The sequence below is a fragment of the Hippocampus guttulatus genome, chromosome 13 (assembly GCF_054856545.1).
Source record: "Hippocampus guttulatus isolate MCC_2025c chromosome 13, RoL_Hgut_1.0, whole genome shotgun sequence".
Classification (NCBI taxonomy): domain Eukaryota; kingdom Metazoa; phylum Chordata; class Actinopteri; order Syngnathiformes; family Syngnathidae; genus Hippocampus; species Hippocampus guttulatus.
This window is the reverse complement of record NC_141273.1, coordinates 2,064,294-2,136,382: the sequence shown is the minus strand read 5'-3', so window position 1 is coordinate 2,136,382 and position 72,089 is coordinate 2,064,294. Positions and strand designations below refer to the sequence as shown.

At 42.5% G+C, this 72,089-nt stretch overlaps 2 protein-coding genes across 2 annotated transcripts; both read right to left on the bottom strand.

The window, feature by feature from the left end:
• Positions 1–15,315: 15,315 nt before the first annotated feature.
• On the bottom strand, positions 15,316–18,938 carry LOC147195899 (uncharacterized). Its single transcript, XM_086128081.1, has one exon. The coding sequence runs from the start codon at positions 18,458–18,460 to the stop codon at positions 15,854–15,856; it is 2,607 nt and encodes an 868-aa protein (XP_085984207.1). The 5' UTR covers positions 18,461–18,938; the 3' UTR covers positions 15,316–15,853.
• A 6,356-nt stretch (positions 18,939–25,294) lies between these two features.
• On the bottom strand, positions 25,295–28,155 carry LOC147195898 (uncharacterized). The gene has a single exon (XM_086127766.1). The coding sequence runs from the start codon at positions 28,077–28,079 to the stop codon at positions 26,670–26,672; it is 1,410 nt and encodes a 469-aa protein (XP_085983892.1). The 5' UTR covers positions 28,080–28,155; the 3' UTR covers positions 25,295–26,669.
• Positions 28,156–72,089: the final 43,934 nt, after the last annotated feature.

The following is a 72,089-nucleotide window of genomic DNA, read 5'->3' as shown; positions in this document are numbered from 1 at the left end:
ACTCATGAGAAGAAAAAAAAAATCCCGTTTACATTGACCTCAAGACTTTGACACAAAACTAAAATCATGCGGAATGTTCTGCGTTGTTGTGGCTTCAGTCTAGCATTTCACCCATCCATTGTATTATATACATATCCTCAACCAATAGATCATCTGGTGTGCCACAGAAACCAAACAGTAAAACCAAGAACAAATCTAAGTCATGCTGAGTCGAATGCCAAAGAATACAAGTGCGTTTTGAGGAGGGTTTTGAAGATGGGCAGCGAGGAGGCTTGCCGAATGTTCAGTGGGAGGTCATTCCAGAGAGAGGGACCAGCAACAGAAAAGGCTCGATCCCTTCTGAGCCTCAGTTTAGTTCTTGGTACTTCTAATAAAGTCTGGTCCACAGACCTGAGGCGCCGGGCAGGTGTGTAGGGGCGGATGAGCTCAGAGAGGTAAGGTGGCGCGAGATTATTCAGAGATTTGAAAACAAATAAGAGGATCTTGAAAATAACTCTAAAATGAATGGGGAGCCAGTGAAGGGATGCCAGAGTAGGAGTTATGTGCTCCCTCTTACGAGTACCAGTCAAGAGGCGAGCAGCGGCATTCTGGACCAGAATATATATATATATATATATATAGAGAGAGAGAGAGAGAATTAATTTATCAATGACAACCAGGTTAGTGACTGGCAAACAATGAAATGCTCTTCCACTAGATGAGTGAAGGTACACGATTAACCTGTATATCAGGGGTCTTCAATCCTGTTCCTCGAGGGCCGCTTTCCTGCCTGTTTTCCATCTTACCCTGCTGCAACAGACCTTATTCAAATGATGTCGATGGTTAGCCAGCTTCTGCACACTTGGCTGATGATCTGATCATTTCAAGCAGGTGTGCTTGCAGCACAGAGAGGTGGAAAACATCCAGGAAAACGGCCCTTCAGGAACAGGGTTGAAGAGCCCTGCTGTTGATCCATATTTTGTGAATTGTTTTGCCAAGTGCTGTGTCGTGATTTTTTTTTTCAATGTGAATTTTGTACCTTGGCTCGGTAAAGGTTGAAAAGGACTGTTTTAACACCTTTCCGCATTGGTGTGGGCGGAGCCTTAATCCCAGCTGACTTTGGGCAGGAGTGGGATTCATGCAAGTTTTTTGTGGGTGTAAGCACGAGTACCCAGAAAAATGATATGCAAGCACAAGGGAGAACATGCAAATCCCACACAGGAATTTTGAACACGAGACATCCTGTTAAAGTAAAACTCGTGACCATGGCCAATTCTTTAAGATTATTATCAGGACCCTATGATTTGAGGAATATTATTTATTTATTATTATTTGTCCTTTTAAAGTAAAAATGGTAAGGCCGCATATTTTACATAGGTGGTGTATAACTTCTATTTCTAGAGGATTCCCGATAATGTACTGTAACTCTCATCTGACCTCCTATTGTAAAAGATATTCCTTTTTGAGGTCACCTATTTTTTTCTCACCTGTAATATGATCATCATATTAATATATCAGAGATTTTAAAAATATATAGCGTAATAAAAGAAATAAGGTGGTGGGAGGGAGAACTCCAGAGAGAGAGGGTGGGAAGAAATTACCATATTGGCCCGAATACAAGACGGCCCTGATTATAATACGGCCCCCTCTTTTTCAATACTCAAGTTTGAAAAAAGACTTTTTGAACACCAAATTAATTTTTATACAGAAAATAATTGCAGAACATCTGAAACAAATGATTATAACAATATATTTAAGAGAAAAACCATGTTATTTTGCCTCATTCAAATCTAAAGTGCAATCACATTCGTAAAAGAATGGCTTCTGGTTTTTGAAGTGTAAATTACATCATAACTTCTCCTCAGCTGCCGGTTAACCTGGCCGATCTTCGACGCACTTTTCTCCAGATTGTCACTACATTTCTCAATTTTCTGTTATCTCTTCTATTATTTTCTTCTATTTTCCTTCTTACCGCTATTTTTTATTTTTATTCTTCGTGGCAGGGGTTCACTTTGGCCTGGGGAGTCAAGTTCAGCATTCGCGTCAATGATATCTTGCGCCATCTAGCGTCGTGAATGGGTATAATGTCTAGACCCCGAATATAAGACGAACTCCACTTTTTCTTTCTTTTCTTATTTCAATGCAAAAAACACAGTCTTATATTCGGGCCAATACGGGAAGTAGAGTGAAGGGGAGTCTCGCAGAGAGGTCTGTTTGGACCAAACCCTTTGGAGCTCGATCGGGGCGGCGACTCGGACTCCTCACAAATTCCCTCTGTTGCCAGAAAGGAAAAGTGAAAGGAGAGCTGATAGATTTTGTTTCTACTTTGTATAGTAATGTATTTTATTCAGAAAAGAGGAGGAATCAGACCTGATTATCACCAATATACCAGTTGAGCGCGGATAGTTTTTCATCTCTGTGTGTGCCCTGCGATTGGCTGGCAACCGGTTCAGGGTGTCCCCCGCCTACTGCCCGAAGACAACTGGGATAAGCACCAGCACACCCCGCGGCCTTTGTGAGGATGAAGCAGTTCAGAAAATGGATGGATGGAAGGATGGATGTCACAGTCACAAGGGCCCTCCGAATGAAATGGGACAAAAATGAGTTTGACAACCCTGCACTGAATGTTTTTTTTGTTGTCAAATTATTTTCTTCGGCAAAGAGGTTTAAGGGACTGATTCGTGTCAGATAATTGAATGGATGTTATTTGAGTCCAACCTTTTTGAACGCACTCGCAATTTAAATGAAAGACGCATTTCTCCTCCTCCAGTTTGGTCAATATTGTTATTTTATCAGCGGCGTTCCCTCGGGGCCTTCAAGGCCTTCTCTGCAGGTACAAACACCATCAGAAACACATCCTCCATTTGCAACTTCAATGAAGTGGAAATAATTTATTTCCAACAATCATTTGTCTTCATTTCATTGTGCATGTCTTGACTGCACGACTTCCACTCTTTTATGGGGATATTTTTGGGGGGGGGGGGGGGGGGGTCCAATCAAATTTCAACTTTCATGTGTTGCCATGCACAAATTTTGTCCAATGCCAGTGAGCACACACACACACCAGTGAAATTGCTGCTTCTTCTTTTAGCCAATTACCTGTAGATTGTAGATTGAGCTCCGAGAAGCCAGTCCGCAGGCCCTTTGACAAGTGAGTTTATCCTATCTGTTGTTGTAATTTCAGAGTAATTATGGATGAGTGCGCAACTTTGCCTACACTGACACATCGGAGCTTTTGCATTAGCATCTCTGGTGAATATGATGGTTGTTTTTGCTTTGTTTAAAGTTTTCACATTGATAAAAATTGATTATGAGAGTTTTTAAGTGATGTGTTGGAAGATAAAGGTAAAAGTTTTTATTTCTTTTGGTAATATCCTTAAATACAGGAAATTATCTTTTTTAATGCCACACATTGCCCTCTTTTGTATCGATGTGTGTGGGTGAGATTGCTTGGAATGGGAGATTATCCAGACAATCGTCTGTGAATCTGCATGGGGTTTAAGAACAATTTTCGTGTTTCACAACACTCTGAAAGTACTCATAGTTATGTCTTTTGGGGTTGGGGGGTATATACTGTGATGTTATGGTGTTATTAAGAGGTTATTAGATCATAAATACCCACTGACGGCCCAGGTCCAAAACTCACCGTCTGCCACTGTTTTTTTTTTTTTTTTAAATCAATAATGGTTTTAGAAAAGTGAACTTCTTTCACATGAAGCTAAAGCATATTGTTGGTATTACCATGTCAAGCTCCACAAACTATTTTGGTAACAGGGTGTTGTACCTTGCTGTTGCTGTTTATAGTCCGTAGCCTAATTTGTCTCATAAATGTACGCTAAGTACTTAACTCATGACCTTGCTATGTTAAATGAGCCGGGTTATTATTGATAATCACTTAAGGAGTTTGACAGTGGCTCAGAATTACTATGCATATAATACCTTCAATTTCGGAATGGCTGGTGTTGCATCGAAAATGCATGATAGTGCGGTACTACTGATTGAACATACCGTGAGTGAGTTACAGAAATGTTTGTCCGCTTGAAGCAAAATATTCCTCTCATACCTTTTTTGACCTGCCTAATCTTCTACTTGTATTACAGCCCACCAGCCGCTGCTTCCACCACACCACATATCATGCCAGTCCTCTCTGATGTCAAACAGATTTATTTCCGAGTGATAGCAGTAGTAGTAGTGGTAACATTGAGCAGTCTACTAACTGTCCAACGACATTGCTTTGATCGAGTCAGCTCTGTGCATGTCCGACACACTTTAAATGATTGAGAGGGGCACATGGCTTGTATCGCTTCAGTCTTCCCCTCGCTGTTTGTAAACACATTGTTTTTACCGGTCATGTCTTTGTGTAAATGAAGTACAATTTAGCACATTTTGGTCACAGCCCTGTCTACGTAGCAGAGGCGATTGCTCTAAGACTGCAAGGCAGCTTAGCTTCCCCTAAAATGGCAAAGGATAAATGTATGTGTGTACGTGTCATTGACTAAATATGCTCTACAACGTGCTCAACTTTTGTTCCGAATCAGGTTCTTATTACTGGTTACGACGCGACTCTCTTCTCATTCACTCCCGCAGCTTCACTGTGGTTTAAACTGTGTGGACGCTGAGCGTCTACAGCTGGGACGCTGGGCGTCTAGAGAGTTCAGGGTAGGTTGTCCCAATGCATTGAAACGAGACGAGTCATTGGATAAATGCTGGTTTTGTCCCGCCCACCGGACGCTCAGCGTCTCTGGGAAGTCTACGCCGTAGACGGACAGTGGGCGTGTATCGGCTGGCACAGACGCTGAGTTTTTCTGCATGATGATTGGATGATCTGTCTGAGGCCAAATCTCTTTTTGATTGACAGCGAATTGATCCAATCACCGATCTTTTAGTGTAGGCATCCGTGGGAATATCTTTCAATTCTCATTCTCTGTTACAGAAGCACAAGCCCAGCATCCGCCCTCCAACTCTGATTGAGCACTCATTTGAGGACCACGGCAGAATGACGCACGGTGTGTCTCTCATTATTTTTGTTCAATCAATCTGTGCTGTATGTACAGCACATTTGACAGTAAAGTTGTATCCAATCCAACATGTAGAGCAATATAAAATAACACAGTGAAGTCCGAAAAATGGGAAAATCGAATATGCATTGAATTGAAAATATAATTTTTTTAGCTACGTATGATCTTACATGTGGAATTCAAATCATTGTTACTTTAAATGTGCATGATCACAAGATGACACGGTTTGATTGCTGCCAGCTACTTTTGCCGCATTCGAGGAAGGTGAAAGTCAGACATGTGAAGTAGAACGCCCTTCTGAACTTGGAGGTCCAAGTCGCAAAGTCGGAAAAAAAAAGACTCCGACCTAACCCATACCTGTCAAATCATACGGTTTAGCCATAGTTCATACGGATTTTGTGGTGAATCTTACGTATATGGCCGTATCACACAAATCATACGGATACTGAAAATTTCTGGGGGTTTTCCCCCCTAACAGGTGGTTCCATTTGCTTTTGCCCAGAATGGTGCTCGTCTACTCGAATGCTTTCTCTTCACACAGATTTCCGAAAATCGCTTTCACCAGAAACACTGACAGCATTATTGCAGTGCAAAGTAAATATGAATGGATGCTGTAACCTCGAGCCGATGGGTCAGTATTTGGAGTTGGTGAAAAAAGTAATGCAGGAATACAACTCTGAACACAGTAATGCCACTAAGTAGAATGATGATCTACAATAAATATCATTGAAAATTTCGTGGGGTTTTTTTCTGCCGTTATTTTGACATATAAAATGCTTTGGTATGTTATAAGGATTTTTTGCTCTTTATAAGGATTTTTTTGGTACTTTATACAGGTTGGCGCTCCGAAAAGTTGACAGGTATGCTAACCCATAGATGACTTCATCGAGCAGCTTCAATCTGACGTCACTCGACAATGGCGAACACGATGAAGACACAGACCGTAAATGGCAAAACATAATTTATTTAAGATTATACCAATACTGTATATTTATCTTTCCTTTATTATTTGATTAATGAAGTTTTTCAAAATAACTTTATATGGAATACAACGTGATTTGTACTGACTCCGTGAAGGCGTGCCGCTATCGCCGTGCATGAAATGATTAGGTCAAAATAAATGAAATGCTTTGAAGATACTCCTTTATTTATATAAATTAAGGCGCTTTGAAGATAAGATACTTCTTTATTTATATATATGAAGGAAGTTATGAAGGTTTGCTGGAGGTCAAGATTTGTCGTGATGAACCAGAACAACAAACACTTTCCCAGAATCAGCCGTCTTTGTTGTTTACATTGGCCTCGAATGCTTTGGGGTCAGAACTGGGGCAGCACACACACACACACACGCGCACACACACACGCACACACACACACACACACACACACATGTACGGGAAATGGGTGACAAAATACAACGTCTAATGTTGAATAAGTAATGACGTGAAAAATAAGCATTGACTTAAATGCACACATAACACTAGAATAAACCCAGTCGCTGTTGGCTCTGTTTCAACTTGTTGGAGACAGGCGGGGAAGAGGCGTTTGTCAAATGGGTGGTCTGGTTAGCTCTTTGATTGACAGCAAACAGCCCAAGTTCCCTTACAAATAGGGGAAAGGGTGTTCCATAAGTCTGTTACTTTCTAATAACTCCTATGTTTGGAACTGGCAAGGTTAGCAAGATACAATGGGTTTCACTTGAAAGGTGAAATCTTCAAGTTTTCTGTCAGACTATTGTCATGTCTCAATGGTTTTACTTTTTGTATAAAATGTGGTTTGCATTAATTTCATTCACTGATAATGCTGTTCTCCAAGAAAGAGAAGGCATTTTGTGTTTAAGAGTTTGATAAGAATGAGTCATGGAGACAAGTTCAATGCAAATTGTTTTTCCTGGTGTTTTCCTGGCTTTGTAGGTGCACTTTTATTCTTGTAAAAAAATATTTTTGTAATGGAGTTGTGTTTGGTGTCTGTTTGTGGGATCCGATCACTATTCGGTTTGTTCCTGAACTGTGACACCCAATTTGAAACCAACCGCACCTTGGGCTGTCCTGTGTGGATTGTGTATGACCTACACTCATACATGAATGGTCTTTCTGCATGGACTACGCCGCATCTCTCCCTAGGTTGGGGGTCGGCAATCCGCGACTCGAGAGCTGCATGCGGCTCTTTAGCGTCACCTTAGTGGCTCCCCGGAGCTTTTAAAAAAATGTTTGAAAATGGAAAAATGATAGGTGAGGGAATGATATTTTTTGTTTGAATATGCTTTCTGTAGGAGGACAAACATGACACAATCATTCTTAACATTTTCCAATGCTGTAAAAATGTGTCGAATTACATTTCAACATTTCTGTCAACAGAGATATGCGTCATAGCCTGCGACACACATTTCTATTAGCAAGACGGGATTCCAGGCAAATGGCTGTTGTAAAAAAACAAAAAAAACGTGTTTCATGTACAATTCACTGAGGATACTGGCAAAGAATGGGAATCTGAGGGGCCGAGAGAAGCATTTTAAAATGGTACACGTGGGCTACGATAGTCAACACGCCGCAAAAGTGCGTCCCATACCTCATTGTCAGGTCTCAACGAAGACAGGCTGTGATTTTCACAAACTCTTGTGTCTACTTTATTTTTCTGTTTCATTCATCTTCGGGGCCGTTGTGGATGTTGCTCACTACGCCATGCATGTGTAAGCGTATGCGTATGCGCTCGTATGTGGTAACGATCTTGATTTTTGATTGAAAAAGGTTGGGCACCCGTTGCTCTACAGGATGCACTGCAAAGAAAAAAAAAAAAAAAAAAACATTTCATCATGAAGGCTCATTGCGTATTTGTAGCCCGACAACATTTCAACATTTTGGGTTGGGCTCCAGCCAGCTGAGAGGAGAACAAGCAGTATAGAAAAGGATGGCTGAAGTTCATAAGTTCATCGAGTGTATTTCCACTCCTTTTTGCATGATTATGTCAGCTGTGTTAATTTTGATGGTTAGCGAGACATGACCTGTATCTTGGCTCTTGGAATACCTTTTCTGAATGAAGCGTAATAACAGTCAACAATTGTACCCCTAAAGTAAAGAACACGTTAGATTTTTCTCAATTTAATAATATAAAGTCAATGTTCGAAAGTTAAAATATGTGGGAGAGGGTGGGGGGTGGGGGGGGGGGCACGCAAAAGGATGAGGGCGGCAGGATGGATTAATGGAAAGAACTAAGGGTAAATGTTTGTGAAATGTGTAAATAGGACAATGAAATGAGAAAAAAAAATAGAAGAGCTGTGAGCTTAGGTTGGGAACATATTTTACTGGCAGTCCACACCATATTCACTAGGGAAGTAGAAACGGAAGAAGCTGTGGAACAATGGAGGGAGAGAGATACTGTGCACAGAAAAGATTTCTGAAAATGTAAGCAGAGCAGTAAAATGTAGATGATGTGGGGGCTTGGGGTAGAAGAAAACCGATGTAAAAAAGAAAAAAAAATGAGTGTGGGTTCTGCAGAGAAGAGACGAGTCATGAGAAATTGTAAGAAATTGCAGAGCAAAATGAAATAATGCAAAGTGGGTGCTTTCTCTTAAAAAGTAAAACGTGAGTTTTGGATTATGAGACTGATTTTACTTTCTCACCCTCACCACCCATGTCAAGTGATGAATTTGCTATGGTTTATCACATTTTTCAGTCCATTTTCACTGATTGCACTCAATCTGATTAGCTCCAGACATGTTCAATCAAGAAATCATCTAAATAGAATGTGTCTGACAAAATGAAGTCGGCCAGTGAATAGTCTGCACAGATTACCCCAACAGCACAGCGACAAATCACCCAAGGTTGCACAAAGGAACCCAGGATGACGTTTAAAGAACCGCTCACCTCCCGAGCCTCAGTTAAGGTCGGTGTTCATGATTCAATGAGGAAGGGACTGGGGCAAAAATGACATCCATGGCAGAGTTACACGGTGGAAACCACTGCTGACCAAAAAGAAAATGAATGATCGCTTACTTTGAAAAACATATCTGAATGATCGCAAAGACTATTAACTTATTTGAAGGTATGTGCCTGGTTGTGAATTTGGCATGAAGGTTAGACAGGAGAGGCTTTGTTACTTCAGGACCTGGATGACTTGCTTTGATTGATGGAACTATGAGTTGTGCTCTTTACCGGAAAATTCTGAGGGAGAATGTTTGGCCATCAGTTTGTGACCTCAAGCTGAAGCGCATTTAGTTTATGCATTATGACAATAATGGAAAACTACGGAGCCCCTAGGACATAGGTGTCAAACTCAGGTCCTGGAGGGCCGCTGTCCTGCATGTTTTCCAAGTCTCCCTGTTGCAACACACCTGATTCAAATGAACAGGTTCAATGTCAGGCTTCCGCAGAGCTTGCTGATGATCTGATCATTTGCGTCCACACAGTTTAAAGCACAGTGGAGCTGCGGGAATGAATGAGAAGAGAGTCACGTCGTAACCAGTAATAAGAAGCTCATTCGGAACAAAAGTTGAGCGCGTTGTAGCGAATATTTAGTCAATGGCATGTTCACACAATTGTACGTACACACATATAATTTGATCACTTACTTTTTGACATTTTAGGGGACGCTGAGCTTCCCTTGCAGTCTTAGAGCAATCGCCTCTGATATTGATATCAAACTTGTGAATGCTACAACCTCCTTAAAGATTTGTGTTCAGTATCGGAACACATTTGCTTTGAGTAACTCAGGAAGGCTCATTGATGAATAAATGTGTTTGGGAAAAGTACAGAAATCGAAAATGGCTGCATATTCTTGTAGTGAACTGTTTCTTCTTTGCAGCAACATAATGAGGCCCCATGCTGGACATCGGGCAGAGGACAAAAAATGTTTAATTATCAACTGCCTCATGCCAGGCCAATGGTGACTCAACAGGACTTTTGTTCTGAAAGGAGCACCTAATGTAGTGGAGTGTGCAATAAAGGCCCCCTGGTACGGTTGAATTGTTTTGTGAGGCTTCTGCAGATATTGATGTCTCCAGAAAGTGCAAGAAAGTGCATCCCCAGGGTGCGTGGAAGACTTCCTGAGAAGCAGATACAGCTGGAAAAGCTGCACAGAATACATTATGCAATGCCCAAACAGTCCTTCATAGTTATTTTAAGAGCCACGGTTATTAGATATTTATGCATAAATTAGTTTTGTCCCTGTGCCCCCCTGCCATCTTTAATTTTGCAGACATGTTGCATGCATGCTCTTATCCATTTGGGATAAGCTGCTTTTTGTGATAGTGTAGCTGGAAGATAGTGAGAAGTCATTTTGAACTTCAGGTACAACCACAAGAGGCTTGATTGGCTTAGTGCCAGACATGAGAAAAAGATCATCTTCACCTAGGAGTATTTGAGTACCGTAGCCCACAGCGGGCTTTAATGATGGATCAATATTCTGATTACTTGGACGTAGTATTTTAAATGTTCTGTAAAGTGCTTTGTTACAGCTGCAGTAACAGTCTAAATCAAGCTGTATTGTGTTGTATTCCATTTAGTGTAGCTCCATCTAGTGGATGCATAGCACAAACACCATTATTGTAGCTTCTATTCTATGTGCCTCATAATGCAGTGTGCTCTATATATGAAAACATTTTTAAAATAAGCCATTCATTGAAGGTGTGCCTTATAATCCGAAGCACCTCATTGTACGGAAAATACGATACTTTAAAAAATAATCTGTGAAAGGAGAAGTCAACCCCCAAATCTTCTTGACAATAAAATGTTGTATGTCTAGTGACACCCACCCTTTTTATTCAAACAGGGGAGATTCCCCTTGCTCCCTCTGTTGTTCTTTGAACAGTGGTATTTTTGGGAAATGCAGCCAGACATGACAAGTTACCAGACAGAGGAAAAATTGAGAACAGAACAGAAAAAACCCCAAAAGCAGAATTGTAGAATAACATAGTATATGAACACAAAATGTGACAAAAGAGGTTTGTTCTTATCTGTGAAGAATGGGGACACACTGTGAGGAAGAGGTGCAATGACAGAACAGTGGTGAGCCAGGCACTGCTACCGGTGTGCGCTGAGAGCGGCTGTGCAGTGTCGAAGCATTTGTTTCGGAGTTCAGTGTGTTAGTCCTGCAAATTGGTGTAATAACGCAGACTGTGTCATTATCATGTTCCCACATCAAGCAAGTGAGTCTGGTCGTGTATCTCTGGAGATTTTTTTTTCAAACTCATACCATCACACATACATGTTAGTCAGCAGTGGCACAACTGGATTGGCAAACTCTGCCTCACCCATCCGTAAGGGGTAGCGTGGGCCAAGGCGCACACCCTGTGGGGACTCATTTTACAAGAGCACACCTTCCACCGCAGCCAAGAAACCTGTTGTGGTCCACTAACCCCGCTGAAGTGCCTTGACCAGCGCCCCAACAGAGCATTTGTCAAATGTCAAATGAAATATGTTCAGTCCAATGCACAACTTTATATATTCTAAATGAAAACTATTGCGCGTGCTTGTACAGGAATTGGCGTGGGTGTCCTTCCTCTTGATAAATCACATTTGGGCTATCCATATTGTTAGAATTCAATAGGCCGTTCTTGCTGCTACCTTGAACCTTGATGCAGTCACCCTGCCAGCTCTCATGTCTCTTCCTCAACTTTTACAGCCTAAAACATTCAACAGTCAAAATAGCATTACGATAAATGGCACTGAACATTCGGCAAGCCCCCTCGCTGCCCATCTTTAAAACTCATCTCGAAATTCATTTGTATTCTTTGTGCTCTATAAATACAGTTGAGTTGAGTTGAGACAATCGTCTAATGTTCACTTGGCTATTTTTTGTGAACCTGCTCTCCGGTGATTTCCATGTTCATGAATACATCATCATATTTCATCATGAGGTCAGAGGCAGGTAGCCCACGGTTAAGAGGGCGGTATAACTCCGTAAGAGGCTGGGGAAGTTTTAGAGCCATCATCTTGGGTTGAAACTACTTACAGTACTCCGGTAAGATGCTTAAGAGACCTCTCTTTAGTGATGCGGTTGGAGCGGCTTATTCCAGATCTCTTTCGAATTTCCCTATGGCAGCTGGAGGCACACTGTTTTTCCTCCTTAGGTTTTTCTTTATAGGATTTTTTTTTTTGTTTGTATCATACTGTTTCTTGGCCAGATTTGAAGAAAAAAAAATCTATCCCTGATGCTTCCGTATAAAGCGCTTTGTCGGCTTTAAGGAGGAAGTCCCCACTGTCTAGGGTCCATCAGTGAAGCTTTTCTCCTCTAAACCCTTGACAGCAGAGTCCAGCGCATAAAGAAGAGCTGTAATGTGAGAGCGGACCTCTCTCAGGCCTGCTTTGCAGGTGCAATGGGTACGCCTTACTGTTCCATCCTTCTTCAAGGACACCCGCGGCCTAAGTGGAGCTTCCAACAGGGACTGACTTTGGTGAACTTATTCTAACATAAACAGTGACACGTTTATATTCTTTATATTGTATGGTCTTATATTTCACTGTGGTTGTGCGTCTCTTGTTTATTAAGTGCCGGAAAAGTAAAACATTACATAGAGAGCTAAAATACTTGAGACAAGAAATAATCACAGTGTTTCAATACAGGACGTAATGGTTAAAAATAAAATAAAAAAAATACACCAGTTAGCATGACAAACAAGTTTTACCTTTGCCATTCCAAGGTATGTTGTCCCCCTGGTATGAGCATCTTGTCCCAGACACCCATCCAGCGACCCAAAAAAAAAAAAAAGGGATGCATCCATACTTTTGTAAATTTTTAAATCAGCTCCAGTAATGGGGGATACGGCATTGACAACATCATGCTAAAGGTCGGCAAATATGATTAAATCAGTGAAGGTAAGGGTCTGTTTCTAAACTAGCGATCTCCAACTTCGGTAAATATCGCACTCAATGAGCCCCGACTAAATGAATCACTTTTATGGACAGGCAGACTTCAGTTGAAGTGGTGGAAGTCTTGGCTCAATGAGGGAGGAGAAAAAAAACACAACATACATTTCAATTACAAACAATAACGGTCACTAAATCTCTCCGTTTTCCATCCACTTCTATTTGGCAGTCGTTTACTTCTGCCGTCCGTCATTGCGCGATAACGTGACGTAGGTGCAACGGGTCAATATGTGATGACCGCAAAATGTGTGACGCGACTACTCTCTGGTTAATATACTCGGAAACTATTAAGGATATAAAAACGCATCAGGTAAATTCGGAAAGCTTGGAATCTCAATTTTTACATCGAATGTTCAAAGATGTTCAATGTGAGCAGCATTGGTCACACGACACACATCAAGCCAAACGTGTCCCAGCATTGCATTGTCACTGATTGCAACAGCTTCTGTTATCCGTGCCTTCAGCTCATCCACGTCTCTTGGAATAGGGGGCACATAGACCAATCCTTTCACAAGTCCCCACAAAAAGAAATTGCATGGGAACTACTGGCTCTTCTGATCGATTTACGGGGGCTCCGATGGAAAGCAGTTCGAACTTGTTCAATCACATCTTCTGAAGTTGAGCGGTGTCCCGTTCTTTTAGCTGGGCATAAGCACCGATCTGTTATGAATTTACCATGCCATCTCACTATGGATTTCCTCTCTGGTGGCTCCTGTCCGAATTTTCTGCGAAATGCACGTCAAACATTCCATGATTCAGTTGTTGCAAATTCAAGCACACGAAATGCCTTTTCTGGTTGAGTGAACACCATTAATGGTTCTGAAAAGAAATTTTAAAAAATCAATCACCTTACAAAAAACTTAATGTAATGTCAGAGATTTTCTCGGACAAAGTTAAAGAAATGACTCGGCACACAGGAAAATTGTCTTCAATATCGGCGGGAGCGGATCTCTGAGAGCGAACGACGGTTAGTTGCTCCGCGATCACACTCTCCGACCCGCCACCGCGAGTTCGACATTTTATTGTAACATATGCAAAATACAAGAAAAACACTGCCCCCGATGTTTGCATGCCGCACCCCGGTCCGGCTCCTCGGTAGTGATTGGTTACCTGTTTTTCCAACTTGAACCACCAGTACATTGGCGCCTTTTCTGGCTGGTCTACATCGAATTAGCATGTTGTAGACTTTGCGGATGGTCAATGTCGTCTGGGCGCGACGGGTGTTCTCAACTCGTCTTTTGTTGCTCAACCGCTGTTCCCGAATTATTCATTCCCCTTTTGTGACCGAGTGTCGCCTTCTCCCCTGTGGTTGTCCACCTGTATTGACGTGCTAATTGTGGACTTCAACAGTCCCCCGGCCAGATGTGTGCAGGCATTTGGGGGTGCTGGATACGCACCCAAACGCTTCGATGTGCCCAAATTAAATGAAACTTTAAACATGATACAATTTTGCTCATAGATTCCTCTAACATTCCCACCTCTGTATCATAATTAAAGTTTCGTCAAACGCCCAGGTGACATTGATATGCAATTGCACGGGTGGGAAGAAAAACTGTCCTGAGGGGAAGGGGGTGTAACGATCAGGACAGAAAACCCTTCCCGGGCAATGGCTATACATTAAATGAAAATCAAAATCTAATCTAGACACACATTAAATGAAAATCAAAACCTAATCTAAACACAAAGTAATTTAAAATCAAATCGAATCTAAACACACCTCGAATGAAAATCAAAATCTAACAAAACTAACTACTAACTAACTACTATATACAAAGTAAGCCAACCCAAGAACATCAAACACTCACATCTGCAATGCTTTTCTGTGAAGTCGTCATACGGGCTTACATAAGGTTCCAGTAAATCAATCACCAAAGTCAGTGTTAACATAATCTTCGTCAGACTCCGTGTGCACCTGTTGGTACTCCGACATGGCCACAGTCAGGTGAGCCGCCACTTCACTTTGATAGCATCCATGAATTTGGCAGCACAACCTCTGACCAGCGGGATCACGCAAGCGACACGAAAACACAAAAAGAAAAATATACCAACAATCGTCTCCTGCCTCCCGACATTGAATCCCATGGGGCAAGTCACTCCTTCTGTGGGCCTGTGTGCCCACCGTGACTTCTCTTAGGCCCATAAGGATGATGCCGATGATGCTGATGGTGCATCGGCAACGCTTGACTGCCCTTCCGGTGGTCTTTCGGCGGCACGCAAGGTCAGCGCACTTGGACTTAGGTGCTGATTCTCCTTCCTGGGACTGGCGTCGCTAGGCCCCTCAACCTCAAACCGAAGGAGCTTGCACTGCGACTGGTGGATCCAGCCATCGCGTCCTTCGATCTTGACCGCAGTTTTTGTTGCTGCAATCACTTGGGAGGGGCCATTCCAGCGTTCACTGTCCCAGAGAAGTCTTTTCAGCACTTTGAGGAAATTCTGATCACCACTCCGGACCTGGCGAGTCTGTGGAGCAGAACACTCTGGCAAGTCATTGTGCCTATGCATCTCTTTCTGATCAAATAGACTTTTAGTCTCTCTCATTGTCTCAATGAGCCTGGCTTTGACAGTTCCATTAATGCATTCCACAAATCCAGCCGATTGCGGGTGGTACGCACAGTGTCGCTCCAAATCAGTGTCCAACAATTCGCCCAATGCTTTCATGACAGTTCCTGAATCATCGTGAGCGCTTTTTTTTGAAATATGCATAAACCCATGTGTATGATAATATTGGTGCACCTGTGTTATCATCGCTATCATCCCCCCTGTTGACACATGTGACAAGCCATGTGTCAACCTCGCGGCGCACTCGAAGAGAGAGATTGGAAGCCAACGTTTCCCGCCTTCCAATTTCTCTATCCCTGCGTCATCTGGTTGTGCTCTCTTATTTGTCCAATATTTTCGTTCTGTGTGAGGTGCAAAAATTTGTCTTGATTTCAAATCATCCTGTGTTGTGTCCTGTGCCTCTATTGCTAGTACGTCACGTGTTACTGCAATTTGTCAGCTGAAATGAACGGCCGGAGTAGTCATCACTTTCCAATTGATGTATTGACGCACCCAGCCATCCTGTGTTTCCTCGCACCCCGGATTGGCGGGGGAGGGGTTCCACAGGTGGTTTGGAACGGAGCTCGCAAGGTTATTCATATTTCTCCACTCACATTGCTCCGGTTTGCCGAGCGGTATGTAAATGTGTTGCCCTTGTGAGAGGAGGGGCTTGACCGCCCTTCCTACCCGCGCTGTGGCGAAACACCACTGATCTTTCCAATACACGTGCTCAACAACGATACCCTGGGGTTGCAGGCCCAGAAAAACTTTAGTGTAGTCAGGGTCTGGTCCTGGTGTCTGCTTACGTCTGATAGTCACGTGCAGGTTGTTCGCCGTTTGCACGTTACCTCCTGGCTTTAATTTGGTACCTGCCAATCGAACTAGACATTCGGAACTCCGAGTTACGTCATCGTTCGGTAAATCGAGTGTCCAAAAATAGCGAGCATCATGTTGACTGTTCCCCATGCGGGCTTCAATCTGGCCCTTGTGATTTACGATGGTGTAAATCTCGAGTTGCGTTTGAGCATCCCGTCCCAATAAATTATGTGGACAGCGAGAATTTAGCGCGGCTTCGACGAGTGCCTTCCGATTTGGGTCTGTGGGGGAAGTAATGGTTACTGTTTGCGATAACGTCAGGGGCTGCACGGAGCCGTGTGCTCCTTTCATGCGAATTTTGCCATCGCTTGGCTTCACAGTATCGCGATCCCAACGACCGAGAACAGTGATATCGGCGCCCGTGTCAACAAGGAAGACGGTCGGGATTCCTTCAACCAACAACGTCATTTCCGGTTTAGTTATGGACGAGGTTTCACATCTCAGCAGGTAGTTTTCTGTGTCGAAAACATGATTGCTACCGGCTAAGATGTCACCCTCGTCCTCACTTGAGGCGGGCGATTCAAACAAAGGCGCAGAGGCCTTTATCGCTGTCATAGCTACCTCCTCTTTTTTATTCCGTATCGTTTGTAAATCCTCCTCATCTGATGAGGAGGTCCCCGTGCTACCATCACGCTCCCGCACGCGCCTGTCCTTCCGCTGTTGTCTACATTCTTTCACCATGTGACCCTTTTGCCCACAAAGAAAACATCTGCCTTCAACAAAACGTTTTTGGTCCCTAGGGGTTAATTTGAAGGGAGCAAACGACCGTATTTGTTTATTACCTTTATAAGGAGGACCCGGGGTTTTCCCGTGTGCGTGTGGGTTTTTTGCGGCGTAATAAATGTTGGTCACGTGACTCTCATTCTTCCTTTTCTTGTTCTCGAGTCGTTCGTAATTCCGTGCGTAATTCAAAACCTCATCGATCGGACATGTTGGCCAATTCAAATTATGTCTTTTAACATATTGGGTAACATCAGGATGTGCTTGGTTTAGCAAATGCTGTTTTAAATGCGAATTGAACAAGTCTGACTGTGTCTCAGGGATACCGCCGTGTATTTTGAACACTATTCGCAGACGATGGAAAAAATCGTCCGTAGTTTCGTCAGCCTTTTGGATGCATGTGGCAATTTGTTTTGGATCTTGCGTCCGCTCGTATGCCTTGGCGCAACGTTCCATAATTTGGTCAAGGGGTCCCCCTACCTGCGTGAGTTCATCATAGCACAGATAACCTCCCGCAGCTTTCCTACCATTAAAGTTGCCCACAACTGCGCCAAACTTGGAACTGGTAGTTAATGAGAGCAATTTCAAAAGTTCACTCGCGGTAAGCCTGTGACTGTGGACTAAATCGGATAGTTCCCTTACGAACTCGTCCGGATCGTCCTTCGGTTTTGGAAGTGACGCGGCGATGTCTCGAAATTCGGCTGGCGTCCATGGTCTATATACGTACAGCGATTTGTCGTTCGTCGACGGCATTTGAACCATAGGGAACGCTTGGAAAGGGTACCAGTCGAATCTAGACTCATACGAATTATGCTCTAGCGAGGTGGATGGGTCGAGGGTCCGCCTCCACTCACCCACCGTGCCTTTGGAGCGCGTTTCGTGTTGATGTCCAGGGTTTGGACCATCCTGCGATTTGACCGGGTTCTCTAGACTCCAATTCTGTGCGGTAGTTTGATCGAGGGGTGTTATGGGGGCTTGGTTAGTTCCCCAGGGCGGAGGGGGTACCGAATTCTTTTCTCTCGTAGTTTGCGATTGTGGGGGGAAGGCCGGGTACAACTCCCCCGAAACGGCGGCCGCTGGAGCGGCTGAGGGTTGCGTTACAGCAGCCGCTGCAATTAAATCCTCATCCAGCCTCTGACGTGTGTCTTTCGCCTTTTTCACCCGTATTCGTCTGGCCCTTTCAACGAGTGTTTTACACTTGTACCATTGTTTACCGTGTTCATTATTTTTCCGCTTTTCTTTGTCTTTCAGCGATAATTTGCCCAACACCGTTTCCAATTCATCGCAATCATTAACGTCTCCCGAGAATCCGTATTTCTTTTTCCACTTTTTCACGAATCGCGTTGACCCTCTGCAGTCAATTTCAGCTAATCGTGTGTTTTCAATGATCGCCTCTACATCGTAACGTGCTGTTGTCTGCTGTGTTCCGCTCAATCGCCAACAACCCGAGGACTTCCGTGTCGCCATGTTGCCTAGCAACAGCTGGAAGCGTTTAGAGGTATTTTACAAAAAGGAAAAAAATCGCGATCTAGATCTGGGTCGTCACCCGAAAACAAACGGTACGTGCCCGCGCCGGAGTTTATATGGGTTACGTTACCACAATAGTGTGTTCACCAATCACACTCACGCACTAACACAAACCGATACGCGCAATATACGCATACAACGTTAGATGCAACACACGCCGAGGTGGTCAACCTCCGCAGGAAGACAAAGCTTCCTTACCGTTTTCGCTTAGCGAGAAACGATATCTAAATGAGCCGATGCTCTCACAGATGCGCTTGGGCTCTGTGTCCCGGGAATCTAATTTCCCCCGTACCGCTAACCACGAAACGGTACTCGAGCTAGCCTACTCCGTTTTCGGCGTTAACTCGTCTAATTCCGTCATTCAGTGGAGATAACCGACTACGCAACGGCTTCTCCACCACGCCGACTGACCTTATTTTTCCGACAATTGTCCCGATGCCGAGCTGAACCCAGGTTCGTTGGATGATGGCGCTTGCTTGCTCCTCACGGTGTCCGGTGCGGGGCTGGCTCCTCCTGGAAAAGTCTCCACGAGGTCTGGTCGGCTTCGGAGGCGCGAAACACGCGATCAGCCACGGATCGTCCACCGGAGGAAATCGGAGAGTCCAACAAAAAGCTCAAATCCGTTCGAACAAGCACATCATCCTGCCGACAACGCCAAGTTTCTGTCAGAGATTTTCTCGGACAAAGTTAAAGAAATGACTCGGCACACAGGAAAATTGTCTTCAATATCGGCGGGAGCGGATCTCTGAGAGCGAACGACGGTTAGTTGCTCCGCGATCACACTCTCCGTCCCGCCACCGCGAGTTCGACATTTTATTGTAACATATGCAAAATACAAGAAAAACACTGCCCCCGATGTTTGCATGCCGCACCCCGGTCCGGCTCCTCGGTAGTGATTGGTTACCTGTTTTTCCAACTTGAACCACCAGTACATTGGCGCCTTTTCTGGCTGGTCTACATCGAATTAGCATGTTGTAGACTTTGCGGATGGTCAATGTCGTCTGGGCGCGACGGGTGTTCTCAACTCGTCTTTTGTTGCTCAACCGCTGTTCCCGAATTATTCATTCCCCTTTTGTGACCGAGTGTCGCCTTCTCCCCTGTGGTTGTCCACCTGTATTGACGTGCTAATTGTGGACTTCAACAGTCCCCCGGCCAGATGTGTGCAGGCATTTGGGGGTGCTGGATACGCACCCAAACGCTTCGATGTGCCCAAATTAAATGAAACTTTAAACATGATACAATTTTGCTCATAGATTCCTCTAACATGTAATTAGCTTTAAAATGGCAGAACTTTTATCTTACTACCATTCATAGTTAAGGAGATATAGAGACTTCAAATGTGCCCAAGACTTTTGGAACACCCTGTATATCACGAGTATTGACTAATATAATGCTTATCACTTCATTAACCGTTGGTGAATATATTGGTTAACAGGTTGGCTCATATAAAGCCACCCATAGAGAGTTAATGATTGTCAGCCTGACTCTAATGTGAAATAATTGCTTCAGTATCCATCCCAAAATCTGCTCCAGCTCAGTAATCCATCCATCGCATTTTCTTTTGAATAGCATCGACCACATTACAAAAAAAAACAAACGGCGATTTGGAGTTCAGCATCTGAAAGTGTCACCAAAATAAGCTCTCCTCAACCATTACTTCGTTGAGTCAGAAGCAAAACTAAAAATAATTTGATGACGTTGGAGTATATCCCTCTAATGACCGCGCCTGTGCAGCCACGATGAATATAGTCCCGTCGTATTTTCTCCCATCGTCTATATATCCATCCCGAAACGCGCGTTCTCTCTCTCTGTCTCTCACCCTATTTTTACGATGATTGATTGAGCTGGCCTTGCTGGAATCATTCTCTAGCTCTGTCACTCATTAGTATCTCTCTCTCTCTCTCTCTCTACTTTGTGTCTCGGTTGTGCTCGCAGTATGATGGATGGGAGCCGAGCAGCTCCTTTGCTAATCAATCTGACTGTCAATAAAAGCTGAAAATGCTTTGAGCTGCTAGGTGCAGCCTGGCTGTGTGATGGTGTGTTCAAGTGTGTAATGGGCGCAAACAGACTGATTATTTTTGGTGTGTAATAGCTTGAAAGGCACACGGCTGAATTTCTGAAGCAGAGCATGTTATATGAGCTGGTTGAGTCCTATTCCTGATCAACTTTGTCCTATGCCTGGCATACATATGATGCATCGTGCATTTAATGCCACACTTAAAGGTGTCATTTAGATTCACTCAGAAAAAATAGACATGCAGGTTTATCAACAAATAGGCTTTTTTTTTTCAATGAGAAAGTTCTAAATTTGCTTATTTCAGTACCAGAGGTGGGAAAACTTGAACAAAATGGACTGTCCAAATATTGAGAACAGCTCAAGAGCATCACAAGGTGCCACAATTTGCATTCTGCCTCCATCCACTTATGGGTGGTAAAATCCATTATTTTAGAACACCCTTGCAGTTACGAGAGATTTATGAACAGACTGACATATTCCTCTCTCCTATAAAAAAAATTAAAAAAAAAAAAAAAGAAAAGGTGTAAATTGTTCCCACTTATTTTGCTCTTATTTGTAAAGGTTGAACACAGCAGTACTAGTGGATTGGAATGAGAAGAGTAATATGGGAAAATAAGCACACTGGGGAAGACGAAATAAAGAGTGTCAAATTAAAAGGATTAGACTGCTCATTCTCCCTTAATTCCCTTATCACCTCCACCCACGGTGGATTATGCTGCCGCAGCAAAGTTCCCTTGACCCTGGATTCTGTTGAAGCCAAAACAGGCATGGGCACGTTCAACTAAATCCCACGTTGACTTGATACAATCCTTGCTAGACACACACAGTTGAGGTTGAAAAAATGACAATGATGGGAGGTTTTTTTTTCCCGATAGACAAAATCAATTGTATTTACATTTGAGAATCAACTTTCAGGTTTCCTGACACCAGCATCATGGATTTGACCTACATCCATCCATCCATGCATTTTCTGATCTGCTATATCATCGCAAGGGTCGTGGGGGGGCGGGGGGTGCCACAGCTTATTCCAGCTGTCTTCTGGCAGTAGGCGGGGGACACCCTGAACCGGTTCCCAGCCAATCGCATGGCACACAGAGACGAACAACCATCCATGCTCACACTCACACCTGGGTACAATTCAGAGTGTTCAGTCAGCCTGCCATGCATGTTTTTGGAATGTGGGAGGAAACAGGAGTACCCAGAGAAAACCCACACAGGCAAGGGGAGAACACACAAACTCCACACAGGAAAGCCAGAGCCAAACTTGAACCCATAACCTCTGCATTGTGAGGTTGACGCGCTAACCACTGGTTCACCCGCTCAAATATCCATCCATCCATCCATTATCTGATCCGCCTTATCCTCACATGGGTCGTGTTGGCCATCCTTAGTGTTTTGTAGGGTTGTCACAATCAATTTTTTCGAAGCTTCACCTATTTGTCTTCTTACAAATGCCTCCTGTCCAGCCTCACACCATGTTTCATCCATGAGTCTCTCTCATTTCCCCATGGATCCATGAGACTATTCCCAGCCTCACCAGAACTTTGCAAGTTTTTAGAACCTGGTAACATGTTCAACATTTTCATTAAACTTCATTAAACATTCATTCACTAACTGGACTCCTTAACCACCAGGATTTTTTCACAGCTCCGTTTTGTTTAGCGGAGATCATGGCGCTGTTGGACAGTCTGACCTGGTGTGGTTGGATGGATGGATGGCTTGTGGAGCCGAGGATGAGGAGAGAGGAGCGTTCTTCCGGAGCGCGGATGTGTAGATGGGAACTGAGAGCCGTCGCTTGAAAATGAATCGGATTTACATGGGACAGGAGAAGTGAACAATCTCTTTTTTCGTCAATGGACACTACAGCTTCTTATTTACTTTCAAACTTAGCTTGTAGCAGACGTGCACATTTTGAGCATGACGTCTCTGATCCGACTGGTGAAAGGACACTATGATTCTCTCCTCTTTCATCTAGAATTGCTTCAAACCACAAAGCGTGTATGCAGGAAAAGTGGCTAAGATTGCACAACTGTCCGTGTTTTACGTTATGCATTTTGTTATGTTATGTTTATGTTAAGAAACCTGCCTTGGGACTATGGCTGAAAACTAGCATTGATGCTAAGTCCGGCGCATTTACATAGTTTATTCTTCTGTTGAGTTTTGAATTGCCATTCAGGAGGCCGAGAGGAAGACCAAAGAGGAGGTTTATGGATGTAGCGAGAGAGGGCATGAAAGTAGCTGGTGTGAGAGAAGAGGATGCGCAAAACAGGGTGTGATGGAGGCAACTGATTGGCTGTGGCGGCCCCTGAAGGGAAAAGCCGAAAGGGAAAGAACATTATTCTGTTGATTAATGTGCCAATGAAATAAATACATAGAGTATGCATTTAAAACATTACAGTTGTAGATCTTACAGGGGTAACCTCTGTACCGTATTGGCCCGAATATAAAACGGCCCTGATTGTAAGACGACCCCCTCTTTTTCAAGACTCAAATTTGAAAAAATACTTTTTTATATAGAAAATAATTACAGTACATCTGAAACAAAGGGTTATAACAATATATTTGAGAGAAAAAGCATGTTATTTGGCCTCATTTAAATCTTAATATCTGAACATTTAAATATGTAAACGAAAGCGCAATCACATTGGTAAACGAATGGCTTCTGGTTTTTGAAATGTAAATTACATCATAACTTCTCCTCAGCTGCCGGTTAACCTGGCCGATCTTCGACCCACTTTTCTCCAGATTGTTGCTACGTTTCTCCATTTTCTGTTATCTCTTCTATTATTTTCTTCTCTTTTCTTTCTTATCGCTATTTTTTATTTTTCTTCTTCGTGCTACCGCTATTTTTATTTTTATTCTTCGTGACAGGGGTTCACTTTGGCCTGGGGAGGCAAGTTCAGCATTCGCTTCAATGATATCTGGCGCCAATGGGTATAATGTCTAGACCCCGAATATAAGACGACGCCCACTTTTTCAGTCTTATTTCAATGCAAAAAACACCATCTTATATTCGAGAAGACAAAGGTTTTTACTTGAAGAACAGATTTAGCGTCTGCGTCTGGTGTAGTGATCTTTGGAACAAACAAGTGATTGTTTTGCAAACATTTCATCACCAGGCAGGTCGTCTAACACGTAAGCGCTCTGTATCATTACGGGAAAAAAACAGTGTTGGGGTTGATTTGTTTCAAACATTCATGTCTTGCTATTGCCGCAAATACATTGTATTCTTTTGGAGATAGCGACTGAACAATCCTTCAGGATGGATCCTCTCCTGCTTTTATTTTTGGCTCAAGATGCATGTTGTCATGATGCTCTGGATTTCATCTCCCATTCTCCTCATTCTCCTTCCTTCACCTCTAATTGTCTTTTTTGTTTTTTTTATCTCCTCTCTTTATCAAGATCCCTTTTACAGCTCACCGGCAGTCTTCCACCTTCAGGCACCGTGAGTGCGCCAATTGATATTCTCCTCACACTTTTGCTCTTTCACTTTTGTCACACTCACTCCTCTCTTTCTAACAACCTAGTTTGAGTATTCTAATCACACATTCGCAATCATATAATAATCACATAATGCTTGTGAATTCCTAATGTTTCAAGGATATATTCGTGATGGTTTAACACTTAAAAGTTGTGAATGGAAGCCGCCATAATACCATAAATAAATGTGCAAACGGCTGAATTTGTTCATGAAGATAACATGCTTGTCTGGCCAAGAAGGCTCAACGTTGAAGGAGTACAATCGTTTATTGTCATTCTGATAATAATCCAAGCAGCGTGAGAAATTCGCAGTCGTAGCTCACCATTCTTGTTGTGTTGACAATGCCTTTTCTCTATATGTCACTTCCTTACCGTTAAGGCTTCGTGTGTAGGCTTAATTTTATTCTTGATAGATTTGAAAGTAATAAAAATAATAATGCATTACATTTGCAAGCGCCTTTCACAACACTCAAGGACACTTTACAACCAAGAGCAATAATAAAAACACAAAAGTTGTGGGAGGGCAGCGGCAGCCAAAACGCGCCAGCGTTCACTCAACTCCGAAGTAGTGCTTGTTTTTCAATGTTATCTTTTTTTTTTTTTTTGCCAACATTTTTCATTTTTCTGGAAAATGGCATTATTGCATTTTGTTTTGGAATACAAAATAATAAGCACATGAGAAGACTATACAGTGGTACTTCTACATACGAATGTATATCCATACGAAAGTTATGAAACGCCTCAACAGGAAAATATTACCTCTTGTTACGAAAGAAATATTTTTACCTTTCAAGATAGGAAAGGTAAAAATTACAATATGGCCTGGTTCTCGCAGCTCAGAGTTTCCTGAATGGACCATACTTATAGTTGCTCTGCCATTGGCTATTGCCGAGCATCATCCTGGCATCCCATTGGCTAAGAGGGACTTCTACCGAATGTGTCTATGTATGTAGTTGGATAGATGTGTGTCTATACAGTGTCCTTGTCATTTGTCCTTGAGGTGTTCCGATAGTTTTACGTAAATGTGAATCACCCAGAAAAATTGTTCACCAGTCGGGCGATCGCTCACTATGCTGATGTTTGCCTTGGACATTTACAAACGTCTTTGGATAAGTTCTTTACAAAATGCCAGGCAAAAATCACTTCTGTGAGAGAACATGAACTAAAGAGGGCTAAAAAACGATGAGGACGCAGTTAAAAGTTAAATGACCATCATTTTTATTCTTTATTCGTTGTTTTTTACATTATGCACAATTCTCATTTGTTGTGCAATAATCTATTTGTAACATGTAATTGTTACATATTTTGATGCATTGTTATGCTTTAGAAAACATTTCTGTCAGAATTTTGCGGGGGCTTGGAACGGATTAGGGCATTTCCATGGAAAAACACATCTCTACTTACAAAATCTTCTAGTTCAGGAATTTCTTCCAGAACCAATTCATTTCGGAAGTAGAGATACCACTGTAAATCGTAAGCCTCCTTCCATCATTGGGCTATATACAGTATATCTCACAATAACTATAACTATTGTTATTTTCCAAATGCAAATTCAGCCAGCCCTGTTGTGATACAATAAAAACACAAAACAAAGTGAAAACTGACAAAGCGTGAAGAGTGCTGGTCTACACAAGATTCCAAATATAAAGTCCAAATTGTATGACAAGAGGAAGATTTGCCTTTTCAATGAGGCTCCCGTGTAGTTTGAGCCAAAAACCAGTCACTTTGAACTCATCCCTTTGAACTCATTATTCAGGCGCTGGCTTTAGTCTACTTGTTTTAAAATTACCAAATGTCATCATGCATCCAAAAACATTTCAGGGAGGTTTTATATCGGCTTAAGAAGGTGTGAGTGTGCCGCTGTTACAAGTGATGTAATAAACAGCAATAGCAGCAGTGACATGGATTTTAAGTTGACAAAGAATCATTGTAATGTCACTGTGCTATCGAAATAACAATTTCCAGTTAAGTGTTATGTGCTTCCTGCTTACCCTTGGGAAGTAATTGTGTGGCTGTGACCTAGATTGAATCTTTCTGAGTCACCCACTGCCGCGTCCCCTGTAGTGGCGCTTCACATTAAAAAGCACAAAGTGGAGTTCTCGCCTCACTCTGGAGCGTAGAGAAACAGTCAAAAGTGTTTTTTCCTCCTCTCCTATAAACAGTATCAAAACGTATCTGCTTGCGTGCCGACAACTCCCCTTGTGCTACTTGCCTTCTCTGAAGGGTTCAACTACGTGTGATCAGTTGCAGTGCCAACAGAAACAAAGTGGCTTGGAACAAGCACAGGTCCCCATTTAGTCCTTGTTACTTTTACAGGCCGTTTGACTTTTTGACTGTCTGCGTTCTATTTCACTCCTGTGACTCGTTCTGGAATAGTTTTGAGCATAATGTCAATATGGGCAGGAGGCAAATATTGAATAAAAATAGAAAGTTCGATTTAAAATACCATCTTTTTTCCACATCAAGATGGCATGTCACAGACCGACGAATGTTTGTGAAGGGTTGCGAGCATAGCCAGGTCGGGGTTTTCAAAGGTTGCAAAAAAAAAAGTTTGCAGACAGTTTAGTTTTTACTTGTCCTAAACAGTTTTTCCTCTGGTCAAGAAATTTTGAATATGTTTCATTTAGACTTTTGCTAATCCATTTTGTCAAATCAAATGAAAACTCCTTTATGGCAAACGACTCGTCTTGGTGTGGTCAGGGAGTAGGGAATGGCGTCTGGCCTGAGCTTGATAGTGTATGGCTGCTGCATCATTCCTAAACCCTGACACACTTTTGGGTAGGCGTCTTCCATTTCAGACTTGTCTATGCTGTCTGCTCTGTAGACTAGTTTAAGCTTAACGCTTGCTGGTCTGTTTAACAAGGCTACACTTAAGTCATTGACAACATAAATCTCTTCTTGTATCACTCGCTCCCCCTTGCATAGTGACTCACTGTATCTGCCTAACACAGATAGGGGCATTCGACCTGGGCCAAATAGTGGTCTGTCGGTTCCGACTAACTGAGAGGCGCCCTCTGTAATGGCATGGTAGATATGGGCCGGAATAACTGAGACGTCGGCTACTGTGTCAATCTTAAATTTTACTTTGTGGTTTCTAATAGTCAAATCAACAAACCATGGGTCTAATCCTGCATCTACCGAGCCAAGGAATAAGGGAGTTTCCTCATGACAGTCTGTCTCTACAACATGTACTGTTTTGGTAGACTTACAAACTTTGCTGTAATGGCCTCGCTTTGCACATGTGTGACATGTGACATCTCTAGCTGGGCATTGTGCTTTGGCATGACCGGGTGACTCTCCACATCTGTAGCATGCCTGACCATCCGATGATGATGGCTGTGGCTTTGTTGATGAGTGCTTTGGGTGTTCAGGGGTCTTGTGTGTTAATGGTTTTTGGTTTCTTCCTTTTGTTACTGCATCAATGTCCATCATACCTCCTCCTCTGAGGTCGTTTTGCTGCTTTTTAATTATTTCTGACTGTCTTGCCATGTTGACTGCTTTTTCCAGCATCAAATCTGCGTCTAGCTGCATCCTCTCAGATAAACTGGTGTCTTTCAGCCCCACCACGATGCGGTCCCTTATCAACTCGTCGCGGAGTGCTCCGTATTTGCAGTTTACCACCAGAGTATACAGTATAGTAATGTATACGTCAACAGCCTCGCCTGGTTGCTGCACTCTCTGATTGAATTTAGCTCTCTCATATATCACGTTCCTTCTGGGTACAAAGTACGTTTCGAGCATGTTCTTTACCGAGGTGTATTGCTGTCTCTCTGCGTCGGTTAAATCTTGCCCTCGCAGGATGTCGTCTGCTTCATCCCCCATGCAGTAAATTAGCGTGTTCACCTGGTTAGCATCTGTGCTAAGATGAAGGTTGCTGGCCAGTCTGAATCTCTCGAACCTGCGTATCCACCGTTCCCAATTTTGAGGCTTGGAGAAGTCAAATGCTTCCGGTGGTTGTATGGAGAACGTAGCGCTCGGAGGAAAGTTGGCATTCGTCGGGAGCTGAGGAGTTTGTTGCTGCCGCGGCGCCGCTGCGGCCTCGTTGTTGCCGTCTTCGGACATCGTTTTTTTTTTTTTTTTCTTCAGCTCCAAAAGTTGCTCTTCATGCTCTTCTTACCGCTGTCTGACTTCTGACACCATGTCGTAATGTGGGTAAATAAGATGCAGTCAGTTTCAAGCAAGCAATAGTTTATTCTCGACTTGGGTCTAGCAGTCGTCGCACACACGTCTTCCTAGGCTTCCTAAGCTAACAACATTCTTCCCCGGCATCCATACTGTTAGGGCTTTCAAAGTAAAAGCATTACAGCTATTACCATGGATGGATGGATGGATGGATGGATGGATGGATGGATGGATCCTTGCTTTCCCTCTATTATCTGCAGTTGAGAAATGTCACCAAAAATGTAGAATGTAAAATTCCTGTGACTCCTAGATGGTTATATGTAATTATAATTGTATTTTACGTAAGACAATGTTGTACTTACTCATTTTATTTTCTTCAATTTGTGTTTTCCTATCACTACTTTCTGTTTCTGCATGGAACCTGAAAAGTTATGTGCCACCCCGTTTTACAGACACCCATTTTACTCCGTGTAAATTAACATGTGCATGCAACATTTTTTTCCCACTCATTTATGCCATCCTGTCCTTGCCCTTCTCTTTCTCACCTCCTTTCTTCACTCAGCTTCTATTCTCTCTCACTCAATATTTCATTCTGTCTTCATGCCTTTCCTCTTGATTTATGACATAGCAGTGCTTGTCTGCTCAAGTTGTCTTGAGGCAGAAGGGAGCGATGGTATTTCATCCGAGGGTTATCCACACAAGCACACACAAACACATGCGCACAAAACAGTCTCGGACTTAAACAATCTGAGCTCCCACAAGTAGAATCACAAAGTCAATGGTTGTCTGCTTAGCCTTGTACATGAGCCACGCAAGCGTACTTATGCTAAAATCATGTAAATCAGCCATCACTTGGTGACTGGGATAAGCCCTTCATGCTTAGCTCGTGACATATTAGTCCTGATTTGCAGGAAGCTGTGTGGAGATAAGACCGACCAGGTTCACCTTGAGCTTCGAGGCCTGTCACTAACTCTTTTGCAATCAGAATTCAACAACATCCCCACAAACCTTTCCTCAAATTTACCGTTCGGCTGTGTCTTCCCACCAAGTCCCTGAGAATTCTTTGGTCCGTGGTGAGTAACATCAGATACGTGCATGGCAAACAAACCTGTATCACATGTGTCCAAAACCTGAGATCACATTCTACAGGTATGTTCCAGACAAAAAGAGGCAAACTACCAACAGTAGATATCAAATTAGAGCACATCATGGAATAGAGATGTTTGACGCAAATACAAAATAGCCAGTTTGTAAGAATCATGATGAATAAATTAAGATGTTATGCCGTGAACATTTACCTATTTCCCTGGAACTACAATAAATCCATCCATCCATTGTCTGATTTGCTTTATCCTCACTAGGGTCGCAGGGGGTGCTGGAGCCCATCCTAGCTGTCTTCGGGCGGTAGGCGGGGGACACCCTGAACCGGTGGCCAGCCAATCGCAGGGCACACAGAGACGAACAACGATCCGCACTCACAATCACATCTTGGGACAATTTGGAGTGTTCAATCAGCCTGCAACGCGTGTTTTTGGAATGTGGGAGGAAACCGGAGTACCCGGAGAAAACCCACGCAGATCCGGGGAGAACATGCAAACTCCACACAGGAAGGGATCGAACCCATGACCTCTGCACTGTGAGGTCAACGCGCTAATCACTGGACCACCGGGCCGCCCACTTTAATAAATGAATATGAATACATTTCATGTTGTTTAATGCACAGCAATGATAACATAAAAATAAGATATATAGCTTTCTCACAAACACTATCAACTGGCAATCATCAAATCACTCATTATCATACAAACACTATCAAAGTTACACTTGAATATTGCACATGTACTGGAAACAGAAACCTCACTTTTTTTGTTTGTTTGTTTTTTTCTTTTGTTTTGTTTTGTTTTCCCCACAAACCTGCAAGTCTGTACTCAGCAATTTAAACTGGCCAAGAAGACCATTCACTTGTTCTGCTGAGTGATCAGTTATGGAAGGGAGGGTTTTGTTTCCCAATCCAAGCATGACTGCCTGAATGAATTTGAATGTGTTTTGAGCATCTTCAATCACATTCAGCACCTCGACTGTGACTGAGTCGAGTGGTTCTTCTTTCGCTGTGTCCTGCGAAAAAGCACAAAGGACTAGTTATTGAATCTGGTCTCCTTTTGGAGGAGGAAAGAAGGGAAATTGCTGAAAATGTTTAAAGTTGAGCTCATTTTTAAGACTTATGCACTGTTGGCCTTGAACAGATCAATGAAGCATGGTGTGTGCTTGTCAAGAGCTTCGTAGAAGTCCCCTTCAAGATTTTTGCTGGCGATGCAATTCAACTCGGCAAAAACCTGAAAAACAGAGAGTGGGTGTAGAAAGAGTTTGTATTAAAATTGAAGATGAAAATCAAGTGAAAAACACAATGTGAAAGAAAAAATGACATTATATTGAGACTTCCGGTGAATACCGTATTTTCCGCACTATAAGGCGCACCTAAAAACATTGCATTTTCTCCAAAGACTTATTATCTGATGCGCCTTATACATGGATCAATATTCTGAATTCTTCGACATCGTACTTTAATTATTCTGTAAAGCACTTTGTTACAGTTGCAGTGGTTGCGAAAGCTCTGTATAAATAAAGCTGTATTGTATTGTATTCCCTTTAATATAGCTCCATCAAGTGCAGGGGTGGCCAACCCGCGGCTCGGGAGCTGCATGCGGCTCTTTGACTCGTTCCTTGCGGCTGCCGGGCTTTGCACGACAATTGTCGAAAACGCCTCAGCGATGGCGCTGCCATTCAAACAACGGTGCTTAATACACAGAACGTACTACGTCAACATATCAATCCCATTACTTGACTGACATAGAGGGCAACCAATCAGATGACTGCTCAGACAACAGTGCTAAGTGCTAAGCTAGTCAGGGAATTACCTGTTTTTAGGGCAGGGGTGCCCAATATGTCGATCGCAATCAGCCAAGAGCCAGCAGACTGGTCCCAAGACGACCGCGAGCGGTGGGAGGAGGAAATGGGGTGAAAAAAAAGATTTGTGTGTTTGTGTCTTAAGGTTTTATTTGTGTTCGGGCGCTACGGCGGTTGCTCATCGTGGCGTGCATGCATATGTGCGCGAGTGCATGGTCTTGTGTGTATGCGTGCGTGTGTGTGTGTGTGTGTGTGTGTGTGTGTGTGTGTGTGTGTGTGTGTGTGACTCTTTGCAGTAACACGGTAAAATAATTGGCTCTCTTTCTCTGACTGGTTGGCCACCCCTGATCTAGTGGATGTATAACGCAACCGCAGCCACTATTGTAGCTTCTATTCTATGTGCCTCATAATGCAGTGCACCCTATACAGTAATCCCTCATTTATCGCGGTTAATGGGGACCAACACCACCCGCGATAAACGAAAATCCGCAAACATATTAATTGTATTTTTTTTAGGTCCGCGAGAAGAAACAGCGAGTCACATAGAGCAACATATACAGGACTGTACTCCACGTATATGAAAAAAAAACATGTTTTTATTTATTTATTTTTTTAATGAATACGTTTGAAAAAATCTGCGATGCACTGAAGCCGTGATAAACGAACCGCGAACTAGCGAAGGATCACTGTATATGAAAACAGTTTGAAAATAGACCATTCGTTGAAGGTGCGCCTTCTACTCCGAAGCGCCTTATAGTGCAGAAATTACGGTAATATATCACCGCTCATTTTATTTTCAAACCAATAGCATTCGTGCACATACAGCTTTTGACAACCTTTCACGGATTTGTATGTAATGCAAGAGCTATGTTTTCATGAGAATGTGTTTTAAGGCGGCCCGGTTTCCTCCCACATTCCAAAAACATGCACTGTAGGGTAAGTTAACACCCTAAATTCCCCCTAAGGAGTGATTGTGCTTCAAATCAGTCCGCTTCGACAGACAACCCCCTCCCAGCTATTAGCCTCTTAAATTGAGGTTCCACTTTACCTACATTTTTTTCCCCAACTCAAAGCAGCAGTTTCAATCAAATCTCCGAATTAAATCAGATAATCGGATGCTGACAATGCATTTACTCAGCCTGCCGAGGAAAAAGGAATCACCTGTGAGGCTTAATAGATTCGTCAATGAGGTGGTTTTTAATTGTGTGCTTGACAGGCAGCTTGTTAAACACAGGGCACAGCTGACGGATATCTTCGGGTAGCTGTTTGTCACATGGGATGCGATTCCCATGTTACCTCAAAGCAACAGAGCACTTAATCAAAAGCTGTCAAGAGACCTTTGGTTATTATCTTGTCTTTATCCTCAAAGATTCATTTCTGATGACTGATACAGCCGTAGGTATTTTTTTTAATGCTGTACTGTCCAATGAAATACATTTTTATTGATGTGCATTCAATGTGTTAGGTATTTTCTAAGTTACAATAGCAAATCCATATCCATATATCCATAAATTAAATTTAATATTATTTTTAAAATAATACTCCTCCCCCAAGTGGAGGAGTTCAAGTATCTTGGGGTCTTGTTCACGAGTGGGGGCAGGAGGGAGCGAGAGATCGACAGGCGGATCGGTGCAGCGTCTGCTGTGATGCGGACGTTGTATCGGTCTGTCGTGGTGAAGAAGGAGCTGAGCCAAAGGGCGAAGCTCTCAATTTACCGGTCGATCTACGTTCCAACCCTCATCTATGGTCACGAGCTATGGGTCGTGACCGAAAGAACGAGATCCCGGATACAAGCGGCCGAAATGAGTTTTCTCCGCAGGGTGTCCGGGCTCTCCCTTAGAGATAAGGTGAGAAGCTCGGTCATCCGGGAGGGGCTCAGAGTCGAGCCGCTTCTCCTCCACATCGAGAGGAGCCAGATTAGGTGGCTTGGGCATCTGATTCGGATGCCTCCTGAGCGCCTCCCTGGTGAGGTGTTCCGGGCATGTCCCACCGGGAGGAGACCCCGAGGAAGACCCAGGACACGCTGGAGAGACTATGTCACCCAGCTGGCCTGGGAACGTCTCGGGATCCCCCGGGGAGAGTTGGAAGAAGTAGCTAGGGAGAGGGAAGTCTGGGCTTCCCTGCTAAAGCTGTTGCCCCCGCGACCCGGCCCCGGATAAGCGGTAGATGATGGATGGATGGATGGATGGATTATTTTTAAAATGCAAATGAACAAAGAAAGTTTAAGTTAATGAATACCCAAAGTCACAATGTTCGGATTTATGGTCCCCTTTTCTCAAACAATAACTACCCATATAGATTACATAAAAGAGGGAAAAGTCAAAACCGTCTGATCATAGATGTCTAATATATATCCTTTGTAAGAATACAGTCTCCAATTCAATCGTAGTTAATCTTATACCCTCAGTAGTCAATGTGATTTATTTAAATAACAAAGAATTTGGGGTAAAATTCTTTATTTCCTCTCACAATTTTTCATTTGGTCATTAAAAAAAAAAACCCCAGCTAACGCAGTCCTGATTGAGTCTAGTCCAGCTCACTTCAGTTTTGTGTCTGAAAGTTGACAAACCCTTTGAGAATGTGTTCTCCAAACTGGAGATAACACAATGCATATTTGTTATAACCATCAGATGGGTCTGCGGTTGCTCATTGGAAAAAAATGACAGCACAGGAATAGTTTATGGAAATTATTTGTTTTAAAAAATATATACCTTTTGTTCCATGGGATGATGATCTCTTGAGCTCTTATACATCCACTGCCGTCAAGGTTAGAATGGTCAAAATTGGACAAAAGGCGCCAAGGCGAATAAAAGACTCGGGCCAGGCACAAGAAAAAAAAAGTGCAAGTCAAAGCTCAAAGTTTATTTTGGAATTTACAAACCAAACTTTGTATGGAACGAGAGAGATCCTATATTTTTTTGAAATCACAATAAACAGCAGTTAACATGTAACTGCTTGTCACAGTAAATAGATGAACAAACCCTCCAGTCTTGCTCCTAGTTCGTTCTAAGAGGTGTAACTTCTACAACTGAATCCAGTACATTTGCAATATTCTTTAATGACAGTTTAAGGCGTGAAAAAAATTACATCACACAAATAACTGTTCTACAGCCATCTAGACACCAAGTGCTGCCACGTTTGACATCTGTCACTTACAAAACAGTCGAAGAGATCGTCCGCAGCCTGAGTACATTGACATGCTGCCTGGATGAGTTTCCCACTAGATTTCCAAAGTCTGCGGTGAGCAATTTTACTTCTACAACTTGCTCAGATGGTTAATAGGGCTCTAAAGAATGAAACATCATTAAGCGTCTCCTTAAAACAAGCAGTTTTGATGCCACAGTTCTGAACAACTACTGGGCATATACAGTACATGAAATGGTGTGAAAAAGTGTTGTCCGCTTTCCTGATTTTAACTTTTTTTTGCACATTTGTCACACTTAAATGTTTCCGATCAGATAATAAAAGTAAAATACACAATGCAGGGTTTTTTCTGAAATTAAGGTTTTCATTTTTATGAGATGCATAAAAAATAAAAATACCCTGTGTGAAAATGCACTGCCCCCAAAGCCTAATCACTGGTTGGACCACCCTCAACACCAACAACTGAAATCTCTAACTGGCAATGAGTCTTCCACATCTCTCTGATGTTGGCACACTCTGATTTGCAGAATTGCTTTAATTCAGCAGCACTGGAGTGTTTTTGAGCATGAACAGCTTTTTAAAGGTCATTCCACAGCATTTCAATCAGATTCAAGTATGGACAGAGAGGAGGCCATTCCAAAACCCTTTCTTTCTTTTTTTTTTTGTCTTTCAGAAGTTGACTCTCTGAAGTGTTTTCGGTCGTTTTTGTGATGCAGAACCCAAGTGCGCTTCAGTCCGAGGCCACAAACTGATGGCCAAGCGTTCTTCCTCAGGATTTCCTGGTAAAGATCAGAATTCAAGGTTGCATCAATCACAGCATGTCAGCCAGGTCCTGAAGCAGATACACAAACCCACACCATCACTTTACCACCAACATGTTTGACTCTTGGGATAAGCGAGTACACATGTATCTGCGTCGGTGCTCAGAGTGGGCGTGCCATGTGCCATAAGTAGGCGTGGCTTAAGCTCAAATCAGTACATTTATATGTATATAAGACTGAAATTGACTTGGATTGTTCAGACGTTGCTACATTTGTTTAATCAGCCATCCATTCACCATTTTCTAATCTGCTTATCCTCACATGGGCTGCAGGCAGGCTGAAGCCTATTCCAGCTGTCTTTGGGCAGCAGGCGGGGGGACGCCCTGAACTGGTTGCCAGCCAATCACTGGGCACACACAGGCAAACAACCATTCGTGCTCGCAATCACACTTGCGGACAATTTAAAGCAGGGGTGTCAAACTAATTTTTGTCGCAAGCCACTTTGGAGTTACGTCTTCCCTCAGAGGGCTGTTATGAGAGTGAAACCAAATAAATGGTCTCATCGTATTATTACTTGTACACATCAAATTGATGGATTACTACTTTTGAAATCACTCAAGTTTGCCTTGGGGACCGCAGAAGCTGCGTTCCGCTCGACCAGCCGGTACCTGTCAGCAACCTCCAGAGTTCTGATAGAACTCTTTTTTTCAGTTTGACGGCATTCCATTCCACCCAATCATGCCTTTCCTTTCTGTCATTGCCCACGCCGCTCTCCAGCACACCCTCCAAGGTCTCCAAATACTGCGGGTACTCTGAGCTGCTGTTTGGTGCGTCGGCACAAACAAAGGTCAGGAACTTTGCCCCCAATCTGAAGGAGGAAGGAGGCTTATCCTCTCGTCCACCGGTGTGAAACCTAATGTACACCTAATGTACAGGGTGCAATAAGTATGCCCACACCTGCTCTGCTCATCTCACCTGGGAAACTCCAGAGTGGAAGAGAGTCCAAACGCGACTTCTGGTATGAGAGCCCAATCGTGTGTGGAGGCAAGTCTCTCTCTACCCAGAATCCTTCTGCCTCGCACACCAGCTCAGGCTCCTTCCGTGTCTTTCGAGCTAACTTCTGTCGCCAAGGATAGGACCACGATGGTCCCCGCCTTTGCCTGGCGCCCAGCTCACAGAGCCCCCTCCCCCCCCCCAAACTCATTTGGCCCCTCCCATAAGCGGCGAGCCAATGGGAAGGGGAGCCCACATCGACCCTCCAGGCTATGTCCGGCCCGTGGGTGAAAGCCCGGCCAACAGATGATTGGAAACGAGCTTGACCTCTAGGCAAGGCTCCAGAGTGGAACCCCAGTGCCACACGTCCGGGCAAGGGAAACTCAGGTCCATATATTTTTCTCATCATAAGGGGTCTTCGGAGCCATGCTATATCTGGTCCCTCACCAAGATCTGTTTGCCATGCGTGACCCTGCCAGGGGCATAAAGCCCAAGGCAACTTAGCCCCTCCACCATGATAAGATGAGGGGGGGGGGGGGGGGGGTTCCAGTTATTTAATTCATTTAACAATTTTTCTTGCACATTTTTTCCTTCACACAACATAATCCATTGTTAATTAAGATTTGAGTGGGTGGTTATTTGCATGTGTGTAGATGGAAAAAAACCCCAAAAACCATTAATTGCCATTTACAGCGCCGACTGGTCAAATGTGCAACATACTGTACATTAAGAAACAAGTTAAGCAACTAACTTCAGACATCATACCAACCGAAATAGAGAGGCACTGAGTACTTATTCGAGCAACGTGAGTTGGAGTCAAGCCAAGCAAGCACAGAGACATCATCACTGAAAATAAGCTTTTTCAGTAGCTATAGCTCATCGATAAAGGTGAAAGCCTCTTATAATGGCAGAAATGCAAAATAACGCCAGCAAAGTAAGCGTTTCAGACCATCCAAAATAAAAATAAAAAAGGATGCTGCTCCTCAGGCACTGGCACCACCACTGCTGAGCTCAACGCGGTTGGGTGGAGAGGAAAAAGAAGTAATGAGATGATGAAAACAATTGACAAATAAATATAACTGGCCAAATCAATTGGATTAAGCAGTTTAAAATAGATCTCATCAAAAGGAAGGGAAAGGAAATCACAAATAAATTATCAAAATAAGTCCAACAATCAACTCAAACTAACAAGAAATTAAAAAGGCCTTTTAAAAGGGATTGGCAACGTTAAAACGTGTTTTATTGTATACGACAACAGAGTTGATTCCGATTCCTGAATACCTGTAGACAAGAGTTAACATCCAATATATTCTGTTGGGACTTAAACAGAAAAAAATAAAATCACACGAGTAACTCACGCTTTGAAGTGACAAAGATGTCATATAAGAGTTTGGTTATGATTTCTTGCCAGTTTACAAGCCACGCATGGTACAGTATTTTTTTGTGTGTGGCGAGAAGAGTGTATGATCAGTGCAGGTAAATATCAAATAGAAGCTGACTTTGGATCAGGAACTTGAATGAACTATGGAGGATTGACATGATGGAGAATTTAAAGTTTTGGCAGATGTTTGGAATCTCGAAAAAAAAATCTCTTACCTTTTGATTATTTTTCTCATCTCAGTGGATTTCATTAAATTGTACGGAGTGGATCGGAAAGTGGATCGATGATATACACACACACACACACAAATACACACGGTCGTAAGGTTGTTAATCAGGATGTTGGCGATCTTTGCCTTACACTAATAACTCATGGGTTGAAGTGTTGGCTTAGGTTTGCGAAGAGGGTTAAAAAGTCAAGCAACGTTCTGTATTTTCCTTTCACAGAGAGTGTACATAACTGAATGATCATTGTAGTTCGCCAACAAAGATGTGGCCAGGCAAGCGAAGACATCAACTTGGGTTGAAATAATGACCTTGAAGCTGATTCAGGCCAGGAAGGTACTTGGTTAACCTTCTGGAAGATGGCAGACTCCAAGGTATCTTAACGGATGTTAATTGGCTCGAGATGGACTACTAACAAAGCTGTTTTCCATTTTTTTTGGAAATACCTGAAGTTTGCAAAGTCTGCGACCAGTGTGACTAAATTTAATTGCCACAGTCTGTCATTTTAACGGGGTTAGGGAAATAACATCTTTAATATACTTTCAACTGCTCAATATTTACAATTGATTACTGTTGCACGTGTCGTGTTTGTACAGTATGTAGCGGAATGAAACGTGAATTGTCCTGTAACATTTGTTACGTTAGAACATCGCAGTATAAAAATGGCAGCTTGCTCAACTGAGCGGAGGTTTGTTCAATTATACCTCATTGTGCGTGTTCCCTTGGTGATGTCTATTAACTTTTTGAATTTGATTTGAGGATAATTAGTGTCTGCTTTAACAGCTTGACTTCCTATTTCTACGTGTGAAGTTGTTTGTGAAAGTGATTTGTTTTGTTTTTTTGGGGTTTTTTTTGCCACTAACAATGAGCAGCCATCGGAAAATGACTCTCAGCGGGACGTCTTATTATCCCGCTGTTGTATGGAGCCCTTGAATTCGACCAGCTCATCATAAACATTGGCAACAAGAAGAGTGAGACAGTTCATGCGAAAACAGCTTTTCCACAAATGGACCATCATTTATAAAAATGTCAGCAACCTGCTGTTTAATCACAGTTGAATGTACTATCATGTGAATCATTTCAATTCGTACGTACCTTAAGGAACGTGGCCTGCAAGATAATAACAATTACTTCGGAGCACCTACTTGCTGAAGCGATTATGCTGCGATTTACACGTGATCAGATTAGTCGACTAATTGCAACTACTATCAGTGACTAGTCGACTAGCAAAATAATTGTTTGTGGCAGTACTTGTTGGGAATTGTTGCATAGCCTACACAGACTGGGTTAGTCCTCAACATGGAGTTATCTTATTCACAAGACGTGCATGAGTCTTGCTGGGGAATACAGGAATTAAAACCTGAATTACAGTGTGTGTGTGTGTGTGTGTGCGCGCGTGCATTCGTGTACGTGTAGGTGTGTTCTAATCTCTGCCCTCCCAACTGAAGTCCTTGCCACCCACAGGTACAACTCTAGAATCCCGCACTGGTGCCACGCGACATTTAAATTTTATTGACTTATTTTTGGGGGTGAACGGCATTCGGCATGCTTTGCGCGCATGCGCGTCACATCACAGACGCGTTGCTTTCACATGTGAAGTTGCATTTGTTTTTTTTTGTAACCTGAATGAGTCCATAAAAACATCAGATTTAACAACAACAAAAATCTGAGTTGGGCATCACTTCCTGGAGTGTGAATGTAGCTTAAGAGAAGAAGAAGAAGGAGATTAAAAAAAAAAAGATATTAAGAAGAAGGTACTCGCCCATCCCGATTTATATTCATAATTTTAATCTTATGGGCCACTCCTTCTGGCTGGTGTACAACATAGGTTTCCGGTTCTGTTTATAATCTCTCTGAGATTACTGTTCAGAGTCCAGACACTTATTAATAACAATAATAATAATAATACAATTTATTTATAAGCGCCTTTCAAAACACTTACAATCAAAACAAGAACAATAAAACCACAGATAAAATAAGCTCTTATTTAGCTGGTCTGCTGCGACTGCGCTGTAATCAGAAAGCAGAAAATGTAACAATGCGAGGCAACAATTTCTTGTTTTATGATATAAATGTTATATTATGTATCCATCCGTTTTCGGAACCGCTTTATCCTCACAACGGTCGCGGGGGGCGCTGGAGCCTATCCCAGCCGTCTTCAGGCAGTAGGCGGGGTACACCCTGAACCGGTTACCAGCCAATCGCAGGGCACACAGAGACGAACAAACATTCACGCTCACATTCACTCCGAGGGACAATTTGGTGTGTTGAATCAGCCTGCCATGCATGTTTTTGGATTTTGGGAGGAAACCGGAGTACCCGGAGAAAACCCACGCAGGCACAGAGCACTTTCACAATAGTTCTGTTTGAGTGGAACAATTGGCATACAGAGACAGATTGCATCAGCATCTGTGGTGAGTATGACATGAGTGATTATATTTTTGATCAAGATTGGTTGTGAACCACTATCATGGAATGTAAAGCTTTGGAGTTGTTGAGGTGTTGCAATGGAAGACAAAAGTAACTGTTTTTTTTCGTTTTAGTAATCATGGTTTTCATCATGAGGTCGGTGAAATGGCCTTATTTTTTTAATTCCACACATTGGCCTATTTTTATGTGGGACAAGACTGCACTCCAATTTATGAAACCATGACTGAGGACCGCACAAAACATACTGACCTCCAAGTCATGTTTCTTACTCGTGAAGGAAGTGATTTTTTTTTTATTTATTTTTTTTATCCAACCAGTGGCAGTCAGAATCAAGAGAATGTCTACTAGGGGCTGATATAGCTCTTAGTGCTGTGCTTTGCTCGATCACGGCACAGTGTGTCATCAGTCACGGCAATAGCGTTGTAAAGATGGCTGAAATAATTATTTCTATCACTCACCATTGCAAAAGTAACAACGTTCACAGCTTGGCATCAAAATAGGTTTGTCTGATGGGTTTTTTTCAGTTTGTCTGTCCAACTTATTTCATCATAGTATTTGTCACGCCTTTAAATCGCCTTCATGGATGAATAAACTGTTTTGTTGGATCAATCTGCATTGAAAATGGATCTACTACTGTCTTCAACCTGACCCTGCGAGCCTTTATGCTGAGAATTGAAAGCATATCGATTCACACAATGTGTCGTGCTTTTCACATCAATTCTCGACACACGAGGTGCTGCCATACATACGGCATTTACAAGATTGCATTTCGGCTTGGGGTGCTGCCCGGTGCGTTCTGATGGGGTCCCACGGTGTTAAGTGGTTGTGACAAAGTGTTTACTTGTTCATACCATGGGGTCTTTTCAAGTTGGCAAGACCAAGGTTCCCGCTGGTAAATAAGGGCTCGAGCGCATAATATCCAGCTGTTAGAGAAACCGTTTCTTTTTTAACAAGCGTCTTGCGCACAGACAAAAAAGAAAAAAGAAAAAGAAAGAGACACACATACACACACAGGTGGACGCACAAGTGAAATTGGGAGAGAGTCAGAGCAAGGTTGGATTTTCTGAAACCTATATTTTAAACCATGACGTGAGCAAATGTGCATATCCCGATATTGAACAGTTGTGTTTTAAAACCAAAAAGGTTTTTTTTTTGAATAACGCAGTCTATTCGCCGGGGTTATTATCAGCCAAATGTTCAAATATGAGCTTGGCTTCAAAACCGAGCAAAATGATACGTATTATCTGCAAGATTCACCATCACATCGCTGACAAGTACGCACTTGAAGCATGAGAGCAGCATAAAGAGATGCTTGCTCTGCTGTTCATTTGCTTTTCACTTGAATACAATAACATGACCAGATTTCTCATCCATAATGGATTTTGGTAATGGACATGAATTCTGTGTCATAAAAGCCCCCCCCCCCCCCCCCCCCCTCATACAGTCATGCGTGCATGTTGAACCATAGCCTACCCAGCTGACTATGGGGAGAGTGGTGCGATACCCCCGAAAATGGTCATTAGACAATCACGGGGCATCATCTCAATGTGTTTTGGTTTGTTCCAAAAATGCTGTAGTTCATTGATCCTGAACCGTTGTCATCTGGGACCTGTATTTTTCTGTTGTCATTGTGACCCACTTTAAAAATAAAAAAAAAATAGGATCAATACATGTAATGTTTGGTTGAATAGCGTTTAAACACGTATGTTCATACTGTTAATCATAATTACTCTGGTTACATGTGTCAGGAGCCTTTCAACTGTGGATGCACATACTGTAACCTGTACAAAGTGTGCAGCTTGGCCCTGATCCCTTCATTTTAGGAAAGTGGAAGATCAATAGTTTGCCTTCTTTTTAGGCAAAACGGTTGCTTTGGTCTGCAGCCTTCATCAGTTTTAACAGTCTGAATTATTAGAGTAGAATGAACAGAACTTTGTGACTGTGACACGTGCAGCGTATGAGTCGGTAAAAATATACACTATGATGTTATGCATATTTTTATTACCTCTGCGTGCCCCACTGTTGGGTCCCGACCTCCACACAGGACGGCCAAAAGTGGGAATTGAACTCTGCACCTCTGCACTGTGAGGCTGACGCGCGAACCAGTCGACCACCGGGCCGCACTGCTATTAACCCGTACGACACAATTCCCACTCATGCATGCGCTTCATATATTTTACCCCTCATTCCTGTCCACATCTTTTGAGCAGTGCAGACTTCTCTTGAAGATCAACTGATCCGCATGCTCATGTTTGAGTAGACTACATCAGTTGGAAATAATACCTCCCATAGTGCTGAAAACCCTTTCGGGTGCAAGACTGGTGGCTGGTCTACAGAGATATCGTTTAGCGAGGGATGACAGCAATGGAAGCTCCTGCTGCTTTTTCCACCATTGTAGTGAGTTCTTTTTCAGGGACAAAGACTCACAGTCTCTGTAGCTCCTCGTTTCATCGCTGGCCTTGTCAATTACAACATCTAGCTGTCCTCATTTCCTAGTCTTCTCCCAACAGCCGGTTTAGAGCTGATGTTTTCTTCTTTTTTGCAAGAAGGGTCATGAGCTGAAATGAATACCAATGATCGGATCTTGCTTTTTGTGTGCGATCATTTTGCATGTCATTTTGAAGCCAAGCTTTTTGCTGGTACATCATGACTGAGGTGTATCGATGGTGAGGTCATATGTATCATCCTTCAGTCAGTGTTCGGCTGAAGGCAGCGTGCATATGCCTTTAACAGCAGCCAGAATAGATCGAGTTACACGACCAAAGCGCACCGGAGAGACTTTTTCACACACTGATGCCGCTTCTTCTGACATCCTTGTGGATATCCTCTCAACATCGTCACTGAAGAAGGGCAAAGACTTGAACCAAAGTCCAGATGCCCAGTCGGAAATGAGATCATCAAAGACTGTAGCGATTGTCCAAGTTATTTGTGTATACCTGATTCATCGCTTTGATTCCCATCCATCCATTTTCCAATCTGCTTTATCCTCACAAGAGTCGTGGGGGGGGGGGGTGCTGTAGCCTATTCCAGCTGTCTTCATGTGTTAGGCAGGGGACACCCTGAACCAGTTGCCAGCCAATCGTAGGGCACACATAGACAAATCCATCCACACTTACAATCACACTTTGGAACAATTTGAAGTGCTCAATCAACCTGCCACTTTTGTTTTTGGAATGTGGGAGGAACCCACAACCTCTGCACTATGAGGTCAACGTGGTAACCACTTGTCCACCGGGCCGCTTTGATTCCAACTGCGTCTTTATCATATGCATCGAAGTAATTTTTAAGCTTGGTTTTGGCTGGGTAAATTAAAAAACAAAAAACGAGGGCTGCTTCTCTCCTGAAACGGTCGGCATCACAGGTTTGACCGGCGTTCTCACTTTGACATTGCCGGCACTTTTGCAAAAGTCTTTGTCCTTTCGAGTGTTCACATTTCCTTTCCTGAGATGCCTGGACCAGAGTGCAGCAAAAATATCAGGCCGTTGCCGCAAAAAAAGCTTTCAAGCATGTCATAGGAGCTGTTCCAACGAGTTGACACATCTTGAATGACCCTGGAGCTACCGTGTTCACTTTGAAGGCTGTCTGCCTGGCAAAAATAACGGTGCCTGCAATGCACATGCGATGAGCCACTCACTCTGCTTGTGCCAGTTCATCTTCAACTTGCCTCTTCACTTGTTGATATGCTTTCAGGATGGAAATGCATTCGTTGGCTGTTTGGCAGGGGTCTCAAATATACAGCCTGTGGGCTGGAACCTGCCCCCTATAGGATCCAATCCGACCCCAGGATGATTTTTTTTTTAAAATAAACACTGGATTTATATATTTATAATAAAATGCAATCCCTAAAATATCCACTAAAGGGTGCACTATTATGTCAGGGCAGAGCGAAACACTGTTATAGGGGTCGAAGAAGCGTCCCATAACAGCAGTTGAAAGCAAATGATAGCAGTGAATCTCTTGCTAATTACAGGATAGTCTAGCCAAAATGTCTTTGTCAAAAACGAGAAAAGCTGATGCTTACTGCAGAGTTTTCTCAGAAATCTGGACATCTTGCTATTTCAGTTATTAATTAAGTTGAATGGCAAACCTGTGTGCTTGGTGTGTGATCAACATGTGACAGAAGGAATATCATATGCAGGATCACTGAAAGTCATGGCGGAAAATATGGCCAGTTGCAAAGACGACCGAAGCGAGACAATGTAAATTATTTGCTGGTGGGTCTGAGGAAACAGCGGTGAGTTCAGCTTCAGTAAAAAGCTGTGCCATGATTGGTCCTTCCCTGAGCCGTGAGCAACTGTGATGTCATTTTCGGTCGACAGAAAGTGGCAAAATGGCCGCCTTCTGGAATGTTTTTATTTATTTATTTATTTATTTTTAAATGCCGGACTCATATTCCATAAATACAATGTTAATCAGTAAGCTGTGTTTTGAGTAGCTCGTAGAGCATATTGTCAAGAAAATGTCGGAGTTGAATTCCCCTTAAATTTAAAACGTTGCTTTTTTGCGATACCTCTGTAAATCAAACCACAGTTTTGGGTGATTACACGGCTCCTCAAAGGGAAGGAGCTGCATGAAGGGAAAGAAAAATTGTAATCAGTTCTGATCAAGGCCATTTAACAAGCTTTGTGAATGTCTGAATCATGCCCTGCAATCTTTTTGATCCATAAAACCTAACACACATTCTCTTGTGCTTTATGTTGCATTCTCTATATTTTCCTTATGACCCCCCCCCCTCCCCAACCCCTCAGAGAGACTCTCATCTTTTTGTTCATTGAAATGGTATCCCTACATGGTGTCACCCCACTGCGATGACTGGTTTGCATTTAGGTCGCCGACTCAATCAGGGTGTCCTTATTGGCGATTGTGTGGGAATAATAAGATCTATCATTTTCACTATAATTCCAATCTCATAGGGAGTTTGAGGGTCTGATATCATAAGTGTACTTTTAATGAGATAAAGGGATCTATAGTAAACTCATGACATTGTGTGTTAATGATACAGGTCTCTTAAGGAACATGGCGTATCCCCTGCAATGTAAACTAGACGATACTTCCTCGTGCCATTAAGATATAATCATCAACATGGGCCCTGTTTTATTTGTGCCAAATAAATGATTATCTCCGTGTTATTTGGAAAGAAATTTAATAACAGCAATTTCCAGATAATAATCCTCACAGATTAAACGCATTAAACTAATGGGGTGTAAAAGAAATCATGTTAATTAGATATCAGATTGTGGAGCGGAAAGCCTTTTTCAAACGGAACATTTTCCAGAGTGAAATTCAATTTCCTCAGATTAGACTGTTAGAACACGCTCAAGTGGGTCGTCATGCCACGCAAGATAAAAATATTAATTACTGGGCTGTCTGTAAGAGTTTGGTGTTTTGCTTCAGAGGAAATTCTACAGAACATGGGAGAGTTAGTTTGACATTTGGAACACAGCTAAAATAGGGGGAGCAGCAGAGGGTGCCCACACCTTTTTTCAGCATACGAGCTACTATGTCAAAATGATCTACCCACAATAAAAACGTGTATTTATAAATTTACTGAGAATTCTTTATTTGCACAATATTTTGGAGGGGGGGGGGGGGGCATAGAGAGAATCCAAAGGAGAACAGAGACAAAGTAGGAGAGTACAAAAGCATTGTTGTTGAATGCCATCTTATAAAATTGTGCTCATTGCAAATAATTCAAAACAAAAGGAGGTTCCATAAACCAGTACCGCACAATCCCAATTACTCTCCATTTTTGTCCTTACTTGATTCTCATCATTTGCACTGAATGGAATTAGCCGGGGATGCACAGTCTGGACATTAACTGCTGATAGCGAGCAAAAAACACGTCCATATGTTCATCAGTGATGTTAGAGAAAGGGATTGGCTGGGATTTACTGCTGCTGCATATTTCCCTACTTCTGTGTCGCGATAATCACACTAGTTAGATGAGGCCGACACACTTCAAAAATAGCATTGTGAAAAAAAAGTCACCTCACTCTGTATGATAATTGGCTTACTTGATCCTCTCATCATTTCTACATATTTTATTAAGCTTAAAGTAGACTCAACAAATTGGAAGCTAACAAAGCAACTCTAGCTTGTTGTAGTTTAGCGGCAGATATCGCCGTTGTATGCGTATGCTAGGTGGCGGGAGTACGAATGACCCTGGTGAGGATAAGCGATTCAGATCATGGATGGACGGATAGTTGAAATACTCCCCATGCTCATTTGACAGCATTTATGGCTTTTTTTTTTCAAGCGTTTTAACCCTTTCAGGGACAGCGGTTGCTACTGTGGACAGCTTATCATGTTATCAGGTTACAGGGTGCATGAAAGGGTGAAGCACGCTAAAATGCTACCGATTTAAAAACATTTAATACGTTGTTGCCCAAACGTTATTGAGTCAAGGCGCATATTTGACGTCAGAAAAAAAAAATCACGGGACACCACTTGGCAAAACGATTCACAGAAAAAAAAAATGGCTCCACTGGTTAATTATGTATTGTACCTTCTGTCATCTAGAGGAAGAGCATTTGGTTTTTCGGACTGGCACACTGAGTAGGAATTGCTGCTTTAATATATTGAGAGAGGGCGGCCCGGTAGTGCAGTGGTTAGCACGTCGACTTCACAGTGCAGAGGTACCGGGTTCAATTCCAGCTCCGGCCTCCCTGTGTGGAGTTTGCATGTTCTCCCCGGGCCTGCGTGGGTTTTCTCCGGGTACTCCGGTTTCCTCCCACATTCCAAAAACATGCATGGCAGGCTGATTGATCACTCTAAATTGTCCCGAGGTGTGAGTGAGGGTGTGCATGGTTGTTCGTCTCTGTGTGCCCTGCGATTGGCTGGCTACCAATTCGGAGTGATACATTCAATAATCTCCTTCTAATCAGCAAGAAGGAAGCTGAGCTCCATAAACCGAGTCTCCTGTTCACTCTTTCCAAATTTGCCCACTGTTGCCCAAAACCACACATGATCCCCCCCCCCCACCCCCACCCCAGGTGTTGAAGCGCTACTGCGGGTCAATCTGTGCACATCCCTGATAAATACTGTACATGTGACTCGCCTGATTCATTTTTATGGCGTGATACTTGTGTGAGCTCGATAGAGGAGCCAATGATTTTTCAAAATGGAAATAAGGGTCATAATATTTAACAGCTAACGTGGTACGAATAATGCAAGAAGATTGGAGCTGGTAGATTTATAACACTCTCTAAGCCCTTCCTTTGCAGCGTTGCAAATTCCCTTCCCACTGAAGCAGTTTCTATATCATTCTTCATGCCATTGTATCAAAGCCAACAATGGCAGTTTAATTAGTCCCAGAGCTGGGCAACTCTCCCAACCTCCATCAGTCTGAATCATTGCACTCGCCATCTCTCTCAGGCTCTGTCTCCTTCTTCCCGCATCACTGTCTCCCTCATCTATCCTGTTACAACACAATAAGCTTGTGAACTCCGCAGTCCGATTCACTTTGATGCTCATTTTATCACGCGGCCTCCCATTTGGCTGCCACATAGCGGCGCGGCGAAAGGAGCCTGGCAACGGGGAAGCTAAATGTGAGCACAAACCATTCCAGCACTGAGGCAAATTAACTTCCATTGTTAAAGCTTTGATGCTTGGGTGAAAGGAAACTATATTGAAAGTGTTCCAGGAGGAACAGAGGAGACTATGAACCAGGTTTTTAACTTCAGTTTCAGTATACAGTATGTATAATATAATATAATATAATCCATCCATCCATTTTCCGAACCACTTGATCCTCACTAGGGTCGCGGGGGGTGCTGGAGCCTATCCCAGCCATCTCCGGGCAGTAGGCGGGGGACACCCTGAATCAGTTGCCAGCCAATCGCAGGGCACACAGCGACGAACAACCATCAACGCCCACACTCACACCTAGGGACAATTTAGAGCGACCAATTAGCCTGCCATGCATGTTTTTGGAATGTGGGAGGAAACCGGAGCACCCGGAGAAAACTCACGCAGGCCCGGGGAGAACATGCAAACTCCACACTGGGAGGCCGGAGCTGGAATCGAACCCGGTACCTCTGCACTGTGAAGCCGACGTGCTAACCACTGGATACCGGGCCGCCCTTAATATAATATAATATAATATAACATAATATAACATAATATAATATTATACTCGTACTCTGTCAGAGACCAGCAATATTAATAATATTGATCGAATTGTATGAATGAAAATCTTTGGATGCAAGGCCATGCTGTTCCACTCCAGTTCGGTTAGGTGCAGCCAGATGATTGGATCATGACTTGGCTCCAGAGTTCGTGAACGCTAATGACAGAACAAAACAAAACAAAAAAGTTTGAAAATGTATATTTTTAGCCTCTTTGACATGCTCGCCAAAGTTGAACGTTTTTGCTTTTCACGTACGCCCCTCCGACAACCATCTCTTGGGAGTGAATGATGTCGTTTTCGCATACTGTATTGCTGCTAGCTAACCAAGAGAAAAACAGAAGCACACCAAGAAACGCTGACCACAACAATGCTTCTCACCATCTTGACTTTACACATGAATTGGTAATTCCATCAACTATTTTTTGTCTTATATGATTTGTTTTTAACATATCCAGTGGCCACCAGAACTGTCTAAAACACGGGTGCCCGATACGTCGATCGCGATCGACCGTTAGCTCGCGGACTGGTTCCAAGTCGATCGTGAGGGGTGTAGAGTGGGGAAAAAAAAACAAATAACAAAACAAACCATACTGTGTGTCTGTGTGCGTGTTAAGATAAGATAAGATAAGATATCCTTTATTTGTCCCACACTGGGGAAATTTACAGCCTCCAGCAGCAAGCACTTGCTTCATAAAGCACTTCTCATATAATAATAGCCTATTATATGACAGCCGACATGACGCTCGAAGTCAGACGGTGTGTTTTCCGTATTGCCCAAACATATATTTTTATTCGAGCGAGGGTGAGGTCTGGCTTGTTTCGGCAGTCGGCAGACGCACTTCCTTTTGCTGCGTCAACGCCCCCCCTGGACTAAGTGGCGCAGCCTAGACTGTGCCAAGCAGCCTGGACTGTGTCGACGCAGCCGATGCAGTCTAAACTGCGCCGGTGCAGTTCACGTGTCAATCACGTGACGTAATGAAGCAGCACATGCACCGACACGTGGTTTGCTCTGTGAGCCCGGCGCATGCGTCAACGCATCGGTGTCGCTGGACCCATCACTACTGTGAAGCTCTTACAGGTGGCAGAGGTGGGCTGATTCATTCCAGCAGCGCACCTGTCTCGCATCAATCAATCAACGTGATCACGGACGACTTCAGGACTCCCGACCATTCGGCATCGGATAATTCGCCTTACTCAAGCCATTGTTCCAACTGCAATTTTCGAGACATTCACAGATTTTGCTCAGGTTTTTCTTTCGCCTGGTAGTCATTTTATTTAGATAGCTGTTCTCGTTTTTTTTATATGTCACGATTTGGTTCTCTTGGACTTTTGAGACAAGCTGTTTCAGTTTGTGTTTTCCTTGCTTTTTGCAAGCGGTTTTTGTTCCTCTCGTTTTATGCTGGTTTGTTGACCATAGTAATTATGATTTTTATGTTTGTTAATAAGGCGGCCCGGTAGTCCAGTGGTTAGCACGTCAACTTCACAGTGCAGAGGTACCGGGTTCAATTCCAGCTCCGGCCTCCCTGTGTGGAGTTTGCATGTTCTCCCCGGGCCTGCGTGGGTTTTCTCCGGGTACTGCGGTTTCCTCCCACATTCCAAAAACATGCATGGCAGGCTGATTGATCACTCTGAATTGTCCCGAGGTGTGAGTGAGGGTGTGCATGGTTGTTCGTCGCTGTGTGCCCTGCGATTGGCTGGCTACCAATTCGGGGTGTCCCCCGCCTACTGCCCCGAAGACAGCTGGGATAGGCTCCAGCACCCCCGCGACCCTAGTGAGGATGAAGCGGTTCGGAAGATGAATGAATGTTTGTTAATAAACCATTTAGGTTCTTGTCTAGGTTTTTTTCCGGATAATTCTGGAGCATAACAGAATTATCTGACCATGGATCTCGTAGACCAGGATATGATGTCTTTTGGCCAGCCAAGGACAACTGCCTCACGCATCACCGACCAACATTTTCTTATCAACATTTGCCAAAATGAATTTTATCCTGAATTTGGCAGATTGGTAGATGTGAATTTGGAACCCTGGTCTTGTGAGAGTAACGTGTTACGTAGTAATGTGCATCACTGAAGAGAACTTCCGATGCCTAGATTTCGTATAACACCTTCTCTCGTCCTCTGATAGCAACGTAAAAAGGCAAAGCAAGCCAGGAGTCAGCCAGATTTAAGTAGAGGGAAACTTTTTGAGGCAAGTTTCACACTGTTGATTACGTGTTCCCTTTTCAGTTTTGAGCGGGATACATCCAGTGTAACTAACTCCTTTAAAAAGATCAGTGAAGGCAAGTGTGGATAATCTCACCACCCTGAACCACTGGGCCCCAAGAGTATTTTCCCACCACATCAAAAAATCTTTGAACGCTGACGTGACATCAGACTGACAGCCACCCGATATTAGAGTCTGGTATCAAAGCACACATGAAAGAAAACACATTTTGTTATTTAACAAGAAAAGTTATTCCCATCGACATGCCCAAAACGAAATTTTTATTGAATGTGAATGGGGAAAATGTGCGTGTGTGTGTGTGTGTGTGTCAAAGTGAATGTTAACATTTGAATGTTAACAATTTGTAGATCATTTGCCACTCACTCATCTCCATGCGGTGATTTGTTTTTCAAGCGATCCATCAATAAGTCTCCGTGATTGCGGCGGCAATTCCCATTACACGTGCAGACACGCGCACATTACCTCATCTAAATTGGTTCCGCTGATTAAAAGCAGTGTAAACACCTGATTAAATGTATTGCAGAAAAACATTCCCCATTAAACAAACAAAAAAAAAAAAAAAAACCACCTTCACACCCCACCATCACCAGTCCTGATTACAGAGACCGTTACCATCGTGACAGCTGCATCATTTTACCCGTGTAGGTCATCGTCTGTCCTTGAAGTTCTCAGTCAATCCTTTCATCTTCTTTCAGTCATCTTCGATCCACCTTGCCGTTGCTTTCATTTTCCTTTTACCATCGCATTTCTGCCCCTGGTGGCCTCTTTTTTTTTCTCGTCTGCCATTGCTTCACGGTGCTCCTCCTGTCTTCTGTTTTCATTTGCGCTCCCTCCATCCGGGTGTCCTTGACCCCTTCGCATTTCCATGTGTTCAACCCTGCTTTGTCATTCTGTTTTTCTTCATCCCACCTCCTCTTATTTTCCTCCTCATCTACTCTCTGTGGTCCCTTATTGCCTCAATGTGTCTTCTCACCATTTTTTTTTTTCTTAGCCGCTCCTTCCGAATCTCATCTTCCTCTGGAGCATTCTCCACCTGTTTTCCGCTTTTCACCCTCCCATTATTATAATCATCCTGCTCTCCCCTCTTCCTTATGATCCTTCACTCTTATCCTCTTTGCACATCAGCCATAATCCATGTTGGCTGTGTTTTGCCATTCTAAGTACTGCCACCTTGCATTACCTTCCAGTTTCTACTTTGTGCTCCTGCTGGTTATGCTCTGGTGTATACACTCGTTCCCTCTGCCACCGCATGCTCACAAGAGATGCAAAGGACTCTAACTCAAGCCCTCAAGGTATTAGCTGCTTCCATGATTTGGTGAAATGTTTTGGTGTTGTTTATTTATTTATTTTAATGGATTTGCTATCTGTGTTTATTTTGCGGGTGATCGGCTTGAACATAAATCAGTCTGATAATATTTAGGCCCCGAGGCATCCTTAATAGTTGTTTTCAGAGCTGATTATTTTGGTCTTTTTTTTTTCTTTGTTTGTGATACTGCTCATCTGGCATTTTGCATTCGGGGTTTTATGATCACATAAAAATGATCAAATACTGTCAAAAGAACAACTGTTTTGTTTTCAAACAGCCTTTGAGCATTCTTATTGTAAAAATTACATTATGATACGCGGGATGCACCATTTGTGTTTAGTCAGTTGATTTCATTCTTCACGTCTTGTAATTCTGTGTTCTTTTATGATTTTTTTTTTTTGGGAGGGGGGGGGTTAACTAATGGTGCATATTACTGGACCCTGTTTGATAATAGATCTTTCTGAATCAATTCTGTGCTGGAAATAATAACTTGTATTACTGTGGTCAAGGGTGACAAAGATAGTGTCAGGTGAGAATGGGATCCCACAAACGTAGACAAGGATAATTGGAAAGCAAGGGATTCATTCCAGAAAACGCAATAGCAACAAAAGTCGCTGGCAACAAAGAGCCACGCTAAAACAAAATTAACGCAAAGGGCTTGTAAACGGCAAGAACAATAGATAGCGCAAAATCACTTGCCAAGAAAGTGACAAAGAATTCCAATTACCCGAAACGCAGTGAACATGAATAATAAACTAACAATCAATTCTTACACGCAAGAATAAAGCACCAAGACTTAGAGAGCTATGCAACATGAACATGAATATCCTGAACAGGGGTTGGCAACCCAAAATGTTGAAAGAGCCATATTGGACCAAAAAAACAAAAAAAACAAATATGTTGTTCATCTTACCAATTTGGACAATTTTATACTTCCAGCTTTGTTGCCACACATTTCAGAATAATGATTCACAAACATAGTTTGCATCTACACTGAGGTGTTTTATTTATTTATTTTTTTATATATATATTTTTTTAAGTATCAAAATCATTCGCTGCCGTTCACAATGTCAGAACTGAGAGGGGGGAAAAAAAAAATCCCACTTTGGATTATTGATTGACAGTGACTTCATTGAACTGTCTACTTGTCATCATGCTCCAGCGCCTGAATAGTGTGACATGGGATTTCATTATTGTTTTTCTACTTGCGAGTTCACAGATGTGGATGTGACCTCGCTGCTATCGCTGAAACTGCTGAATAAACATACTGCGGACTGCACCAACATTCAACTTTCAGTAGAAGAGGCAAAACGTAATTCAAAACGATTCATTTTCATGTTGCGCTCAGCAGTTTCTTCATGGACTATATTTCAGTGAAATCCTTCTGGAACAATGAAACACACGTTTGATTCATTGATTACGTTATGCCACTTGCAGTCCTGTTTCAGTCAAGTGTTCGCTCCATAATAGGCACTTGGCCTTCTTATGGCCTGCCTTAACCTAATGAAATTTTAGAATGAGCGGTGTGTGTGTGACAGCCCCTGCAGGGTATGGTTTGACGCACACACTACCATGTGTATGTGCATTTTTGTCAGCGTGTTTACTATATTTAGTACGCTGGAATAGCGATGGCCCGGTAGTCCAGTGGTTAGCACGTCGGCTTCACAGTGCAGAGGTACCGGGTTCGATTCCAGCTCCGGCCTCCCTGTGTGGAGTTTGCATGTTCTCCCCGGGCCTGCGTGGGTTTTCTCCGGGTGCTCCGGTTTCCTCCCACATTCCAAAAACATGCATGGCAGGCTGATTGGACGCTCTAAATTGTCCCTAGGTGTGAGTGAGGGTGTGCATGGTTGTTGGTCTCTGTGTGCCCTGCGATTGGCTGGCAACTGATTCAGGGTGTCCCCCGCCTACTGCCCGAAGACGGCTGGGATAGGCTCCAGCATCCCCCCCGCGACCCTAGTGAGGATCAAGCGGTTCGGAAAATGGATGGATGGATGGAATAGGTTCATTCGCAAGATATGCCGCATGGATGGGCGCACAAATATTTCCTTCTCACAATAAACCTCCATATATTACCCGTCGTCAATCCTCTGCTGTGCATGTTATTCGAATTCAAAATCTTTCTTATCTCCTGCCCTAATATTCTTCTTTCCTCTGCCCTTCCTACTTGCGTGTAAGTTCAGGGGGGGGGGTTTTTGGTGTTATTTTTCCCCATTTGTCTTCTTCCCCACAGACAGTAGGAGCACTTAAGTGGAATGGCTCTTATCCGGATGACGGCAAGAAGATAAGAATAGGAATTACAGAAGCATTCGCTGAAAAGCGAGCGCGGGTGGAGGGATTGAGACATCCAGACAGAAGCGGGGAGGAGAAAGAACAACGGAGGAGAAAACACGGAGTTACACACAAGGAAAAGAGACACGCAAGCTGTGCTGTGTCGCTCTGGGCATGTGAACCTACTGCATTTCTTGTGTGTTTTTACCCCACAGATAGGCGTTTACAGAAGAGTGGCTGACAACAGGGAAGGCTGGGATAGTTTATTCGAGGACATGGCCAATCTTTCGCCTCCCGAGGCACAAGCACGGAATGTACAAGATGCGATGAAAAATTCTCTTGTGCAATAACAAGAACATGTCATAGAAAGAAACATAAACCAGGCCACACTTCTATGAGGTCCCGCTAATGTCGTCCACTCAATAACTGCATTAGTAGATATTCTAAACATACCCTCGCCGCCTATGAGGGCAATTCGTTTTATTTTACTGCTGAACACTTGGGTTTGACAAAGTTATTTGTCTTTACAAAAATGAAGTGCTTTGGTCCTTACACAGCTACCACTTCGTTAATGAATGAGAAAAAGAATTGTGCATGCCTATGAACTGATGGCACAGATTGTACCGTTTTCAATAGCTGTTCCAACACGTGTGCCGACGTGTGCTGTAGAGCAACGTGATCGACAGGAGAAGGAGGAAGGAGTGTGCATGAATGTTGATGAAGTTTGTAAACAAATACCCATGTAAATGACACTTTATCAAATCCGGACAAGAACTACTGTGCCCATTTTATTCATCGTATCATTTGTATTCATTATATATTTACCTGCTTACGTCATGCAGCTGATTCGGTGCTTGTTGTGATCGTAACCAGAGCAACGTTAAGTGGATTTCAAGCGGCTCTTGTTATCAGTCTCTTTGTTGATACCGGACCCCAATGAATGCGAAGTAATTTTTTTTTTTCATGCATCCCTAGTTTGTATTATTAGAAGCCAAATGCGTCATGGTCCTACTAGAACTAGATGTGTGGCAGAACGTTAGCTCGCAAAATCAAATCAATCACAGGAATGATAAATACCAAGATATTCTGTGTAAAGGTTATACATTTGTTGGAATACTGTATGTTAAAAAGATGAACTAGCAAATCACGATGTGATTTTTTTTTTTAATCTTCCGCGTTGAGAGATGTAATTATATACAAACACGTGTGTGAAAAAGAGGGAGGGAAAAGACAGGAATAGGTTTAATGCAGTCTACACTGCAAGTTTAATCTTTCATGAGGTTCATGTTTATCCGTTATGTAAAATTCTAAAATAAGATCCTGGATATACCATTCATTTATTATTAAAAATAATAGAAGGGTAGTCACAGCATTACACAGGAGGGAAGTTGCCATTTTGACATATTGTTTTGTGTGTAGACTCTTTTGTACTCTATGAGTGTTTATCCATAAGATAGTGTAAGTTGGTCCATACTCTGCAGTAAATGTCAAAACAATAAGTGATCAGATAAAAGTATGATTTTTATTTCTGCTCACTAAAGTGCACATAATCCATATTATTTTTAGTTATTTACTAAATCCAATATGTTTAACTCATTGACTACCACCCTTTTTCACTGGAGCAACCCCCTCAATCCCTCACATTTGACTGAATTTTGACCGATTTGCAAGGCCCACAGAATTTTCTGTTCTATGGCTGTATATATGCACGCAAAGGTGAGACTCTCTTCTTTCAGCGGAAAAAAAAAGTTTGTTTCTATCTTTCTCCGTTCGTTGGCAATCAGCATTAGAAAACTGCGAAGTTTTATGGAAAAGGCCGATTTTCTGCAGAAATCCAGAGAAAATGAGCTTTTTGTAAAAGCATGCATTTCAAGCATCATTTCGAGTTTTACACTATTTTTTGCTTTTGTGGCAGCTCAAATACCTCAATAATGTGTTCCTCCTACAAAAGAACATTACAAATAATGTTTTTGTAGCAAAATAATTTATTTGCACACAACAAAACTATTGAACCATGAACAAAAGTGCAGCTGTGGAGAAGATGGTTTTTGGATTCCATCCAGTTTGTCACCATCGGTTCATCCCACCACGTCCAGATGCACGACCTATAAATGATAGAAACATAAAAAGTTGCAAATATATCTTGCTGCAGAGTGAGGTACAATCATTTTCTTTCCACCACCAAAGCGAGGAGTCGTCATCTTTTGGCTTCTGGTTGGACAATCTGTAATGTATAGAAGTATGTACAATTACCACACTTTTATTTTTCTATTTTTTTTTATTGTTGCTTTCCACTTACATTTCAACATCTCTCACACACACACACATACATGCTCGCACACTGCTATTTACACTATTCATTCCACGTTGCTCAGCATCTACGAGACGCATCAAGCAATGGAAAGAAATACACCACATCGCAGCAACCCACTTTGTCAATAACATTACCGGAATTATAATAAAGCTGCTGTGGGCAGGCATGCTTGGTGTGGGTTCCTTTTGGATCCTGCCCACTGTTCTCACAGTTTGCTACTCTGCTCACACATGCTGGTAAGTGTTTTTATATTCATAGCAAATTAAGTTGTCTTGTGCGTGCAGCTGTCCAAGTGGTAAATGTCAGTCTCTTACTGTCACCTGTAAGATGTAGAGCCTGCAGGGTACTGGGGTAAGGTTTCTATTTGTGTCTGTTTCCTGTCTCCCTGGCAGCCGCCACCTGTCAATCCATCACAGAGGGCAGAGGATGATTACATGGCCATGGCCCCCCACATGGACATTGAGGTAAATGTTGTGCATCAAGCAAGTAGTCCAGTCTGGGACACTACACCGTGCCTGTCATTTGTCAATTTGCCCTTTGTATCAGCACATGTTTGAACTGATGCCAAGATCAAATGTATCAGACATTGTTGCCCTTAAAGCTAGAAAAACCAGATGTCCAGACTGACTCAGATAGGTCTACTTTTCAAAGGCAGAAAAAAAAAATTGCAATCCAGCCGGCTTTTGAAAATGATCATAGTCTGAATGCCTACTATGAACAGAACTTCATTGGAAAAAAAAAGTATAAATAATAAACACAGAGTTTGCGGTAGGGATCCGTTCATTCTGTCACGCTGCAGACAGCCAGTTGCAAAACATCATGGAGGAGGAAATCGCACATGCTAAGAAGGTAGTAATTTGTGTGTAATTTGAAAAAAGAGAAAAGCTTCTTTTTTTTTTTTTGAACCTTTCAGTAACGATGGAGCCATTCCTCTCATTCTCTTTCCTAGTGTCTTACTATTCCATATGAACCTGAAAAGACCTCAAACTGAGGCATTCTCAATTCGTCTCTCCCAGGAAAACACATTCGCTGCAAGTGAGACACTTTGCCAACTTGCCCCAAAACATCAACACAAACTTGGAGTTACTTTAACGACCATTTCTGGAACCTATAATTCATCTTTTTCATCACCATCTTACTTTTTTTTTTTTCTTCCTGTTGAAGCAGAGGTGTGAGCGTGTGCGTGCGTGTGCGCGTGTGTGTGTGTGCGTGCCTGTGTGTGTGAGTGAGACCCAAGCACAAGACTTTGCCAAAACAAGTTGTCACAGTCTATCGTGTTCAGACTGACAAGTTTGATAGCTCTACAGTGAGAATGAGCAGCAATCACATCACAGCAAGTCGCGGGGGATAGAATTTAAATTTGTGAGCCAGCGATGTCCAATTCAAAGAGTTTTTACAACCAGATCCTGTACGTGCTGTTTTATAGCCAGATGGCAACAGAAATGAGGATAAGCTTCTCTCCAAATTCTGTTTGGTTGCAACCAGAGTGGAAAGAACATACTGCAACAACATTAGATTGATCATGACCAATACTGTTATGATATTTACATTGATAATGCACATGGATTTTTCCTGATTGTTAATTGGACAATGATATTTTTTTTCCCCCAACAATCCGTCACGTTCCTGAATGATCCGGAAAGGGGTGGATCCCCAAAACATAGACAAGGATAAAAATAAAAATAAAATCTCTTTTGAAAAAAGGTTTATTTTCACCAAAGTTTGCAAGACCGACAAAGTACAAATGAGATTGTTGGCCAGCACTTCTAGGAAAACCATTGATAACAAAAAGTGCATGCACACGGCAAGGGGAAAATGATGTAAATTGCTTGTCAAAAGTACAAGGAAGTCCAATCGCGTATGAACACTAAAACTGACTGACTACACTACAAAAAAAGAAACTAAAATAGAACAATAACTAACTCTAATTCTATACCAAGAACGGAGAACAAGAACTCGAGTTTCTCGAGAATTGCACTTGATACGAAGAACGAGAGCAAGGTGACATGCGACGTGAGTGCAGAAATTCATTACAGAATACAAAACAAGCTGCATTGCTGAAGGGAACGCCCTCCACTCAAGCTGGAGCTGAAAAAAAAAATACGCAAAAACAGATCAAGACATGACACAATCCACTTCTAGTTGTTACATTAAAATCATTTTTAAAATAAAATTAAGAATATGTCCATCAATATGATGTACCACTAAAATAAGTTTCCAAGGGTTACCATGGCAATGAAAGAGCCACAATTTCTATCACGTACACCATCAAAAGTATTTTAGGATGTAATTTTCAAGTTAAAGTCATTTTTTCCAAGTACTGAGAATAGACACAATCGGTCACTAAAAGTCGTCAAATGAGGCCATTATGCAATTTGCATCATTAACATTTTCATATAAATTACACTGGATAGAGTCGGAGAGTGCAATAGTGTAGTGAGAAACAAAAAGCAAGTTAAAAAAAAATCATGGAGACTTATGAAATGTAGTAACAAAGACATGAAAGCAGAGGTGTCAAATGCACGGCCCGTAGGTCGAAGCAGGCCCGCAAACGGTTGAACTCGGCCTTTGAGATGATTTGATTAAGTATAAAATTGAGTACGGCCCGACCGATCAAACAGCCACACCAATATCTCCAAAAGTGCCACTTTTACCCGTACATTAGTTTCGTAAATGTCTACCGTTATTTCAAAACCTCAAGTTAAGAGCATGATATGAATGACAATCCTGATATAGAACTGTTATTCACATCGTTAAGTTTGTTGCTTTTAACAAGCAATGCTCAAGACTAGTCTCGCTAGTTGTACAAGGTGCTGACCTGAATGCCAATATTTTACACAAAACCGAACGTCACGGTTTATTGATAATGCTACAACATAAACATATGTGTTATATATGACACGCATTTAACTACTGGTGACAAAAACACATATGATTAACATCCTAAATCTTCATTAATTAAACGTACCATGCAATGCGTTCCGGGAACCAAAGATTAAAAAAAAAATGTCAATATGACACGCCTGTGCCTACAGCGACGTTAAAGCTTGTACGGGCAAAGTATTCAATGTTTGTGATCCCCCCCCCCCCCCCGAAAAAAAGCATTTGGGCTTTTGTAAAAAGATAATAGCTGAAACGATAGAACAGTCTTCCTCAAATGGCGGACCGCGATCCACGACCGGACCGCCGACCTCCTCTGTCCGGACCTCCTCTGTCCGGACTCTCGGCAAATTGTATAAAATAATAAATTGTAAAGTGATTTTTACGTTATACATTTTATATTTTTGGACTATAATCTGCGCATTACCGCGATCGCTTGTTAAAATTATCCGTTGTATTCTTTGCGTGCACTAACAGATGTATTGCAGAGGGCCGCAGCAGCGCGACTGTGTGTGGATAATGTTTGACTAACTGGAGACCCTGGCTGAGCAGGGCATGTCGGCGGTAACGATGCGCTGATCGGCTCCTCTGAACTTAAGGTGTGCCCATACATAAGCGTCAGCACGCGTCTATCCCAATACACACGCATTCAAAATGGATGATTGTGTCAGGAAACGCCACAGTGCGCTCACAGCTTCAGCCCAGGAGAGCCGCACACAGACAATTAGGCAAGACGAATCGCGGGAGGTTTCGATTGTGTGCAGTTTTGCTCCCGTCTACCCGGGGATCTTTGCAGCTGTTTAACAGCAGAACACCGCAACATCCCAATGGCGTCCTCAAATAATATTTGCATGCCCCAGACATTGCATTCACCTTTAGTGGAAGAACAGCACTGCACATTCCTGTGCTCCCTTGTGTCAGTATTTAAAGAAAAAAAAAAACTTTATTAGGCTCGCAATGGAGAAATTCCCAAATTGGTTCTTATAAAATAAAATGGTTCTTAACTCCTCTTCTGATATATTTTTCAGTGATTTCAGAGGGGATGTGAAAAGGGGAATTGTACAAATGAAAAGGATATTTTTGTTTTCATGTTTAGTATTTATTTTGGTAAAATTTGTATTTTGTTTTGTTTTTGTTAAATTAAGGGAAAAAAGACAACTACTGTTTAACAAAGTTAAAGTAAAAATGTCTTATTTCCCTAAAAGGGCTATTTCTATTATCAAGCAGGCACAATTTAACAAAATAAAAGAGTTCCTGTGCCTCAACACAATACCTCTCATTATTTGCTGTGTACTGGCAAAGTGAATAATTGTTATTTTCATGCACCCCATTATTAGTTGGTTGTGAGGAGTGTTGATTTGTATAAACTTGGCTTGACCATACTAAATGGGCATATAGCCCTGCTCCCCATGACCGCCGTGCATGGGACCGGACCTTGGTCTTATTAAAAAAAAAAAAGTGGACCTACAGCATTTCTAGTTGAGGACAACTGCGATAGAAAGTGGGTCACTACCCTAGCGTTCAGGTTAGCATTGCCTTGCTTCGTTCATCGCTTTGTTGCCGCTCAGCGCAGGTAAAAGCCTTCGATCGCTGCAAACAGATCGACAATGGGTGGGGGTTGCCATCTGGCCCCTGGACTGCACATTCGACTTTTTTTTTTTTTGTGGGTTTTTTTTTTACTGTTATTTTTTTTTTTTTTACAGCTTAGCACACAGCGCCACGGTTTTCGACATGTGATTATTTGATTAGTTTTGTTGTTCTTCTGTCAAAGTCAGTCATTTCATGGGTGCCAGTGGAATTCAAATGGAGCCTAAATGTTGCTTGAAGCACTGCTGTGTTCAACTGAATTCTTGGCACTTGATTGTCTTCTTTGAAAAGAACTTGAGCAACCATTTTTTTGGATCGGGACTTTTTCATGCCACTGTATATTTGTGTTTCATTGTATGTATGTACGTAGGTGTGTTCATATGTACGCACATACCGTATGTATTGTATTAACAAATGGAAACATATAATACAAAATTGCCATTTCCAGTAATTTCACTGCAATGTAGCGATGTAAAGGGGACCAAAAACTAAAGTTTACAGACCACGCGCACTATTCATGGGGACTAGAGACCAAGCTGGTCTGCAAAAGGTGAAAATCCTGTTCAGAATTGACACAAATTATTTTTAAGAAACAGTAGACACCGCGATTTTCCCAGTCTAGCACTCTTGGGAATAGATGTTTCCTTCATGTGGCCTGATAATGAAAAGTAAAAGACAAACAGAATGTCCCTGGAAGTGGACTCGCCAAAATAAATGACAATGTCAAAATAAAGGAAGGAAGGAAGAGGGCCCGTGACAACACATCACAACCGTTGTTTAATAAAGCGATTGAAAGCGAATCAGTGGCTGTGTCGTGCCATGACAACCTGTGGTGGGATTGGTTTTAACTGTAAGTGGTAAACTGGATCAAATTAGTTAACAATATTATAGTAGAAGTGCAGTGTAAGCCAGTAGACACGTTGCAATTGTTTTTTTGTTTTTTTGAAACATCGTGATCCTGTCCTCTGTTCTGTGTTTTTCAAGTCCCTGAGCCTGGTGAATAGGCAGAGCCCCCCCCCCCCCCACCACCACCCCCATCCAAAAAATACCTAGTTGGCTATTTAAGTGGTGGAGGAAGCTGGTCGCAGGAATAGTCTTGCTCTTTACTTGTTGTCCCTAGGCTGTGCTTATTCAACAAGGTTTCACTAGTTCGCGTTTTCTTGTCGTGCTCACATCAGTAACTCCGTTTTATTTTTTGTTGTTGTTTTATGTCGTATAGTTTGTTTGGTTAGGATTTCCCTGGTTGAGTTCTTTAGATTGTATTTTTCCACTTTTGTTTCTATTGTTTTAATTATTTTGTTGTGTATTTCCCTCGGGCGAGTGCTTAAGCGCGTCAATCTCACAGTGCTGAGGAACCGGGTTCGATTCCAGCTTCGGCCTTCCTGTGTGGAGTTTGCATGTTCTCCTTGTGCATGCGTGGGTTTTCTACGGGTACTCTGGTTTCCTCCCACATTCCGAAAACATGCATGGCAGGCTGATTGAACACTCTAAATTGTCCCTGGGTGTGAGTGTGAGCGCGGATGGTTGTTCGTTGCTGTGTGCTCTGCGATTGGCTGGCAATCGGTTCAGGGTGTACCCCGTCTACTGCCCAAAGACAGCTGGGATAGGCTCCAGCATGCCCCGTGACCCTCGTGAGGATAAAGCGAATTAGAAGATGGATGGATGGATATTCCCAAGCTCCATTTTTAAAAAAAATAAAAATACTGTGTTTGCTCTAGTATTGTGTAACGGCTCTGCATTGGGGTTTGAAATTTTGAGCACACAAACTTGACAGAAAATGGCCATAAGCATGGACCCTGCAAAGGCTGGGAAATGACGCAAGGGAAGATAATCAGTAAGCATGAGGAGACAATAGTGTTAAATGTCGCTATAAAAACGCATTAAATTACGACTCTGTTTTTCAGTGTGGTGATTTTTTTTTTTTTTGTGCTGACATTTTTACAGACCAATTATATGAGCGCCAATGTTCATGCCAATCCCGTGGGAAAAGAAAATTGGCCAAAGTTGAACATGAAGAAACAATTCATATGGTTCCATTTAGGAACATAAAACAACTTTCATGAGGTTATGTCGGCATTGACATGTAAGAGGAAAAAAATATGTCAAAGTGATGATACATTCTACCTCAGTCACTTGTATTTGTAAGCAATTAATGAAGGGTGTTTTCCCTTTTGCTTACTTGTTCACATTTTTTGTTTGTTTTGTTTTTAATGTCAATAAAAAAAAAACATGTTTCCAATGTAAATTGTGTGTGTGGGGGGGGGGGGGGGTTCCTGTTTCTCAAAAACTGTGAAATAGGACTCTTCAGGATGTTATGTGGCCAATGACGATAGATGAACATTGTCGGTATTCATTCAACAGTTTTCTGTCAACTGATGCAATGATTATTCATGACTCTTTCCAATTCTTACTGTCAATGGAATTATCGTAATATTTTGTTGAATGTTTTCAATGGTCAACACGTTTGTGCACGTCACACGCAACTGTCTTTGTCTCCCATGATGTATTTTTTCTTCTTTTTTTTTTTTTAAATACCATTCCCTCTCTATTTGACTTTGTTCAGGTCACTTCTGTTTAAATTGCTACAAGCTCAATAGGCTATAAAATAAACTCACAAAGAAGTAATTATGCATGAGGCAGACCACATATAATTGCTACAAACCTGTTTTTGCGCCCCAAGTGAATGACTGAACGTAATGGAAAATCACATCGTTGCTGCAGCAGGTAAATTGCATGTTGAAAAAGACATGAACGTTTATTTTTTGCTATAATAGGCACGAAAGAAAGTCCATGTCGAGCTGTTGTTTTGTTCATGTCAACACATGGAACGTGAAAGAAAGAAAAGTCTTGCCGGTGTTTTTGATGTTCTCTCACTTTTGCAAAACCACCTTTCAAGGCTTTTTCTTCACAGTTGCTGTCAGGAGCATCGGTGCAAAACTCTCTTTGTGATCCTTATCGATGTGGACCTTTGGGAGAATCATTACGTTAAACACACTCCGGAGGAAAGATTACCGTGTCTGTTTATCTGTGTGGCAGCTGGTTCTATTCTGTCTCACGTGTCCCTTACAATTTATGTTTTTGCACATCGTTGCTCGCGTTCTCTTCCTGTTCCTTCCCGTTGTCTTTTTGCTTTTTGTGTGTGCCCTTCTTATATTATACGATCGTTTCATTACGAATAGCTGAATCACAAAACAATGATTGATTGTCTTTTTACTGATTAAAATCTGAAGGGAGGAAAAACTCAAAGCAATGGGGGGCGGGGGGGGGGGGGATCGTTGTCAAACAACCGAGGGGGTTACATTTCTTAGCAACAATTGTCAGTGAATTGTCAGAATCAAGAGCTGCATGTAAATCATGTCATGCACAGTCAAATCTTGTCATCCCACTCAAAGGGCAACGTAACTTAAAGTCCAACAAAAAAGCCACTGCCAGGAAACTGTATGTACAGTTTATCAAGTATCAACTATCAAGTACAACTGTACTGTCAAATGTGCACAGATGAAATTTCTTCCCTCTCACAACATACAACAAGAGGAGCCGCTGCGGGTGCCCGCGCCGCCATCAAAAGAAAAGTTAACATAAAATGTCAAAGTAATACAAGACAACACATTAGACTCAGACAATCGTGCAATCTTAACTATTTTCCTGCATACACTTTGTTGCCTGAAGCAGTCATAGATGAAAGAGGAGCGAATCAAAGCGTCCTTTTTACCAGTGGATCAAAGACGTCATGCTGAAATGTGCACATGTCTGCTACAAGCTAAGCTTGAAAGTAACAAGAAGCTGGAGCATCCATTAACGAAAAAGAAATTGGCTCTCCGCTCCTGTCACATGTAAATCCGCTTCAATTCTAAGCCGCGACTCCCAGTTCCACATCCACACACACTGACGCTCCTTTCTTCTCGTCGTCACAAAACAAGACAAAAACAACAAAAAAACGCAAGGCTCTTGAAGAGCACTTGCCGACGGCTTCCTACTCGGGTGCCATCTTGGAAAAAAAAAATTATTAGGATAATTATGATTTTGTTTAGCTCAATCGCAATTGGTAAATCGTGATTTCATTCTTGTGGTGTGACCTGCAGTTTGCTGTAACTGTCTGAAGGTCTGCAACTTCCCACCTTTTGGTTTTCACATTTATTAATTTATGAGACAAACAACCATCCACACATTCACACCCGTGGGCAAATTACACTCTCCAATCACGCACCAGAAAAAGTATTTGTGTATGCATGGGTAATATGAACTGATTATGAAAATCCATCCAACTATTTAGTTCCTATTCTGCTCGTCCTCATTCGGGTCTTGGGTCACCTGGAGCCTTTCCCAAATAACTTTGGGGAAGAGTTGAGGGACAGAGGTGGATCCTGGACTGGTCACCAATTGCAGAGCACATATTCACAAATAACCATTCAAATTCACGTTCACACATGTGGACAGTTAGTCTTTTTCAGGTATTAAACTAACATGGTTATTTTTGGCCCGTGGGAGAAAGCCGGAGTCCCCGAAGAAAATGTACGTAAGCACAGAGAAAGCCTGCAAAGTCCTCAGACAAAGGCCTAAGCCAGGGGTGCCCAATTGACCAGTAGGTCCCAAGTCGATCATGGAAGGTGTTGGAGGAGAATGTGGAGGTAAAAAAAAAAAAAGAAAGATTTGTATGTCCAAATGTGTGTTTGTAGCAACCTATCAGTTTCACTTCACAAAAAAGTATTTAAAAGAAATAATAACAATAAAAAAGCAGGTCACCTCCATCACCGGAAAAATGTTAGCAATCAGCAGTCTGCAATTGCAGCTTGCGATCAGAGCTGTTGCGATGTTTTCTTTTTTTGTTTGTTTTTGGTTTATTTATTTACTTATTTATTGATCCTCATTCAGAAGCGTTTCATCTGCAATTGACCGATTGCACTGGCAAAGGATGGGGATATGGAGCGCCAGGAGAAGCATTTTAAGCATTTAACACTTTGCAAAAATGCCTGGCATGCCTCCACATCAGGTCTCCCACTAAGGTAGTGATTTCCTTTTTCTACTTTAGCTTTCTGTTTCATTCACATTCGGGGCCGTTATGGCTGTCGCTCATGCGCGCATGCGTATGTGCATGCGCACAGGTGCGCGTGCGCATGTGTGTATGCATACACGTGCGAAAACGATCAATCGCGAAGGTTGGTTGGCTTGAAAAGTAGATCTTCGTGACAAAAGGTTGGCCACCCCTGGCTTAAGATGTGATTCAAATCGAGAATGTCTTGAATGTGAGGCAGACTTGCTAACCACTCCTGCACTGTGCTGCCTCGCGGGAAATTATCTCCGCCCACTTTTTTTCTGATCAGGTTTTGATGTGCTTAAGTACGTACGCTCTTGTAAAGAGAAAAAAAATAATTCCTTAAAAATACTCCAGAGATGTCGGTTTACTGAGGGTTCCCAGCTGTGATTTTCCACTGGGACTTGGCAGCTGTTGGCAAACAAACTTTAATCATTTCTAGTGGAATGTTTGTGACAGACAGATGGGTAGAGAGACACAAGGAGGCAGCATGAGCAGTATTGCACTTGAACAGTGAGGATTAAGCACTTGATCCTATTTAGAAAAATCTTTTCAAATCAATGCCTGAAAAGTGTCAGACGTTCACTTATTCAGAGAGTCATTCATGCTATTAAACACTTAAAGGATTGCATGTTGAGAAGATGACATTTCTGACACAAACCCAAGATGGATTGAGAATCGCTGAGGTAATTGGCTGCGCACGTGATGTTTTGACATCTTTTACTTTAGGGAATCATAAGTCCTTGGAGCATAAGAGAAATGGAAGATATCGGGCCGACGTTTTGCATCGTGGCTTCTGCATCAGCACTAATGAAGCTTTCAGGCTATCTGAAGTTATACTGTTCCCTGCAGCTCCTAAGTAACCAAAGTCAAATTCTTGATGCCCTATTCATTAAGTCCATGCGTCAGTGCTCCCCTCTCGGGTGGCATTTTGTATTTTCAAACCTAGCACAAATAATTATACGACACCTGGAGCAAGAAAAGGTTTGTCAGCCATGAACACTACCAAAACATCCATCGATTGTCTACTACTTTCGGTCATGGGGGAGCTGGAGGCCATACCAGCTGATTTTGTGGAATAGGCAGCGTACACCTTGCACTCGTTGCCAGCCAATCACAGGGCACGTACAGACTTTTTTTTTTTTTTTTTTACATTTAATCCTGCGAGAAAACTTAGAAGGACAGTATTTCAACAAAAAGACAGCAGAAGTTATGGTTTTTCAGTCGCAGTGGCCCTTGTCCCACCCTTCTAACTTGGGCCATTTGTGCCTTATTTAAAGCCAACAGCCTCAAACAAGAAAAATTTGTGTTGTTGTTAAATCCATTTTTTTTTTATCTTAGGCAGCTGGCTAAAGTAAAGCTTCTCCATTTGCAACAGCACTTAGAAACAATAATCCATACTTTTGTTACAGCTCAACCGGATGACTGTAATGTATTTTTTTTTTGGGGGGGGGGGTCAGCCAGCCCTCCCTCAAGGATCTCCAGTTGGTCCATAAAACTGCTGCTCACCTACTAACTGGAGCTCATAGCATGGAGCACAAACTGCAATTCTGTTGTGTCGTACATTTTAGAGTTAATTTGAATTCATTTAATGCCAAAACATAAAAATATATTTGGAAAAGACCTATCATTTAGTGCCAAAACATCTAGGTTTTAGCGTTCTGTTTTGTTTTTTTTTAATTAAAAAATAAATAAATAAAGGTAGTCCAGTGGTTAGCACGTCGGCTTCACAGTGCAGAGGTACCGGGTTCGATTTCAGCTCCGGCATCCCTGTGTGGAGTTTGCATGTTCTCCCCGGGCCTGCGTGGGTTTTCTCCGGGTACTCCGGTTTCCTCCCACATTCCAAAAAACATGCATGGCAGGCTGATTGGACGCTCTAAATTGTCCCGAGGTGTGAGTGTGGGCGTGGATGGTTGTTCGTCTCTGTGTGCCCTGCGATTGGCTGGCAACCGATTCAGGGTGTCCCCCGCCTACTGCCCGAAGACGGCTGGGATAGGCTCCGGCACCCCCCGCGACCCTAGTGAGGATCAAGCGGTTCGGAAAATGGATGGATGGATAAATAAAGGTTTTTGCGCACCTCCTCGAGTCTGTGGGAGTGATTTCAATATGATAAATCACCACTAGAAGGATGAAGTGGATTCGATCGGATCTTGGTCCACACACATTGTGAGTGGGTGTGGGGTGTGGTACGACGATCCGACGCTGTGAGATGGCGTGCAGAAGCAGTGTGGCGGTGAGATCATGGATCAATACCTGCAGCTAACTCTACAACACAGCTTTTTCAGATTAAAAAAAAAAATTTGACCATGTCCCATCGTCATCCTTGACAAAGACGCGCACACGCACACAAAGTTCAACGTTCATGAAAACTTCATGTATAGGTCATGCATCAGTGGAGTGTTTATCTTTCAATCAACTGTTATTTTGCAATTAAATTGACCTTTTGGTGTTGTCTATGTTGTTATTTTATCGGAAAGCTTTGCAAAAAAATAGCATCGAAGTGAAAGTCCTGCTTGAAATGCATCCTTTCACAAAAAGCTCTTTTCATCAGATTTTTTCTTGGAAACGAGTATTTTCTTCAAACAAACCAATGTTCAACTTCTACTTTTTTTTCTGATGAAAGAAGAGGGTAAGGCTTTCTTTTGGCAGGTTCCATGCTGATACAACGAGAGAACTCAGTTTTCTGTTGGTCTTGAAAAATTTGTCCAAATGGTCAAAAATGGCTTGCATTAAGTGAGTTAAGGTTCTCTTGTTTTCCAAACTTTAAATGGCCTCATTTGACCTGACCTATGTGAGCTCCTCCGTCTCTACACACCTGCCAAACGCTTCAGGTCAGCAGACCAGACGCGACTGCAGGAGCTGCGGACTAAGCCGAGGATTAGAGGGGATCGAGCCTTTTTCGTTGCCAGCCCCCCCTCTCTGTCCATTTTTAAAATTCTCAACTCAACTGTATTTATAGAGCACTTAAAACAAACCACCGCTGCATACAAAGTGCTGTATATGGAGCAAAAATCATACATACAACAACAAACAGTAAATTAATAGCAAACACAGTAGAAAGCACAAAGACTAAAAATCAAGTCTGAGCCAAAGAATACAAATGAGTTTTGAGACGAGCTTTAAAGATGGGCAGCGAGGGGGTTTGCCGAATGTTCAGTGGGAGGTCATTCCAAAGAGAGGGACCCAGCAACGGAAAAGGCTCAATCCCCTCTGAACCTCCGCTTAGTTCTTGGTACCCCTCATAGTGTCTGGTCCGTAGACCTCAGGCAGGTGTGCGGGGTCGGAGGAGCTCAGAGAGGTAAGGTTGAGCGAAGCCATTTAAAGATTTGAAAACAAATAATAGGATCTTAAAAAGAACTCTAAAATGTATCGGGAGCCGGTGAAGGGATGCCAGAGTAGGAGTGATGTTTAGGTGTTATAATTCGTCTTAAAACACATTTTTATTTTTTGGCTTTTGACTTAGCATGAAACGCTACATTGTTTTTGTGTTTTATGGTGTTTGCTGTTTTTATGTTATTAATTTATTGTTTTTACTGTCTTTTGTTTTCGTATGTCTAGTTTGGACTTCGTGTACCGGTACATCACTTTGTGTGCAGTGTATGCAACCTTTAAATAAAGTTGAGTTGGGCTGTGTTGAAAATTGAGGAAGTTGGATTAGCCCGTGACCACATTATTAATAGTTCAATCTTAATTAATTTATGATTTGGCTTTCTATTGATCATGTTTACCCTGATCAGGAAACATTTACAAGTGGAATATCTTGAGTCATTGATATTTGGCATGTGTGATTTAAATGTTACCTTTAATTTATTGTGATGTGTATTTTATTGATTTATTTATTTACTTTTGTCAGTTAATGAAAACCACTTTGTCCAGAACTGCATTTTGCCCAACCTTCAGGGACATTGTTAAGAGGCCCATCCATAAAAACAGCACTCACTTGGCCAGTACAGCCTAACTGGCCGCTGACTGGCTTTCTTGAATAGTACGGCAAGGTAATTTAATTAAAGTAAAATGTATGTAAGTCATTATCGAGTTTGTTGAGTAAAGCCTGTTGTTTTGTTGTGTTCCCGTAGCAAATATAACCCCTCTGAAAATTATTACAAATCCTGTCAATGTCTGAGAAATAATGCCTGTTATTTTCTTTGTGCTTAGAGAAAGCCATGCATGTAATAGTTCAATTAAGGGATATTAATTTGCAAAAAACAAAAACATTCGCTTTACAACCACAGTTGCACCCAAGAGGGAGGAACAATTTGGTATTAAACGATGTAGAAAAGCAATAACTGCAAGCTCGGTCTGCTGAATATTTAATTCATCATTTTATTTTTCAAACCCAGTATCCATTGTAATGGTGTTGGTAAATGTGTTCATTCCCAGATATGGGATATCCATTCCCGGACACTAGACAACCTCCAGTTCATTCGTATTCCACATCAATTTTTGGAATGGGGAGAAAAAAACCAATACAGCTGTAATTTGTGTTTGCTTTCAATAAAGGTTTTATGATGGCTATACAGTATTTTGAAGCTGCAACTAAATAATTAGATTTACCTTTCATGTTCTGTATGAGGGCAGCACGGTGGTTACTGATTAGCACGCCGGCCCTACACTGCGGAGGTACAGGGTTTGGCCTTCCTGTGTAGAGTTTGCATGTTCTCCCCCTGACTGTGTGGGTTTTCTCCGGGTACTCTGGTTTCCTCCCACATTCCAAAAACATGCGTCACAGGTCAATGGGCCACTCTAAATGGTCCTAAGGTGTGATTGTGAGTGTGAATGCTTGTTCGTCTCTGTGTGTCCTCCGATTGGCTGGCAACCAGTTCTGGGTGCACCACGCCTATTGCCCGAAGACAGATGGGATAGGTTCCAGCACGCCCCACGACCGTTGTGAGGATAAGCGGATTAGAAAATTGATGAATGGATTGATGTTCAGCGTGACAACATTTGTTTTGAAAATACACTAACTTGAAACCCAAACTGCATCACCGACAGCACGATTGTTTGGAATGTTGGATTTTCCATTGTATCTGGCCTTATTCGTTTTCATCTTAGTGGTCTTTGAACTTTCATTTTTTTATACGGAATAAATATTGGTGTTTGTAAATGCTGCCCCTGTTGACTGTGCTACCAGCTCATAGCTGCTTATAACTTCTGTCATTTGTTTATGTGGGCGTGACCATGGCTTGTTGACAAAAACTGGGGAAGCAGAGGGGACTACAACGTGTTTTGAATGTTTGCGCACACACGTTACAGACGGTCCTGGGTAACGCGGAACTGCCAATAGCTGGTTACTATCGCGACTGATGAGAGCGCTCTGGCAAACTGCTGTGCTCTAATGGCCGCCAGGGGTTCAACCTAATTCAGCATATTAAACACCCTTTCAGTTAAACGCCCGAGCAACTAATTACACTGGCATTTGCATCTGCGATATTGAAGCATTCAGGGCTGCTGTGCAGCGACAATAATAATCATCACACGCAGTCTCTGTTACCACCACGTCTCGCTGTCGCGATTGCAAAGATCCTATATGTGCATCTATATGTGACTCGGGGTCGATTCTAGGATTAGAGCAGTGGTTCTTAACCTTGTTAGAGGAACCGAACCCAACCAGTTCATATGCACATTTAACCCTTCATTAGTGAAAAATAAAAATCTTTTATTTATTTATTTACAAATTCGAGACAAATGCTTTTATTAAAAACGGAAAAAAATGTAAATAAAATCCAAGACATAAGTATAAGGTGTTTTTTTTAAGTGTGCACAAAATGAACCAGCCAGTGATGGCCAAGCGGGCGTGTCATAACTAATTGACATGTTGACTCGGGTGTGTCTTAACCTCCATGGCAGAGGCTCCGTTGAATCCCTGAGACGATTCACCGAACCCCTGGGGTTCGATCCAACCCAGGTTAAGAACCACTGGATTAGAGTGTGGCCAGACTGGTGTGTGGCCACACACCGTATACCTGCTACAGATAGGTATATGGTCACAACTAAGATCGGCAGGATAGGGGGTTGTAACTAACTAAGCAATGGATTTTATCTTTAACCCTTTCAGAAACTGTCCTTTCCTGTCCTTTAAAACTTTAAAAAGAGTTAAGGAACTGAAGAAGTTTGTTGAAGTGACCTTTGGTGATTTCTGACTGCCGGTGGGATGCATCAACGCAGCCAACATGTACAATAATTCTATGGACAGATGATGGGAGTGGATGAAGCAGGCTGGGGAGTTTTGCGAGGATGATGGGAACAGTGGCTCCGGGGAAGCAGTGTGTTGTTGCGTTGAAGAATCTGAGGTTTCGGTTTATGGAGTCGCCAACAATCAGGGTGGTCGGAGGAAAAAGGGGGCGAAGTGGACGGGGTTGGGTGAAGGGAGA

Bases quoted from the DNA above. Each gene is read 5' to 3' on its own strand.
- LOC147195899 (XM_086128081.1), bottom strand. From the start codon at position 18,460: ATGGCGACACGGAAGTCCTCGGGTTGTTGGCGATTGAGCGGAACACAG.
- LOC147195898 (XM_086127766.1), bottom strand. From the start codon at position 28,079: ATGTCCGAAGACGGCAACAACGAGGCCGCAGCGGCGCCGCGGCAGCAA.